This window comes from Oppia nitens, unplaced genomic scaffold (assembly GCF_028296485.1).
Source record: "Oppia nitens isolate AA-2021 unplaced genomic scaffold, nextdenovo-longstitch-racon4-pilon3 scaffold5_pilon_pilon_pilon, whole genome shotgun sequence".
Lineage (NCBI taxonomy): Eukaryota > Metazoa > Arthropoda > Arachnida > Sarcoptiformes > Oppiidae > Oppia > Oppia nitens.
The window spans coordinates 5,985,343-6,046,290 of NW_026533243.1; the positions used below are offsets into that span (position 1 = coordinate 5,985,343).

A 60,948-nucleotide genomic window follows, 5' to 3' on the forward strand; every position below is an offset into this window, starting at 1 on the left:
TGGAGAGATAGGCGCCGGAAAAAGTCAATTATCTTTAGAGACAAATATGTTTAGATCACCTATTTTTGAACATACATTTCCCGAAACAGATTTTCTCGTTATACGAACTTTCGACAAGTATTTCTTATTTATAATTATCATAAAAATTAATAAATTTAATGTATTTTAAAATTAAAATTTAGGTATTTCATACGTGATATCAGTGGACTATTTGTTGTTGGCCAACAATTGCCTTTAATTGAAGTGCCGCGACCCAAATCTAAACAATATTATGATTTCATTAGACAATTTGCTAAGGTTTGTGTTATTTTTAAACATGAGTTAAATTAATTATTTTTTTAATATTTAGATGTTTATCTATCGATATTTTAATGGAAGAAAAACTGTTAGCGGTTTGGATACTGAACTACAAAAAGCATTTCCAAATATTAGTAATCATTTTAGGACTAAAATTTTAAGAGATTATACTATTAGGCAATACGAGCGTAAGTTTTAATGTTTTTTAAAAAATTTATGTACTATTGTTACCAAATTTTTTAATTGTCTTTATATTATAGGTTTTGCACTTAAAAGTGAAATACCGTTTGATATTCAAATAAACAATTTATTGACACCAGAAGATTGTTGTTCTTATTATTCAACATCATTTGCTATCAATAAATTCAAACAAATGGGTTTTGGAGATCGTCTTTATCTTAACAATGAAATCAAAGACGACAATAAATTGGATGAGTTATCTATCGCTCCCTGGAATACAACTGCTTCTTATATCGCGACACTTAATGCAAAAAAATGGCTCAATATTTCTAACTATAACGAAGACGGTTCCCTATTGTTTGTCAATCAGTCGTATAGAGATTTTAAGGTAAAAATATAAACACAAAAGATTTATTAACAATTACTGGTATATTAAATCATAATTTGTTAACATATCTTTAGGATCAAATGCCAACCATCAAGAAATGTCAACCACTAACTAATTTGTCAATCAAAAGAGTATCACTTCAAAGAGCACACGAATGGCTCATAAATTATGGCTTATCTAAGGATAGGGTCAAGAAATTGAAGAATGTTATTGAGTGTCAGTTTATTATCAAAGAGTTATCTGAAAAGCTACGACAAAATGGTAATATTTGTTATAATTAAAATTTTATGCATCGATTTGTTTTTTATTTTATTTTTTTTATTGTGTTAGGTGTGAGAGCAGGTGTCACCAAAAGTCAAACAACTGAACAACATTATAGATTAGAGTGTCAGAAGGTGTTTGATTTGCACTCAACTTATTACTCGAATAACGAAATGTTTGAATCTGACGAAGAAGAGGAAGAAGAAGAGTCAGAATGTGATTCAGAACTTGAAGATATGGGTAAAGATTTAGAAGCAATGATTCTGGAGAACAAAACATTGGAACAAATCGAACACGAAAGAGAAGAAGAGGAAAGAAAATCATTTATGAAAGCATTGAAAGAAGGAAAAAGTGTCAAAGATATCAAAAATGATGAGACGAGAGAATCATTGAAAGGAAAGCTCTTAAAAATTACAAGACTTTATGAAATCAATGGCAAACGAGAGATCAGAACAGAAGTAGTTAGAAGACGTGAAGTGATTGAGGCTTACGTTCGCATAAGAAAAACCAAAACTTCTGAATTCATTAAACAATTAAGTTTTGTTGGAAATCATAGCGAAAACGGCAACATTTTGTCCAAACATAAGTCTAAGTCAAAACAACCGCTAAATATAGTCAATAATAATAATAATAATATCTCGAAACCAATAAATGGTTCGATAAAAAGTAAACCAAAAAGTGAATCTCAAGCATCAGATGCTAAACTAAATCATAACCAAAATGATGTCAAACTTTATGATTATAACAATATTGATATTAATGAAGACAATGATTGGGATATAAGTGACACTTCGTTTGATGTTCAACAGCCATTGGTTAGTGTCGAAGGAAATAAAATCAAGTTTTCTAAAGCAGTAGTCATTGAAGCAAATGAAATGGCGGAAGAAGAACGACGTCGTATTGAAGAGGAAGAGGAAGAAGAGAGACAATCTAAAACTGTCAACTATTTTCAGGTTCGCTCTAAAACCAGGTGTCGAATTGATCCGATGGTAAAACTCAAAGAAGTATTCGATAAGCTTATAGTTGATGCCAGAAGATGTGAGGATCTCGAAGACTGCGTTGACTTCTTCAATGAACCCGTTAAAGTCAAAGAAGTGCCCGATTATTATGATATCATTAAAGATCCGATGGATTTGACTAAAATTCGACTTAAAGTCAGTGAAAACAAGTATTGGACTCGAAAAGCCTTTCTTAAAGATATTCAACTTATATATGAAAATTCTGTTGAATATAACGGCGCCGACAATGATATTACTCTAAACGCAGCAAAATTGGTTGAGTTTTGTAAAGAAAGACTAAATTCATTGAGTGATGAGTTAGAAAAATATGAAAAATTATTGGAAACGGACGATCACTACCATCTGTTAAAACAAATTGATTTATTACATAAATAAATAATCATTGCATTTGTATTATTACTTCATATCATTACAATTATGTGCTGTATATTAAATGTCCACAACTTTTTTTTTTGTTTTTATAGTTTTATATAATTTGTTTAATAAGTAAAATTTAAAAAATCATTTAAACTTATGTTTTTATATACACAGTATATATAATTACGTTAACAATTTTGTGTCATTTGTTTAATTAAAAGAATATTTTTATTCGTTATTGAAATTAAATAAATAAGTTTTATAACAAATATATTAACATTTTTTGTATATCAATTAATAAATATTTTTTAATAGCTAAAATAGTTTATATCAATATATTATAACACCAAATAAATTTTGATATATTTTCACTGAACTAAACGCTACAAATAATATAAGAAAAGTTATTATTTTTAAACAAAAATGTAAGTAATATGAGAATAGATCTAAAAATTTTAAATTATCATTAATTAGCAAACAATATATGGTATTCATTATAGCCAACGATGACAATAGTGTAGCCGACATCCAGACCACAACCAATGGGTGAAACGTTTCCTTATGAAGACCAATGATGTCAATGATTTGTTCCCGCAATGCATTCAATCTTTCTTTTTCATTGATTTCACTCTCGATGTTGTTGTCATCAATATTGCCATTCATGTGATTATTTATTTTGATATTATTTTTCAATACATTACTATAAGTTTTATAATACATTTCTATCTCTATCTTTAATTGTTCACATTTTTTGCAAACCATACACGTTATGGATATGTAGAAAATCTGTATTTATATAAATGTTTGTTTAAATAAAAAATTATTTTTTAAAGTTAAAATGATCATATAAAATAAAAATTTATTTATTGATATCAATAAATCTGTGTAAATCTAAATTTTTATTTATTTTAAAAACAACAAACAATTTAAATATGTTGCAAATATATATATATATATACAGTATATACAACTATATATTGTAGAATCTATTGAAAGAAAAAAATAATTAAATAAATACTAATTATCTCTGAGATTTATATATTTCGGTAATTTTGATGAATAATATGCATATATTTTGCAATTTTTCAATATATAGTAACTGTATTACAGTTAATGTCTTTTTAAAATTTTTATACATGAAAGTCATAAATTTTAACGGTTAAGAAAATAACTGATCAAATAAATTGTTTAGTAAAAGTTTAAATTAAATATGACTAGACTTTGGCATTTAAAAATAAGAAATATTTTTTTAAAAAAGTTTTTAAATTATATTTGAGTTATGTATATATGAAACACATATACAAAGAAAGAAAGAAAGAAAGAAAATGTTTTATTTAAATCATTTCAAAAATAGATTATTTATGTGTTTGTATTATAATAGTTATATAAAAATAATTGTAAACATTGTTTTAAAAATTCTTCATATATTTAATAAACGAACCTTTATTTACTTATAAATTGATAATATATATATAATTATATTAATTATTTATTTAATTATTTAATAATTAACTTTATTTTACAAATTAAATCAATATTTTTTAGTTTATATAAAGTTGTAAAATAATAATTTATTAACCAAAATATAAATTATAAATTAATCATTTAATACTATTCTTCTTTATTATTAAACTTTTATTTTATTTAATTAYGGAGTTAATGACAATATCTATAGATAACTCTATTAATAACATTAATAACAAATATGTTTTTATTGGATATTTTATTGGATATTACAAAATAAATAAAATAAAAAATATTAATACCAATTATAGATTTAATTACATAATAAATATTTTTAAATACTTAGTAAATATTTTGTTGTAAATACCTTTCCTATGAGAAATATTAGTGAAATAAAATGTTGTAAAATGAGATCCAAGTAATAAATATAAGTCATTAAAACATAGTATTGCTGTTTATTTAGTAAACTCTCGGCATATATAGTAAACCGAGTTTGAAACGAATGTCTATCCCATTGTGTTATTAATAATGAATTACAAATAAATTCAATGATTATAGTAATCGAAAACAATATAAATATAAGACCAGAGTATAGCCTGACATCCAATTTGTCACTGAATGACAGTGGCCTCAAAAATGAAGACGAAATAATAATCACTTCTTCTATTTGAGACTTATTTGAAAAATAAAAGACAATACATATTGTGGCCGACAAACAGTCCAGTGTTGTGGTCAGTCCGGGACACGACATTACCCTAAGGTATCGCCAATGAAACACTTGTAACACAATTGTCAATAGGAATCTCACAGAATATATCGATAATATGGTGGTCGGTATCACACATCTCATGTCTAACCAAAAAGATTTGCCATAACTATCATCCATTTGATTGTCATCGACGGTATCGAAGCTATTGATGTTATGAACACTACCGAAGGTGTATCTGTCCGTCGATGGCAGTGATATGGATGGCATAAACGCACTGATTCTCATCACTAATATAATCCAATTATGAGTTTTTATATCAGAAAATAATATCAAATTATTTGATTTTCGTTTAGTCAAAGCACTAGTTTTATGTCTTTCAAATACTTTACATTTTAAAATATTTTTTAATTTTTTCATATTATAATATTAATTTTATGCTTTAATAAAAAAATAACTCTTTACAGTACAGTTACATATGTTTATATAATTGAAATAATTTCAACTTATAAATTATAGTCTTTTTTTGCCGGTTTATAAATAGTAAACTCGAGAGCTAAGTGTTAGTCATTTATTTTAACTGTTAGTTTCAATGAGAGATGAGTACTCTATTGAAACAATATTTTTTATTTTCAATATATATGGAACAAAATTAATGAATTTTTTCGCTTTAAATAAGGCCATGAATTTATGTATGTGTTTAGTTTTCGGTTAATTTATTGTTCAAGTAATATATATATATAGTTATTTATATAAATTTATCCAAGTATTTTTTATTATAATTAGTATAAAATGTTATCATAATGATGAATCATAATATGTTTAATTTTTATTTATTTAAAGCAATTCATTATGCTAAAATATTTAATATTTGTGTGTATGTATGTGTGTGTGTTTGTGTGTGTGTGTGTGTGTGAGAGAGAGAGAGAGAGAGAGAGAGAGAGAATACTATTCAATATTAAATACCCGAAAACTTAATATTTCTACAATATACTGAACCGAATAAAACAAAATGTTTGTGAAAGTAGATGAAAATCACGTAAAATTAATAACTAATTAACATTCGCTTAGTTTTAGTAGTCATTAATTTTGAATATAAAATGAGTGATACGTGACACAAGATATTAGTGTTAAAATCGATATCATTATTATATATATATAATGTCCGATAAAATTCATATATCCAAACGTGTGCTAAATATAATTGTTTAAATTTATTGAATCCTTTCTCTTATATAAAGTTATATACAGTATATATATATATATAAAACTACAATGAATGTACAATTGAAGTATAGTTACAATATATACTGTATATAATATATAGTTATATTTTACTCACTTTCTAAACTTTCTAACAATAGTTTAACCACAGAGTAGACGACACCATATCGTGATATCAATTGTTTTATAAGTTAATAATCTCTTTATATATGAGTCACAAACGTGAAGATCAGTGCACTTATCCAAAGAGTTCTTTGAATTGTCTATAACTAGAATTTATTCACTTTATTATTGCTATTCCGTGTCAATGATATAAACTGTCGGCCAATCTCTATGTCTATGAATTAAATTGAGATAAAAGAATATTCTGTTATATTTTGTTTCATTTAATTTATGCTCAAAAGGTTACAATCTTTTTATAGACTCTAAACATAAAAAAACTTTTATCGATAAATATATATATAATTTATAATTATATTTGTCAGAGAGTATAATAAAGTTATTGTTATTATATTTTATTTTATTTTAGCTTTATATTATCTTCAAAAATTATAAACATAAAAACATTTTGTTTAATCTTTTAACGCTATTCAATCACTAAACAACTTATTACGAATTAATCAAATATAATAATATGATATACGATTATAAATTATAAATTATTAATATCATATTATAAGTATGATTGTTATATCATTTATACAATATTAATATAAATTATTTATATATACAACAATAGATAAGTTACAGTATCTCATAATTCTATAATACTTATCAAATAAAACAATTTTACTATTTTTACTCTAAATTAATTTTTTTTAAATATTTACAATTTAGTTCACAAACTTTTAAAAACTAAGATAAAAATAAAATAATGCATATAATTTAGTTTAATAGTAAATTTTTATTGAAAAATATATACGATATATTAAATAAAAATACATATATAAATTTAATAAATAATAAATTTTTATATTTAAAAACATTTTTAATTATATTTAATAACCAATAAGATTTTTATAAATAATTGGTCAATTTTATATTTGTTTATCCTTTTATTGAAATAAAAATAGCACCTACATAATAATAAAATTTATCTATTATATATTATACTTTTATATGGCTAGAGTATATTTATAAATAATTATAAAATAAATGTTCAATAGATATACTTAGTATAACTTATGATTATTACAAAATAAATAAAAAATATTGACTTAATAACTTTATATTATCCTCAAATATTATGATTAAAATGTAAAACATAAGTTGAGTTTTAAGGCAATTAATATTATAATTAATATAACACATAATTTATACATTTTATTCATTGTTTACATTAATCTCATTAAAATGTTATCAAACTATGAAAATTAATCATTTTGTGTATTATTTTTAGAGACTTATCGACAGAAAGATATAATTAAATTTAGAAAATTGTTTTTTGATAATATTTAATATAACACTTACATAAGTTTTAATATACAGTACTAACTTATATTTCAATTAGATTACTGTATAATCATATGCTAGACATATAAGTACCGTAAAGTTGGGAAAATTGGTCACATATTCTGCTCGACTCCAGTCTAAACCTGTATTTGTTTTTAAAAACTACTAATAAATATCATACAAATTGTTAGTCTATCCAAATATTTTCAGTAATTTTATTTCAATTATTTATTATCTTTTGTAATATTATTACATCAATACTGCTGTATAATAAATTTCCAGATTTTATGTACAGTAGTTTGAATTTATATTTGATTAAACAATTGATTTTCATGCAAATAAAAAATACTGTACTGTAAATTATATACATATCAACAGCCTCATGTATTTATATTATATAAATTTACCGTAAGTATTAATTTAAATAAATTATTTACTGTAAGTTTATTAACTTTAAATTTTTAATATAAAAAATAATTATTTATCAAATTTCAACTGAAATTTTTAATTAATGTTATACAAAAAAAAACATTTTTAAATTTTTATTTTATCTAATGATAGGGAGCGTCGGACTTAAACCTAATTATTGTTTTATCACATAATCATTGAAATCGTTGGAAAGTCTCTTATGATATCATAGTGTTTGAGCAATCATTAAAGGATTTCCCCTTAATGTGGATGAATGTCCTCAAAACTATTTGGTTTTTGAAAATTGACTTAACGTTTTAATTTGTAAAAAACATTTCCACTTAATTTATACGATTATTATTATTATAGTTTGTTTTTCTCGAAGATATCTAGAAATTTTCTGCATTTTATGGTTATGTTTTGCATATACAGCTAAAAAAAAGTATTTCAAAACTTTTTATATTTAGGTTTTGAATTAAAAGATGATCTAAAAATAAACGAAAAATAACATGAATTTGGAGTTATTATATATATAAAGGAAACGGCAATTTAAAAATCTGTATATTTATATGTATTCCAAGTTTTTTTTAAAAAAAAACAACAACAAAATCAAAACAACATTTTTCTCAATCGATAACAAACTTTTGGACAGTAAATGTCAAAACAATTTTGTATTTATTGAAAGCAATTATTTGGAAGAAAATATTTTTAGTATTAGATTTGAAATAAGAAAGAAATGTGACTCACATTATGTAAGATTTAGTTATTTTGTGTTGATTTTAGTGATGACATTGACCTATAAATCAATTAATATAAATAGTAAAAGCTTTTTATCAAAAGCTATTTAAAAGTTATGGCATAACTATTGACGGAGTTTGAGGTCAATTCACTTTTGTCGTGTCTTGTATTCATATTATATAACTCTTTCATTGCTATACACTTTATACAGTATATTATAAGTTATATACAGTAATATGTATTAAAGTCAATATATTTATAGTATAATATGTTATGTTTATCACGAAAACGGATTTTCTACTTATGATGTTTTTAGTTATTAATACTTTAATTTGTATAAATAAAAGTAGATTATTTTGAAACTGATATAAATACCTAGTATTTAATTATTAAATTTTATAGTGTGACAGATTGTCACCGAAAACTATCTTCAATTGTAAGTTTTATATAAAAAAGTTTATTACTTAGTATTTAAAATATTATATGATAAGTGAGATGGTAAGCAAATATATTGTATAGGTTTAACTCAGACAAAATATTTATATAGTATAATACAAAGAGTATTATCTAAACTGTACAATGAATAATACATGAACAAATTTGCCATACATTTTTAAAAATAACGCCACCTAGTATTAAAAACTAAAATATAATCAAAAATTGTATTTATAATAATTATATAATAGATTTGACACTAATTTTCCATTTTATTTATTCTTATTATTAGAAAGCATTAAAATATGCATATATTTATTCATAATGAGTTTTTTTTAATAATTATATTCTAATTAAATAATTTTTAAAAATACAGTATACATTAGTTCAACAAAATTGTATAATACAAACAATATTATACTGTACTATACAAAGTCAAAATTAAAAACCTTGTATTTTTCCAACCCTAATATTGTATATCTAAATATTATACACTATTACTTGAAAATAAAATACAGTTAACTACTGTAAATACTGTACAAAAACGATATTGTTTTAAAAGATGGTTATCTAAAATTATATCTTATTTATCTTATTTACATTAATTTACATATAATATGTAATATTTGTTTATAAAAATTGTACATAAACTTATATTCTATAAAAAATACCATTTTTGTCAATTATTTACCAAAAATTGCAAAATAGTAATTTGCATACTATATTTTGCAAATAATATATACAGTAGTTATATATATAATACAAATAATATATATTTTATGTAAAGTAGACGTCAGAGTATAGTATTTCTAAGAATCGAATCAACGAAATCATAATTTTAATACTAATTGCTAAAAATTTATAGATAAATATAAAAAATATATTGTTAAAGTTAATTTAATTTAATAATTTATCATATTTTTACCAAAATTGTTACTTGACATTCAAATTTAGATTTATCTTTAAATAAAATACAAAACTTTAAAAAAACAAAATAAGATATTTAGTATAGTATAGATATTTTAGTTGGAATCGTTGGCTAGGGTTTATCCAAACCGCATTGTATAATTTTGAGTACTCTAATAATATGATAATTTTCAAAAGTAAATAAAAATCTTATTTTTTACAAAAACTTAATATTATTTTTTTAAAAGACATTTTGCAATATAAAAATACTGTTTTTTATAATGTTGTGAATAAAAGTAATTTATTTTTAAACGGTAATATTTATCTAGATAATGAGTTTACATTATTTTTGAGACACACAAACATATATACCGTATATATATACAGTGTGTTACACACACACACACACACACACACATACACACACTTCTAATGTTATGAACTAATTATATACAATATTATATTAACTACTCTATTAGGTTAACAAAAGTCAATTAAATGTACAACAAAATAAACACGTTTTTATAGTCATATCATTTGTTATGCAATAATGTGACCCAAGTTTTGCTAAAAATAATTTTTCTCATTGTTTGTTAGTGTTATTCGTTGTCATTATTGACAAAAAACATACATTGATATTAATATTATGAACTTTTTTTTTGAATAACATTTGTTTATTGTGTACTGGAAAGCATATATGATATGATACATATGATGTATATTTATTATATAATAAATACATATATTGTTTGTTCATTTATGTGAAGGAACTGGTGGTACTGAGTAGTGGTGTCACCAGAGTATTACTTTTCATGCATTCGTGTATTCAATGATTTATTAATCAAACCAAAAGCTAACCAAAAAAAACTAATAACAAACACTTGATTTTGACACTCAATCTGTTTATAAATTGAATGGTTTCTCATTTAATTTTAATTTGATATTTATCCTGTTTATTGTCATTGTATTAGATTTTTTTCCGTTACTAAGTTATTATTAGAAATTTTTATTGTATACAAATAATACAATATACCATTTCATATATCACTAATTGATCACATGTATGACTTTTTTTTATTAAATAACCAAACAAATAAAATTAAAATATATATGGTATATAAATAAATATTTATATAATTGAAAAAGTTTAATATATTCAATAATATTGTTAAGAAATCATAAATAAAAAATAATTTACTAATAGTACTTTTTCTAATTGGAAAATTATATATATTTTTATGATATTAAAATACAATAAAAATAGCTATAGTTTTCACACTTTACTGCTGTTTTTATTAGTTATTTGTTGTTTGTTTAAAAATTTCAATGGAAATTAATGGTTCATTTCCTATAACATAGAAAAGTACTGTATTTGTTATAATAATAGATTGTTTTAATTTGATTTTACGTAAATTGAAATAACAGTTCACGTAATATAGCGTAAAACTAGTGAACATTAATTGGTAGTAATATTTAATAAAATTAAACTTTAAATTCACATAAAAATCTAATTCTGGGATTATCCTGGTTTTATGTTATTTTTATTTACAGTCAATTTCACAATCAACTCATTTAATGAAATTTTATTACATCAATTGTTCAAATATTTTTAATAGTCTATTTAAACATCAATACATTTTAAAGTAAATTTATTTTCATTGTTTACTTAATTAGTAATTAATTGTATATTAACAAAGAGTTGTAATAAAATGAACCATTTCACTAATAACCTTGATTATTTATTTAATATATTGTAAACTAAAATAAAATTAGCAAAATTTTTTATTTCCGTAAATTTTGCTAAATTCTCATTTTAAATTTATTTAATATATTATTTATAACTACTGTACAATATATAAAATGTTAATTTTTTAAAAATATTATGACATAATTTAAGTAAATACGATAAAATAATTCCATTATTTTTATGTTATTTGTTTTTGTCTTAAAAGATGTTTAAAAATATTGTTATTATTGATATTAAATATGTATTTATAATATAAGTAATATTTAATAGAAATTATAGCAACAGTTAAACCTATTAAAAATAGAAAGCAATTTTTAAATGAAAAACATTGATTGACGTAATCATTACATGAAAATTGTGTAAACGTTTGCATCAAACCACAGGCTCTCATACTATGGGAATACTTTTACTTTAAATCTATAGTTACTGATGACAGTGCTATACGATATGCATCACTCATATAATGAGCACCGGGAGCACTGAGAAACGCAATCTTCTCTAACAAAAACACATATACTATATGTTATAACAGAATTAAATTCAAATCAATTTATTTGATGTACAGTATGTCTGACGTAATAGACTCTCAAACTCTATCATTGAATCTATTTGTTAGTTATTTTGTTTGATAAATATTATTGTTATTCATTGCTTAAATATAATATTTTTATAATAAATGAAATATAATAACAAATATAATAACCATATTATCTCATAATTCAAGGCACTGTTTGTATAAAAATATGAAAATAACAAATATTCAAAAAATATTTTCCTACATAAATTCATATGATTATTATTATTATTTATATTTATTATTTATAAAATTAATTTATTTTAATTTTGATTATGCTTGTTTTAAAATCATATTAAGCAAAAATAGAAAACTAATTTTAAAATAAATTTTTATACTATTATTAAATGCAATTATTGCCAATAAATAGTGTAAATATTGTATGAAAAGTTTAGTGACATTAACATCATTTATAATGTCTGTATAATTAAAATTATTAATGTTTTATTTAATATATTAACAATCACTTAAATTAATTATTAAAATTATTTATATAAACAATAGATATAAATCTAATTATGTTCAATAATATGAAATTATAAAAAATAAAAATTAAAAAATAATATTTACTAAAATGATTAGACATAATTTATAAATGCAAAATTTAGATAAATAGTGATTATTAATGTTGTAATTGTAGTAAAAATTGTTGTAAAAATAGACAAATATTAATAATAAATGGTTTAAGTGCGCGATGACCTCAAATATAACTATCATCACTGTTAGTAAAAGTTAGTTGATTATAGTCATTGATATTGCCATTGATTGCAATGATTGTGCCATTGATTATAACATGGTTTATGATCATTAAATTAAAGGACATTTGCACTATTAGTACTCTTAGGGCATACCTATCTGTCTATTATTCAATAACATACATATAAATGTTTGTATTATAAATTTATAAACAGTAAGAGCAAAATCATTATGAGATTTATGAGTCAATTCCCCAAATGTTATCATTTATTTAATCTTTTTATTTTATTTTTTATTCTCCGAAATATATTAATTGTAAACTTGTTTGTAAAATGAAATTGAATTGAATTTTTGTTGTGAATATGTTATAATTAAAAGTAATAATTAATGCCAAAAAACACAAAACCCTTTTCATGACATTTCAGTGAACAGTTGATAAACTTGTTGACAGGTTTGCCCTTTCTGATAATTAGACTAAATTAAAAAAAATATATTATTTAATGTGTTTTTAAAACAAACAACTAAGAGAGAGAGAGAGAGAGAGAGAGAGAGAGAGAGAGAGAGAGAGARGATAAAAATCAATTGTTATTAAACTAATCAAATAAACTCATATGACTGATATTGTTTTCATTGTGACTTTTGGTTGATTATAATCATAAGACATACACACATGCAATCCTATGCAATAAAATTTTTAACAACTTTTATTATCTTTAATTAATAAATAATGATCTTTTTTATATTGCAATTGTTTTGTTTTTGTTGTTTTTATACTTAAAATGTGTTAATAATAGTGTACTTTGTGTTTGCAGTTTTCAATTTAATGAAATTACACTTACATTTCCAGTGAATTTATTATAATCTAAAAACAATAATAATTTTTCTTATAAATTAAATATTCACTTAATGTTTTAGTTTTTTTTAAATGTTAATGTTATATTTTCTATATGGCACTCAAATCTAGTATAATTTTACTAAAATTAAATTAATAAGTAAACCATTTTTTTCAATTATATTTAAGTATTAATTAAAAGATGTTAGAAAACTACAAATTATTAAATATTTAGATTTATTATTCTGGTTATAATAAATAAATAATTTTATATTAATTTTAACTATTATTACATATAATATAATTACAAGTGCGTCATGCTAATTTTCAATTTTTTAATGATAAACAAAAATAATTTATTTTATATTAGAATAGTTATAATCTATGCAAAATTTGTAATATTAAAAACTATATCTAGAATTAAAATTTTTATTAAATATTAATCTTTTATTTTAAAATTAATAATTTAAAAGTTAAATATAATTTTCTAAATAATATTTTGAAATTATATCCAATTCATACAGTATTCTTGGAAAATATAATTAGCAGAATGTGAATACATTATAGTATATGCAGTTTATAGCTTAACACTGCAATATATTTGTGTGTCAAATATACATATAATAAAATAATGACTTTATTGTCAATTGAATGGCAAACATTAGTGCAAACTCATGTGAGATACAGATATACAACAATATGCAGAATAACACTGACATTGAATTTATATTCATTACAAGAGAGAGAGAGAGAGAGAGAGAGAGAGAGAGAGAGATCATAGAAATAGTTTTTATTATTCATACGCCTCATGGCATTGAAATGTTGATGTCTAGTATACAGTATATACTTTGGATAGATTTTGTTAAAACATAATAAAATTTCTATAAAAATGCGTGTATTTTATAATATATATAAATATACAAATTTAATGCACATTTCTTAATTTAATAATAAAAGCAAATTTGGAAAATACGGAGAAATGATGGCAAAAATATTGTAAATATACATAAATTTTAATATAACATAATTTTACAACTACAGTATATTTACCATACATTTATGCAATACAATGTTTTTTATGAGTTAAATCAAGTTTAAACAACAACTAATTAAATTTTATAGATAATTAAAGAAAACTATTTTTTAATTTTTAATAACAAATTAAAATTACATAATATAATTACAGTATTATTTTTATAAATATTTTGTTGTTTTTGTATTTTTTAATTTAGCTATTTTTACCACAAAAACTTTTATTAAATTAATACTGTAGATATACTAAAATTAAATAAAGTAACTTATATAACATAGATATTTATATTAAATTACTTATATTAAAAATTCGTGATTTAATAAAATTTACATTTGCAAATAATATTTTTAAAATTTAAACAAAAATAACTAAATAAATATAAACAACATGTAATTTTTCAAGATTTTTATTGACTTCTTATATTTACAGCTATATACAGTTAATTTATGTATTTAAATATGATATACAAGTATATATGTATAAGTAATCAAATATTTATTTAAATATACAGAAAAAAATTATAATTATTTTATATAAGTCAAATGTTTTTCTATATATACTGTATATATATATAAAACATTGAATTATTAATAATATGATATATTATTATATATTACAAAATATGATGTAATGCTAATCTAGAGTAAAGCAAATCTCGGAAAACCACTTAATTTCAGAGATTGTCTGAAATATTTGCGATCAGTTATCTAAGGCATGACATCACACTTAGGGGTCAATGTTATGGCAATCAGTCAATTATGACATTCAATTGGCTTCCACTTCATTCAGATGATAATAAATGTACAAAAATTTTTGCTTTTCTTATGTTGTATTTGACTTCAATATAAGCAATACTAGCTATAGATTAGAAGTTAATATTTTGAGAGTCAGGTCAACATTAATAACTGATCATAACTGAGATGTCGAGCAATGACTTGGAAGACACAACAAACAAAAAATAAGACTTTGATAAGTCTTCGTAAATGTCACGTCAATACTTCAGATGCCATACTCTTCACTGTCATCTTCATTAAGTACAGACAGAAGTGTCGATTTGGAGACCCGTCTGCCTGTCGACCATGACTTCCACGATTGATACCTCACTTTAGTATCGCTTTCGTTGATATCTGCCTTAAGAGCGTTAATCCACGACTGGATGACATCAATACTATTACTATCTGTATTATCGTTAAGTGATTGAGTAAAACAAAGGATAGCCGACAGATCTGAGTCACGATAGGCTAGTATTGAGAACTCATGGTTTGGGTCTTTATGGCTTCGCTCCACTTTAGCTCTCTTCAGATTTATTATACAAAACGGACGTTTCGCTGATATAAGTCCCCAATGAGGGTAAACAACAGCAAAGTGCTCTAATGAGGTCTTATAGACCACAACTACCACTTTCTGATGACTAGTTTTTCCCAACATTTCTGCACTTTTCATTGATGTCTGTCTTGAATCAAATGATACCAAATCAAGAACTCCAGACTTAACGACTCCTAATTCTGATGAATACATTATCATTGTTTGAATTAAGTCTAATTTGTTTATCAATAATATAAATATTTCTTATATTATAACCACTTTGACTATAATTCACAATTAAATCTTTTTAAAGTTTTTAAAAACTATTTATACTTATTGAAAAACAACTTATTAGTTGACAATTATAATACAGTATTACAATTACATAAATATAATAAGTATTTATTTAGTTTTTTTAAATCATCAATACGTCAAACATAAGCAAAACTAAATGGCAAACTTTTTCTGTATATTAGATGAGTTGTGAATCACAAACTGTTAAGTAATGTGTTTGTTGTTTGACTTTTGATGTAATAAATGATTTGCAAATAGCAGTTCACATCACTTATATACAGTGTGTGCGAAGTTTGGAGACTGTATTATATCGACGACAAAACACATGAAAATAGTAAACAGAGAAATGAAATGAAATGTTGAAAACAAGTTATACTCTCAGAGATCAACCAATACTTAAGTACTGAAGTACTGTCGGATGCAATGCTATAGCAATGCTATAGACATTGGTTGGCATTGGATACATGTCTGATGCAAAGTGAGAGTGTGTGCCACTTGCATACCGTTCCCAAGTAGTACCACAACTGGTACACCAGTATATCAGTACTTCTGTTATTCAGTACAACCATTACCACAGTTTTTCTCTGAGCTTACAATTTGCTCACCACTAGTCCATTCCTGTTGTAACTGCCGTACAAATAGCTAAGAAATCATAAAAATTTTAGGCGACATATTCACGATAATTGCACAAAAATTTTAAAAGTCAATTATCAAACAAATTTTAAAACATTTATAATTTTTTAAAAATTTATTATATATTAATTTTTCTAACTATTATTTTGAAAAACACTTACAAACACCTATATATAGAAAGAAAGAGAAAGAATATTCTTTATGTTTAAATAAAAATAAAGAAACAAAAAATAGAAATTAATGTTTTAAAAAAAGTTTCATAAAATGTATAATTGTTTGTTTGTGTCAATCATTTAAATTAACATATAATTTTTATATTTATACAATTTGTTGACATTATTAACACACAATCAGTAAATTTTAGAAAATTTTTAAATAAATATTTATATATTTTAAATACAATTGTTTTTTCTATTACAGTAGATTTTAACAAATCATTGATTTAATAGTGTTTGAATATTATTGTTAAATAATTTAGATAATGTAAAATCCATGAAAAATATAAAATTCTAATTATTAGTAAAATATATTTTTAATGTAAAAATTTTTATATGTTGTTTTATACTGTATATAATCAAAGTTGTTATAATTTTCATTAATAATATTTTAATTAAAATTTAATTAAAAGTAATATTTTAATACAGAAAACAGGAAAATAATTTTTATTAGTTGTTTTAAATTTAAGGATTGATGTCATTTCAATTAAAATTTGTAATTAATATTTTTTTTAATTACATAATTTATTATATAAAAATATAAATTAAAATTAATTTAAATATAGATGTTAATTTAAAGATTGTTTTTTAGTTTTTTTTTAATAATTGTTAGATGAAAATATTAAACCATAAAACAGATGTTCACTGCATATACAATATTATAAAATCATTTGACATATAATAATAAACAAAAACATCACAATAAAACAAAACATTTATAAAAATATGTTTTGATTTAATGTAATTTAACAATAAAAAATATCAAAATATAAATGTTTTTGCTATGCAAAATTAATATTAAAATTGTTTTATAATAAAAAGTTTTTAAAAATTAAAACAATAAGTATTACAATAATTGCATAATAGCTATGAATGTTTTTACTGTACAATTAATGTATTGCAAAAATATATTAATAAATACAAACATCAAAACTCAATAAACAATAAATATTTATAATATTTCACTACAATAATAACTTTTTGTTTAATAAACAAAAATCTAAAGATAATACAATATTATAATATTAAAAAATAAGAATATTTTATTGAGTGATTTAACTTTGAAATACATAATTTTCAAATACAGTAGTTTTTTAATATGAGATTAATTTTTTTAGTTTAATATTAGTGTAGTTAAAAATCCGGAAATAAATTATTTTAGTGAATACATGTAGTAATTGCATTGTAATTGTAATGTATTGCTTAATATTGTACTTAATATCTATTTGAATGGCAATTGTATTTAGAGAAGAATGTCATCACAAGAATSTCATCCAATATTAAAGCCAATATTGAGGACAAGGTTTTTGTGTCAATAATGAATAAAATATGTTTAGTATAAACCATTCAATTGTAATGACAATGTTTTTTTAGTATTGAATTACATTAAATAAAAGTAATTCAAACACTAAATGACAAATTACTTCATTAATTAAATACAATAAACCATTGAATCCATAAATTCTTAAACAAATTATTAATATTGGAAAAAATTATGATATTTAAACCATAAAAGTATATTGATTATTATAATTAAAAACAAGCTATAATTTAAATAATTTTTTGATGAATTAAAATTAATTATTTTTTCGGTTATTTAATTTTATAAATTGTCATTAAAGATTAAGTTATATATAGTGTTTAATATAGTATACTATACATACCATAATAAATATATCAATAGATTAACTATTTTCGATAATTTAATGAAATAATAATTAAATTACTTAGTATTTAATATATTATTATCAACTATTAATATAATCAATTGTCAATATTTCGGTTTCTAACCGTATAATCCTTAAGTTTAAATACCAAATACACCAAACTATGGTCAATGTGTTTATAATATAAAATTGTTTCAATACTTAAAATTGAAGATAAACTACAGCTTTAATAATAGATTGCAATTGTTTAATTAATACAATATTAAACTATTATTTAATAACTTTTTATTATGAGAACTATAAATAATTATTAGTTAACTATTAACTTCTATAATATTATTATTAGTATTTACGGCATTATTGTCTTTTAAAAATTAACAAAAGTTTAATAATATTATTTCAAATACGAAATTTAAAAAAAATAATCATAAATAAGACTGTATTTATAAAAAAAATTAAGTGCTCGTACTTTAATTTATAATTTATTTGTATAAGACATTTAAAATCACTATTATTTTTTATCACATCATCTATAATTTCCATAAATAAAAATTTTCATTTATTTATTTCATAAAGTAAGCAATAACTGTAACAATAAAATTAAATAATCGTAAAATGCTATCTATATATTTAATTTTTCTATATTATAATAAATTGTAATTATGTTTAAACTTAGTATTAATATTATGCTACCGGTAGTCAATACAAAAAGAGATCATTTATGGGATAAATTTAATAATAATGTTATGTTTGAAAAATTGCATTTGCATTGAATTCAAGGTTCATTGGATAAAATTAGATAACAATACCATACTTTTATTATATCAGTCATATATTTGTTACTCATATGTATTTCCCAAATAACGGCTTTTCCATTATTTTATTATATTTCGACAATTTTATTGTATTTTAACAAAATTCTTGTGAAATACTCGAGTATTTTACACTTTTGAAAATATAAGATGTTATTAATAGATTTGTTATTTAAATGTGAATTATATATTAATATATTTTAAGAATATACCGATAGAAATAGTATATATTTAACTTAGTCTAAACTAATAAATATAATCATAATTTTTTTAAATATATTATTATACAATATATATATAATATTACAATACTAAATTATTAAAAATTTTTATATTTGTTCTTAAAATCTTAATATACAATATTTACTATATATTTTGATTGTAAACAGAAATTTCAGATTATTTTAGAAATAAAATTATAATTATAATTATAATTAATATTGAATATAATATTTGTAAAATTTAAAATTACTTTTTGATTTCATTTACGAATAAAATGTAATTATAATTTTTTAATTTAACAAATGATATAATTATTTGTATTTAAACAACATTTTGTTAGTTTCTGTTCAAATTGTATTTAAATTTAATCAATTTTAATATTTAAAAAATTAATTTAGTTGTTCACAAAATATTTATATACTGTATAGTATTTTATCTGTTAATTAATAAAATTTATAAAAATTATGGGAAATTTCCACTAAAATAATATGATATTTAGTAAAGGAGGGAATCATAAGTAATGTTGATATTGTGTGAGTCTATACTCTATACATACATATGAAAGCCATCTATAGGTTTGAAAGCAATACAATTCAATTCAAATGACAAAACATGTCTTATTTGATAAACAATTAGTATTTTATGATTCAATTGTCAATTGTATTGAATTTGTTGATCACTTGTTGTCCATTACAAGACATACCTCAAGATAATTGGTGACAGAAATGTCAATAGAGATCGAGAGCGCGGATGTGATCCGATTGATGGCTCAATACCTGAAGGAAAATAATTTGATGAGAACTTTGCAGACATTACAAGAAGAGACATCAATATCACTGAATACTGTGGACTCTGTCGAGAGCTTTGTTCACGACATACATAGTGGTCATTGGGATGTTGTCCTCAAAGTGGTTCAGTCACTCAAATTGCCCGATAAGAAGCTAATGGATTTGTACGAACAGATTATTGTTGAATTGATTGAATTGCGTGAATTGGGAGCCGCAAGAAGTTTATTGAGACAAACGGATCCAATGATCAAATTAAAGGCCGAACAACCTGAACGRTACATCCATTTGGAGACATTACTCGCCCGAAGCTATTTCGATACTACTGAAGCCTATCCCGAGGGGTCAAACAAAGAGAAACGCCGGCAACAGATCGCTCAGAGTCTTAGCGGTGAAGTGTCTGTTGTTCCGCCTTCTAGATTGTTGGCACTGTTAGGTCAGGCGCTTAAATGGCAACAATATCAGGGATTGTTACCCCCGGGAACATCCATTGATCTATTCCGAGGAAAGGCGTCTATTAAAGAACAAGAAGACGAAACTTTTCCCAATTTATTGTCTAAAACAATCAAATTTGGATCAAAATCTCACGTAGAAGTGGCACACTTTTCACCCGATGGCCAGTATTTGATTACGGGATCAGTTGACGGATTTATTGAAGTCTGGAATTTTACGACCGGAAAGATTCGTAAAGATTTGAGATATCAGGCGACGGAAAACTTTATGCTTATGAATGACGCCGTACTCTGTCTTGCATTTAGTCGCGACTCAGAAATGTTGGCCAGCGGTTCACAAGAGGGACAGATCAAGGTTTGGAAATTACAGACCGGACAATGYTTACGGCGAATAGACAAAGCACACGCAAAGGGCGTGACCTGCGCTCACTTTAGCCGCGATTCGTCCCATATATTATCGGCCAGTTTTGACGCCACGATTAGAATTCACGGCTTAAAGAGCGGCAAAATATTAAAAGAATTTAGAGGACACACATCTTTTATCAACGAAGTGATCTATAGTTACGACGGACACCATATCATAAGTGCCAGTTCTGACGGATCCATCAAAGTATTCATTAATTATTTTATTTTAAATATAGTTTTAAGTTATATTTTATAGAAATAAATTTAATTATTGAAATTAATTTTTATTATATATTTAGATTTGGAGTCTTAAAACCACTGAATGTTTGCACACATTTAGGTCGACTGCAATAGTGGGCACCGGAACTGTTGATCTGACTGTAAATTCTGTACAATTATTACCAAAAAATCCGGAAAACTTTATTGTTTGCAGCCGTAGTAATATTTTAAGTATAATGAATATGTCGGGACAGGTATATAATTTGCTAATTACGGYATTAATCTTTAGGCCAATAAAGTTAATAATTGATATTTTGTTAATATTTTTATTAGATTGTTAAAAGTTATACAAATGGCAAACTCGAAAGCGGAGACTTTGTCTGTTGTAAAGTGAGTCCCAGAGGTGACTGGATTTACGCTGTGGCCGACGATTTCAATTTATATTGTTTTAATGCCAACACAACTAAACTCGAAAAAGTGCTTTCGGTTCACGAAAAAGATGTCATCGGACTGACACACCATCCGCACCAAAATCTTATCGCCACTTATAGTGAGGACGGAATGCTTAAGATTTGGAAACCATAACATATTTTTATTTAAAATTTTGTATAATATATTCATTACATTAATCATATTTTATTTATTTTTAAAAAATCATTCAAACAAATAAAAAAAAGACAAATAATACACTTTACACCGGTATTTGAGATATTTATTATGGAAAACTTTTTTGAAATCCTGTATAACATATCTACTGAATCAGTAATATTGATTTGAAAAGGAAATTATAAATAAAAAAGATATAATATTAAGAGTGTTTGAATCAAAGGAAATCTATATTATTAGTAAATTCTGAAAATAAGTTATTTGTCTGAAAGAAAACAATGAAATAATTTGTTTAATAATATAACATATAAAATATCGATAATACAGAAAAATATTTTTAAGATAATGTGGATAATAGCTGTTTTGATAATATTATTGAAATTAAATTTAGTTGATATGGATTGTGGTTTTCCAGCACTTCCAGAGTCGACAAAAATCAATGTTTATAAGAAACGTTATGAAGAATACAGTTTTATTCAATATGAATGTGATTCCGAAGATAAGGTTCTTATCGGTAATTCTACGATAAGATGTTTTAATGGAAAATGGTTGGGAAGTCTACCTAAATGTGGTAAATCTCTATATAAATAATTATACCGTAATATATAATTTATGTAAAATAAGTATATAAATCTCTTGTGYAGAGAAATTGATAAAATTTATTAATAGTTTAATTTTTTACTAGTTTTTGTTACTGCAGTAGATAACTGATCATAAATTCAAATAAATAAATTTTATCAATTTCTCTKTATATRTGATATTAATATTGATTTATTGTTTTTTTTWAATTTTTAAAATAGCTATTGAAACACATTCTCGATTGAAATATTTAAAAATTCCCGATAAAAATGGGAATCCTGTGATCAGATTCTTTAGTTCATCGACTGAAGACTGTTATCAGCCATCTTTTAAATGGAATCTTACGGCCACTCAAAGGATATCCATTCAACTGGAAAGTGATGTTTCAATTGACTACTTCTCCATTATTTTAAAGTCAAAGAGTTTGATAAATGGTTTGTTGTTGGGAGACATTTCCATAAAATCTCGTTTAGCTAAACCTCGTAAAAAGTGTTACAATGAAAATGTTGAACCAATTGATGATAATTTACATAAAATTAAAGTCTCATTTAAATGTTTTGAGACATTAGATGAAAATCTYTCATTAGATTCATTAGATTCTATAAAATTGATTTCATTTGATATACAATCAAAATCAGAAATTTTGGTAACATTTTGCTCATTAAAGACATATTCTTTAAGTGAATCCTGTGGTTCACCGGAAAAGCCGTTGCATTCAATTGAGTTAATACGCGAAAAGTCGTTTACTATCTTCGGCTGCGAAGAAGATTTTTATTTGGATTCAATTAGCAGTCAAAAAGTGATATGTAGTCAATCGGGTCGTTGGAACGTTCAGTTCCCCCGATGTTTGGCCAAAACATTTTGTCCGTTGCCGGCAATGGATGGCACAGATCACTACATAAATGTAGAGTATATTAATTTAAATTACTTGAACGGAACCCCTCACGCAGAGACCAAATCAATGGCCATCTATTCGTGTTTATTGACAAACAATTCAAGTATTGTATTAAAAGGYGATAATAAAAGAGTTTGTGTCAAAGGTTTTTGGAGCGGTTCTCAACCAAAATGTTTGCCTAAGAATAGTAATTATTRAGAGTTATTAATTGATATAATAAAAGTTAAATATTTTTCTTAATTTAGTTTTGTTGTATATTTTTAAGCAAATTTAGAAAAATTATTCAATGGATACACATATTTGAATGAAAGCAAATCAATTGTCAACACCAATACAGCTGTCAATTGGCATAGACTTCATATTGTTATCATATCAATGTTGGTCTCATTCCTGATCGGCGCCTTCTTTATCGGATTAGTTGTCTATTGGGTAATGAAAAATGTTATGAGAAGACATCGACAGTCCACTCATAATATGCCATCAGTTATTATAAGTGAATCAAACAAATATTATGATACAAATATATATGAAGAATATGAATACGAATCCATACGTTTGAATTCATTGGATTTATTTGAATTGCAAAGAATTAACTCTTTATATCAGTCAAACTCAGAGCCATAGGATAAGGAGTTGAAAGTTTTTAGTTATTTTTTTGGTAAATTTATATAWTATACTAACWTTTTTATATTATAAATAAATGGTTAATTAATTTGATAAATATTGTAAAAACTATTTGCATTTACTTTAATGTATTTGTAGTGTATATCACAATTCAAATCAATATATTGTAATGATTATTAATGTTGTGTTTGCTCAGCCATTGGTTGTCTGTAAACCAGTTTATAATCATATAATAAAACAATTACTTGTAATATATAATAAATATAAATTTATATATAATAAGTAATCAACAAAATTTAATTAAATAAGATTACAAACTATTGATAATAAAAACTATAATAATAATAAATTGCATATAAATTAATGATTGGATTTTATGATAAATGTATTTTCAATGTTTTAGTTTATTGATGATGTTGTGACCCATTCGTGTCCATTCATGTCTCATAATGCCGTAGTGATCGATACGTCGACTACTGTTTGCTTCAAGTATTTCATTCAGAAGATTACAACACTCGGGACTGATGTTATCAAATAGTTTTGTCGGTAATCTTAAGGCTTTGTATAACTGTTTCAAACAATTCTTCAAAAAGATATACTTTGTTTTAGTGGCCATTTCTTGGTTCATATCAGTACAATCTGGTGGCACTTCATAGGCATGTGTTTTAGTTAACATATAAAACAGACAAATACCGAGCGCCCAGATATCACCTTTGATAGGATCGAAGTGACGGATCTTTTTTATGGCCATATTATCGTATTTCTGTCTCAAATGTTTGGCATAAAACTTGAGAATCTGTGGCGACATATATATAATTCTTTTGGCATCTCTTGGATAGCAAATGATTCGTTCGGCTCTTTTCGCGACTCTATTAATACAATAATCGCTTACTTTAAGCACTTCCTGTCCATCTTTTCCATTGAATATAAAAACGTTGTCTAACTTGAGATTTCTATGGGCTATACTATTCTGATGCAAATGATTGATAGCTTGCGATATTTGAATGAAGTATTTCCACGAATCAATCTCTGAGAAACCATTGACAGTCCTGACAAGTCGTGTCTGAAGACTATCGCCGGTTGCCTTTTCCATCACTAAATATAGGTATTTGTTATCAAATATGAAGTGATGTGTATAAGCGAGAAGGTATTGACACTTTGGCTCAATTTGTGTTGTTTTAGTCACTTCTCGGTGAAACTCCATTAGAAGACTTGAACTCTCAAATAACTCTTTTTGTTTRATTATTTTGCAGACAATKTCTCTGTTATTATCTGAAATATTGGTTACATTAAACACRTCAGAGAAATGTCCCGAATGTTCAGTTTGTGGACCCAATATGTACTTCAGTTTCCGAAGACGTATCACATGACTGTCTTTTGTATCACTTTTTGCATTGTTTGGTGAATCGTATTTAAACTGAAATCTAAGCATTTGTGTCACTTTTATGCTTATATTGGGATCAGTTTCAGGCGATTCTGATTTATATTTCTCAGTTTCAACACTCGATTCTAATATCCTTTTAGTTGACTCTCCTTCAGTTTGAACTCTTTTATACCGATGGCCACCAAATAATCGACTAAAAATTGGACACATTTTCAATTGATATCTGATATTATCTATACTGCTATACAATTTTGAAATGTCTGTAAAATATCAATTTTAAAAATAACGGTCAAATTAAATGTATTATTGAATTAATACTTAAGTTAAAAATTTTATGCATTGTTGCACGTGCAAATCTAACTATTGATTTACACTTTATTACACGTGCAGATTTATATCTATTACAAAAAATACTAATTGACTATTTAATTTATTTTATTGATTTTTTTTATACAGTATAAGTTTACAAATAAAGTTTAGTTTTAAAATCTTTAAACACATAATAATATACTATAGTACTGTATATTACAATATATATAATTTTTGAAAAACAATGTGTGATATCAAACAATTATTAATCTGTAATAAGTGTTGTGAGATTTTCACGGTATTATATTTGATTATTGTTTTTTATATAATTAAATCTCTTGTAATTTAGTGCATATGATTGAGTTCAATATCATTTAACACATAACAAGTATTAACAAGTATTACAATTAATTGGATTTACCGGAAATGTGGTTCAAAAGGAAACGTGTAATCGATATAATTAAATGCAGAGTTAGATCATTGATAGCTATAGCTTATGGATTCATAATTTGTTAGTCGTTAAGCAGATTATTAACTTTTATGGTTAAAAAAATAACTACAAAACTCTATTTTATTTAGTAAACTAATATTAATATGAATTTATTAACAATTTTTATATCAATTTTTATAAATCTTATATTCTGTAAGTTGTTAACAAAAATTTATTATTATTTTTTTAAGAAAAAATTATATAAATATATATATATAGTATTAATTTAATGATTGTTTTAAAATCAGTATCAAATAACAAATTAGTACAGAGCTGTCCAAATGGTTGGACACAATTCAAGAATAAATGTTTTCTATTTTATACGGACCGATCGTTTCTAACCTTTTATGAATCACATTTGGTTTGTAATGACTTTTTCAACGCCACTCTTGTGTCCATTCATTCAGCAGAAGAGCAAACATTTTTAAAGACCTATGCGTTTATAACAAATAAAGCCAATAATCACGTTTGGATCGGTGCTCGACGACTGTCCAACGATACGTTTGTCTGGGAGGACAACACGGTCTTTGATTACAATAATTGGGCCAAAAGTCAACCAAACAATTTGGAGGGCAAACACTACTGCGCTTCACTACTTCAGTCACCAAATTCACAGGAAATGGGTTTTTGGTACGACGACCCCTGCGGTGATAGATATCACTTCATATGTCAAACTTATTTACCAGAATTGCCAGCAAATCAAACCATACCTAACTTTACAGATTTGCCCGATATTACAAACAGCTCAACAATTAAACCAATTACTTCATTAGATGAACTAAAAAGTGTTTATAATAAAACATTGACCACTAATTCTTCAGCGATATCGGCACTAATCAGTTCATCACAAGAATCGGATTCAAGTCTGAGTCGCGCCAACATTGCGTTGACTGTCCTAACAGTGATTGAGTTTTTGATTATCGTATCACTTGTTTATGTAGTGTTTCGCAGACATCCCATGTCTTATAAAAGGATTGTCCGAATGTCTGAATGTGATATTAATTCACAGCAGTCTATAAGCTAAACAATAAATGGTATTATATTTGATGTCTATATCTTATAATTTATAATTGATAAATATTTATAAATATATTTAGAAATTTATTATATCATAATAATATATATTTTATGCTTTTGAAGTAATAATTACTCATTCAATGTTTTTACATTATTTACAACAGTATTTAAGTTAACATTTATTATTAATGTTATGTAAAAGGAATTTAATTAATAGAAATAATACTAATAAAAAATCGTTTAAATCTAAACACATTAATGTGAATAAAAACTTTTTAATATTATTAATATTTATATGTAATATTTTCTTTAGAAAACAATTAATTATATTATTTTGAAATTTGGTAAATTTTACAACACTAACTATAATCTACGGTATTGTTAATAACTTTATCAAGCAATATAACTTAGCTATAAATAACTATTATGAGTACATGTATAATAAGTTATAGACATTTGGGATGTATTTTATTAGTTTGTTAATAAACTAATAGTTAGTCTAATATTTTGTACCAAAAAAAAGTTTCAAAATTAAATAAAATTAATAATTTCTCTAAAATAAAATAACATTTTCTAATAATGTTTGATAAAAATTTTATTACAAGAATATTCTGTTAATTTAATTTTGATGAATAAATGTGAGTTAAGTTGAGTTTAAGTGGTAATCAGTACCAAAGCTTATTAAAAATCAATTGGTTTGTGTACTGTATATCCATTGAAAAAGTGCAACGAATATAATACTTACTTCATTAAAGTGCTGTAAACAGAGATCACATGTTTTTGGCGCTCAAAACATAACAAACAGTTAACACATTTGAGACACTCATTGGATGTGACCATTGATTCAACCGATTGTCGCATTAGTATCACATAAGTGACCACTTAGTTGACCAATAATTAACATCAATTGTATTATATGATGGATGATAAAGATAGTAACGAAAGACAATTAGGTATGACTTGACATTTAATATTTAATTGTCATTTAAAAACTTGTGAAATAACTTTATAATCATTTAATTAACATTTTTTGAAGACATACCACAAGAGCCAACATTTTTGGCTTATTATCGATCACTCGGTGAATGTCCGACCAAAACATACCGTCTCTTTGATCGGGGAGACTATTACACACTTCACGGACCAAATGCCGAATCTATAGCTAAATCTTTTCTTTGTACGTCTTCGGCCATCAAATACATTGGCAGCGACTCAATGAAGATACCATCGATTGCTATATCAATGGCCAGATATGAGTCGCTATTGAAACACATACTAATTGAAAGGAAAGAGCGCTTAGAGTTTTATAAGAAATCCACCAAAAAGTTTTCGGCAAATGATTGGCAATTGGACTTCAAAGCGAGTGCCGGATGTCTCGGACGACTTGAGGATATTATATACTCGACCAATGCGTCTATTGATAGCCGAGGTGTTTGTGGCATTCAGTTAACCAACAATTTAAAAGTCGGCGTTTCTTTAGTCGACACAATCGCAAATGAGATATCTTTTTGTGAGTTTGAAGACAACGACTATTTGTCTCATTTGGAAAGTCTTTTGGTTCAAATCAGTCCTAAAGAGACCATTATCTGTACTAATGATAAACAACAACCAATTCTTAAGAAATTGATCTCAATTTTAGAAAGCAATAAGATTTTAGTCACTGAAGTCAAGAAAAGTACATTTAATTCATCAAATCTTGAGTCAGATTTAGACAAACTTATTGTCAAAACAGATGATAACAACGAGTTGTCATTCAATTCCATTCTCGACAAGAACTTACTCGCAAAGGAGTCATTGTCAGCGACTTTTGATTACCTCAATCTTTTGGGCGATAACTCTAATTTCGACAGTTTTCATGTAAAACAAATGAATTTAAGTCAATTCGTCAAATTGGACGCAACAGCTCTTAATTCATTAGATTTGTTTTGCAATGACTCTAATAATATTAGATCCAATCGGACATTATTTCAAGTTCTTAATTATTGCCGTACATTTTCGGGACAGAGATTATTGGCTCAATTCATTAGACAACCGCTCACTGATATCAATAAAATTGAGGAAAGACTCGATATAATTGAGTTTTTCATTAAAAACTGTGACATTCGCCAGGATTTAAGCGAAATTTATTTGAAGAAAATTCCAGATTTATCGCGAATTTATAAGAAATTGCATTCAAAAAGAGCTACACTTCAGGATTGTTATCGCATTTATCAAATGCTTAAACTTTTACCTAATTTTCAGAGTTGTCTTATAAGAGAGGAAAGTGTAAATTGTTTGGCAATTAAACATAACTTTTCAGATAAACTTAAATCCATTTGTAATGATTTATCGGGTCTGAGAAAATCACTCGAAAATGTCATCGACGAAGAACGCATTGAAACAACCGGTGAGTTCTGGATTAGATCCGATTATGACGACGACCTTAAAGAGTTGCGAACAAAACTCGACAAATTAGAAAGTGATGCAAATTATATCTATAAGAATGTGGATAAAGAGCTGATGAAAGTGCAAAATGAAGACAAATCTTTGGTTAAGTTGGAGAGCAGTGCTCAGGGATTCGTATTTAAGTTGACGCGAAAAAATGAAAAGTGTTTGAGAAATAATGACAAATATTTTGAGGTCAAAAACTCAACTAAAAGAGATGGCTTTAGATTTTTGAACAAACAAATGAAAAAATTAAACAATGACTACATTGATGTTCGTTGCGATTATGAAAAACTTCAAAATGATTTGGCAAATGATATCATCGCTGATACCGGTAATCACATTATTATTTGTTTTTTATATAAGACTAATATATAATACAATTTTTTCAGCCAAATATTCTGAAACAATTAAAGAGTTGGAAATTTTATTGACATATTTGGATGTAATGGTAGGTCTGGCCAACGCTTCGCTCGTGCGCTCCATTCCATACATAAGACCCAAACTTTTACCGAAAGGTATTTTGTCGTAAATGTGTATAAATAAAGGACTAAATTTTGATATATACATACATTAGGTTCGGGCAAAATTGATGTGATAGGAGTACGACATCCATGTCTTGAACTTCAGGACAATGTTTCCTATATTGCAAATGATGTGTCATTTGATTCCAAAAAACACAAGTTTTACTTCATTACAGGTTTGTATAGAAAATTTGATTTTTTAAATTTTGGTTTATAAATATTAGTTTACATTAGGACCAAATATGGGTGGAAAGTCAACTTATATTAGATCAATAGCTTTGTGTGTTTTAATGGCACAGATAGGGTCATATGTTCCGGCGGATAGTGCTGTCATATCCTTAGTGGACGCTATATTCACAAGAGTTGGTGCCGGAGATCTTCAAATTAAAGGAATTTCTACATTTATGGCCGAAATGATTGAAACGGCTGCCATATTTAGAGTATACCATTTTGTATATAAATTTTATTTTAATGTTTATTAATAATTTATTATATTCTCAGTCAGCAACAGAAGATTCATTGGTAGTGATTGATGAGTTAGGAAGAGGAACGTCTACTTATGATGGCTTCGGTCTCGCCTCAGCCATATCTGAGTATTTGTTTTAATTTTTTAAATTAAAAAAAGTTAATTTAATAATATATTTATTTGATTAACTAAATTATAGGTATTTGGTAACAGAAATAAAATCTTTTACTCTGTTTGCCACACATTTTCACGAATTGACTCAAATGTCCAAAGAGTTAACATCAATAGGAAATCTACATTTGTCTGCCGTAACCATTGATAAGAAATTAACATTTTTATATAAAGTAAATAATGGAGTTTGCGATCAATCATTTGGCATAAATGTGGCCCAATTAGCAAACTTTCCGCAACTAATTATTGATGTAAATATATGCCAAATTATAATCTGTTATATTATAACCATATTTATTAAACAATTTTTGATTAATTTTATTGTAAACAGTATGCAAAAGAAAAACTCAAAGAACTGGAAGGATTGTCATTGAAAAGCGGTTCCATTGAGGACGTAATGAAAGCTATTGGCGATCAGTTATCTAATATGGATAACATTGACGCAGATATTGTCAAACAAATAATTAATAATAAGTTGAAAGAAATTGTCTAATTTTTTTATAAATCATAATATTCTTCAATTCATTTGTCATATTTTCATATTTTATTGTAACAAATTGTATCAAAATTTTTGTTAAATACATTCATAAATGTTTATTGTAATTATAAATCATAAATTTTTACGATTCATTTATTGAAACTACTGTAAAGTTCATTATATATTGAAATACCGTAAATATTTTGTTTAATAATTATTACCCTAAAAGAAACACACACTAAAATTATTATTTAATAAAATTGAGTATTAAAATAATTTTCAAAAATAAAACTAAAATTTTTAATTAAAAACAAATAATACCGTAGATTAATGAGCCATAGATTAGATTACAATCCAAACAATTTATAAATGTATTGCAAAAGTTCAAGCTTTCGATTTTCCGGTAAAAACGATGATTTCAATGCATTTATATTCTAATATTTAATAAATATTTTGTTTTAAAATTTTTAAAAAGATTGTCTAATAAATTGTAAAAATAATTCTTACGGCTCTCACTAAATGAAATTCATTTAAACCCATTTTGGAGACAAAAAGATAATCATCATCGAGAGTATTGCCAAAAACTGTCGGGTCGTCTGAGTTGATGGAAAAATTAGCTAAATCTTCGGCCAACTTTACAACCGGGTGTTTGACGGACAGAGAGACACCGGCAGCTAAATAGCTGGAAACGGGACAGATCTCGAAGTGTATGTTTGCTAACTGACACTTGCGATAGACCTCATCATCTAATACCCCATTATATCCGTGTCCTATTCGTTCAGCGAACAACTTGTCCACAGCAAAGGCAACATTACAAGCGGGTCCTACTTCTCCCGCGTGAACTGTCCGGTGAATATTTAACTCTTTTGCTTTTCGGAACAATTCAACAGTTTTTTCATTAAATGTATGACTGTTTTCTGGATCCATACTTTCGGGACCAGCAATGTCTATACCGACAACACCTTTGTCTCTGAACTCTTGAGCCAAATCTAATATATCTTCATTCCATTCTTCATAATATAATATTACAATATTTATATATAATATCAAACATTTTAACAATAAAATCATTAATTCAATTACCATTAAATATAGTAATACACGACAAAATCAGTGAAGAATGAACTCCAAAATCTTGTTCTCCTCTTTTTAAACCTTTTAATACGGTTTCAACCACTTGTTTGGGAGTCAATGCATTTGGATGATTGACATCGACTACCTGTCCTCTGGCCAGTGGGTTCTCTTCAACAGTATTTGACGAGTACTGGGGATTCATTCTGACCTCAAAGTACAGCACATTCTGTAAGAACTGGTCTTCACATAATTCATAAGCAATTCTTTCAATAGCTTCGACGTCACCACTAAATCAATCAAATATTATTTCAAATATAATTTATATAAATTAATTAATAAACACAGCTTTTAAATGCAATACCAACACAATTATACGATAATATTCAGCGATTAAATTAAGACACACTTCAAGACTTTCTGGTTTCTTCATTATATAATGATTTCTTAACTCTTCAAATGTTTCGTTTGGCGTTAATTTAATTCCTGTTTTTATTTTTAAAAAATAATTTTATGAAAATTTATTTTGTAATATAAAAACACCTTTTCTTTGTGATAATTCCCATATAGTGGTCAGTCTGACTGAGCCCTCTAAATGAAGATGTAATTGAACCTAATATTAAGTAAATATAATAAAAATTAGTGTTATAAACAAAATCAATTAAATTAAACCAAAAAATTTTTTTTAAAAGTATTTACTCGTGATTTGGGAATTTTCATTGTGTCCATGTCTTTTCGGTTAATTAAAAACATTATTTTTTTTATAAAATTTACTAAATTTACTAAATAAAATATCTATTAACAACTTTAAAATAAAATTAATTATTAACAATAATTTTTAATTTATAAAAGTTATAATAAATGTTAAAAACTTTTTAAATGTCAAGTCTTTGATATGATTATGAGATTTTGATTAATCATTTATATAGTATTTACACTTTTATGTCCTAACTTGTAGGCCATAATCAATAACTTGATAATATAAGATTATATTATAATCATTATAATATCTTAATATAAATATATTAAGAAAAATATCTATTTTTAAATGATTCATGATAATTTATTAAACTAATTAATTATTGTATTAATATATATATATATATATCAAATATACTGTATAATTGATATTTAAAAAATAGATTTTTTGATTTATAGATTTATTATTCATTTGTAGATTATTTTTATAAATAAATTATTTAAAATTTGTTATTTTGATTATTAAGATTTTTCTATTAATATTTTATTAGAAAATCGTTACATTTATAGTAATAATTATTAATTTGTCATTAGACTAAATAATATAAATGTTATGTATTTTTTAAATATTTGACATCCATGTGTTAAATTTCAATAATTTTGACTAATCAATTTGATAAATTAATTTTAGTTATTTTACAAATTATTTTTGATAACCAAAATTAAAATTTATATCAAAGGTATTTAATTTAAATAARTTGTAATTGCAATAAATTTTGTTTTAAAAACATTATGCTAGATTATTGATTATTATTAATATCACAATATTTATATTATATTATTGTTATAGAAAATAATTTAAATAATAATTTAAATTAAAAATAATCTAAATATTACACAAACACCATAACAAAAATTATTTTATTAATTTTATATAAATTACATAATATAACACAATATAAATAATATAGTAATTATCATAATTGATATTAACGTTTTATAGTTAATCAATATTGTATATATTATTATTAATAATTGACATTAATTATAAATGGTATATAATTAATAAATATTTATAAAAAAAATTGATAAATATTAATAGATATTGTTAAATAGTTTAAACAAATACATGAAATAGTATAAAGTCAAACAAAATTTGTAATACACAAAATCAAATGACCCAAACTTATCAACAATTTGTTCAATTAAAATATTCGCTTCAAATAATTTTTTAAAATATACTTTATTTAATTTATAATTTAATAAAACAAAGATTTACAAACCATGTTAAACAATTAAAAATAATMTATATATATAAATCTAATTCTAAATTTTGTTCAAATAATTTATTTTAACTTTTTTCAATAATAACCCTAACTAACAATAATAATTACTAATAATCTGAAATCAAAATTAAAAAATTTGAAAACAAAAATGCTTAGAGACTGACGGAAATAGACAATTAAAATAAGATACATAATACATATTTACGGTAATTGAATAAAACAAATATCAAGAAATATTTGTTTGTTTTTTTTATTTACCGGTAATTTAAACTTTAATTTTTGCAAACAATAATACATCATTTATATTACCGGTAATTTAATTTTATAAATTACTAAATCATATACAATATTTACAATAWTTAATCATATTTACAGTAAATAATTTTTCATCAAAACATCATAAGTTTTATTTAGTAAAATTACATAAAATTAATCACGAATTCCTGAAAGGAATACGTATATGCATTCTATAAGTCGGTCTGTCGGTCTGTCTGTCCCACGAGGACATAGGTTCGAAACTATCCGCTACAATTTTTTTGATTTTTTTTTGCTTTTATCAAAACATTTTTTTCGTTTTTCTTATTTTTTAGGAAAATAAGTTTATTTTGTATACTGAATCATTTGATACCCTACATAACTATAGTTGATTTTATTTTATCATATTGAATTTAATTTTTAATTATGATTAGGAATTCGTGTGGAAATGCTTTCTAGCATTCTCAACTGGTTTTATTTTAGATAAAAATACTATTAAATACAAATACCGTAATTCGTAGTTAATACTTATTTATTGTTTATTTATATAAATTGTATATTTAAATTTAAAAGTACCAAATAATCTTATAATTGTAATATTAAAATGAAATTATAATTAGAGATAAAATGTTTTGACTTTAATTTAATAAAATGTAAAATTTKAAAAATATTATTCAAATCCATAAATAGAGTAAAGTTTCTTAAGAAGTTGTTCCTTAAGAATTGATGAACAAAATGCTGCTCTCATTGCATTCAAATTCTGGTTTAACGCAAATAATAAATGAGAAACAAATAAAAATTTAGTAATAAATTTAATAATCAATTATAATATAACTTACAGCTCGAGTAATATGAGACTCATTTAGACCTAATTGACGGCAATAATCATACTCTTCATCGAGAGTTACGGCAGTGACTGTTGGATCGTCTTTACTAATGGAGAAGTTGGCGTTGTCTTCGGCAAAAACGACTATTGGATTTCTGTTGATTGGATTTATGGAACCCGTGAAGTAACTCGAGTGCGGACACAACTCGAAGTGTATATTATCATTAAGACATTTCTGGTATATATTGTCATCAAATATAACACTATATCCGTGTCCAATGCGTTCGGCAAACATCGAGTCCAATGCAAACTCAACATTAACTGCTGGACCGGCTTCTCCTGCGTGGACTGTCCGGTGAAGGCCTAACTCTTTAGCTGCCTTGAAGACCATCACTTCATTTTGTGTAAAACTATGTGTTAAATCTGGATTCATGTCCTCCTGTCCGGCGATATCAATACCAACAACACCTTTGTCTCGATATTCTTGTGCGAGTTGTAGCACTTCTTCACTCCACTCTATAAATATGATACCATTTAAACTAAATAAATATCTATTAAATCGAAATGTTTGGTTACAAACCGGGATAACCGCAAACACACGACAATATAAGGGCTGAATGTATACCAAAATCTTGTTGTCCGCGCTTTAGACCTCTCAGYACGGCTTCAACCACTTGTTTCGGTGAACAAGCATTTGGATGATTAGCCGCAATAATGGGATCGTTGTGTCCTTTTTTGACTATATTTGATCCGAGATGTGGAGCCGTTCGCAACTCAAAGTATAGGACACCATCATTGGCCTCATCCTCACAGATCTCATAAGCGCATCGTTCAAAAGTGTCGGCGTCGCCGCTATTTTTATATTATAAATAAAATTTAAATTTGTTGTCGAATCCAATGGTGATAATACAAGAACTGACAAAAGTTCGGTATATATAACGCATTTGTTGTTGAAGTTTGACATTAAATTTATGATAAATGCAGTACTATTTTATTACTTTATTTAGGTTAGGTTGGGGTGGGTGTGGAGGGTTAGGAAGTAGTGTTTGGGGAGGGAAGGAACGGGAGGTGAGGGCTGGTATCTAAAACTTGTTAAATTGTCATTTTAACATTCGTTCAAAACTTCAACAACAAATGCCTTATATATACCAAAACTATTGCCAATAACTTACACCAGAATCCGTCCATAATGTGACAAAATGTTCAAAAAATCAATCAATTTTCCCGGTTTTTTAATCACACAAAAGTCGACCAACTCTTTGAATGTGCCATTTGTGGTCAATTTAATACCTTTTATATCACAAGTAATTAAATATATTACATATATATTGARTACTATCGGTAATTGAAATTATAATTTAAATTTCTTTACCTTTTTTCTGACATAACTCCCAAACTGTTGACAACCGGACCGAACCACCCAAATGAAGATGTAGTTCCACCTGAATATCAGTTAATTCAGAAATTTATTTATTTTTTAAATAAATATCAAAATTAAAAATAATTGAAAACTGAAAACTGAACATGCACATTTATATATTCAATTATTTTTGTGTCAAATATTGAAATAACTTTCAAGATTTTGTACTAAACTTTATAACTAATGTGTTATACATATTCATAGTCTAGTAATTGTATGACATTTACTATTAATATTCATAATTACTATTATCGTTAAATAAATTGTCTAAAAAACTGTGTTTCATAAGTGATTAATTTAGTTAAATGACTAATAATAAATAATAAATGATCATGGTCAATATGAATATTATTATTAATTTATCTAATTATTTATTAAAACTTAATATTTAACTCATTATTAGTAATAATTTAAAGATACAAAAAATACAAGTGTTTATCATATTTGATATTTACTCGAGATTTCGGCACTTTATTGGTGTCAATGACTCTACGTGTCAAACGGTTACTCATGTCTTCAAATAGTACCACAAGTGATGATCAATTTAGATAAAAATACTAATTATTAAAAATTATATGAATTTATATGAATTAATTAATTATATATTTTTTGAAAACAATTATTTTATTTTATTTTAGTAAAAACTACGTAAATATAATATTAAACCTAATTATCGACTAAAAACACTTTTAACTTAAAAGTTTTAACTCATAAATAAAAACTATTTATTGAAAAAAAATCAGTGTTTGACTGACAAAAACAGATAAATATAAACAAAAGTTTAAAACAAATTCAAACTTTAAAAATAGTTTTTCTTTATTTAATACTAAAAATGTACTTAAATTTTATACTTTCTATCAATAACTTGATTCTCATTATACGATCGCTTAATGATATAATTAAACTAAATTAAGTTTAAATATATTATTTATAAATTATTTTAAGTGTAATATTTTAAATATATATTAAAATATTAATAATTTATTATTTAAATAAAATATAGTATTTTAATAAAACTTTTTTATAAGTTATGCTAAATAAGTATTACTGTATTAACCAATCTATTAGAATCTCGTTAAATATACATAACATATAAATAAAAAAGTTTTGTAATTATTAATAATTTAAAGTTACAATTAATTAATTAAAATAATTGATTTATTCAACTTTTAAATTGAATAAAATTGAAATTAMAATTTAATTTCAAATAAAACATTTATAACTTTTAGCAAATTATATAATGAGTGTATAATGTATTTGCTGTAATTGGCATAAAACAAATGGGTTGTTCATAAACAACGTAATAATCTGTTTTGGGGAACAAAGTGATAGAAATATTAATGAAATTATAATTTTAACGATAAAAATGGTTTTGGATTATCAGTTAAAAGGGTTGTTAATAAACATAAACAACAAATGGTTACGTTATATAATATGTAATGCAATGACAAAAAATTGCACCAAATGTTAGAACACATGACGTATTGATAACACAAACACTTGGTTTGCAATTGAGATCTGAAATACTGTCGACTAATGATTGCACTGTTATATCAATTCAACTATTAATATATCAATTGATTGATTGATTCATTAATTRAATAAAAAATTAATGTAATCTATGAATACATTTGACTTTATTTTTGTTTAACAATTAGTTGCAAACGTTTAACACATTTATTGATTGCAATCTCATTGTTGACGAAACACTAATCGTTTGATTCATTAAATTAAATATATTTAATATATATTGAAATMAAATTAATTTTATTTTTCAACGACTATTTGATTCATTTAAATGACGAGAAAAGGTTTGCAAAAAAATAACGATTTATTTAACAACTGATCCATTAATTGTGATGTCTGTGTATTTTAGGACCAAAGAGAGGAAATCAAAGCAAAGAGATGGAAGCGACGGATAAGTTTATGGATCAATTTGATCATACAATTGAAATTATCTTTGCTGAAGACAAGAAGCAAATGTCTCAGGAAGAGTACATGAGATGCTATAGTCTGATCCACGATCGATGCACATCTCAAAGAGGAAGTGATCTACCAAATGGTCGATCGGCTAATATTAAAGAATTGATTTATAAACGAATCCAAGAATTCTTTAACAAACATATTGAAGGACTCAGAAAGGTATGAATCATAAGAAGTGATGTATCAGTTGTATTGAATRCTAACCATTTGTTATATTAACAGAAATGCAATGAATACCCAAATGAAGAACAACTTCTTGCGTTTTATACTAAACAATGGACTGACTATAAGTTCTCGAGTAAAGTCCTGAACGGTGTTTGCAGTTATATTAATCGTTTTTATTGTAATTCAAACACTGACCGACAGATCCCAGAGATTCAAGTCGTAAGTAATGCTTTTGACTTATTGTCACACAAGAAGTGTTTTTGACATTTTATTTGATAAAAAGTTAGCCAAACTTGAGTGGAGAAACAGTTTGCTTCACGATTTCGGTGTCAAAGTGTCTCAATGTGTTCTCAGACTCATTGAAAAAGACAGAAATGGAGAATATATTAACACTAGTCTTGTCAGTGGAGTTGTCGACTGTTTTGGTATATCTTTGAATTAAATTTATTTGAGTATAAATTTCTAATTTTATGTTTTATATTATCTAAAAGTCGAGTTAAGTCAAATCGGTCGAGAAGTAGACGAAGAGACGGCTAAAGTGTTTGAAGAGTCTTTCCAGAAGCCATTCATCGAACAGACGGAAGTGTTTTACACTAATGAAAGTGAAGCCTTCTTAGAGAAGAATTCATTCACTGATTACATGAATAAGTGTACGATTCGTTTAGAAGAAGAAAGAAATCGAGTGAAGAGATATCTTAACGAAAGTCTTATGCAACCACTCATTGAAACGGTTGAAAGAGCTTTAATTGTCAAACAAATTGAAAGATTTAGTGAAGAATTCAAGAAATTGCTTAATGGAGATAATATCACTCGTAAATACTTTGTAATTGTGTTTATTATGTTTGTTATTAATATAGGTTTTTGTTGTTTAATCAGAATTGGCGACACTCTATAAGCTGGTCATTCGTGTTAAGACAGCTGTCGATCAATTGTGCAATTTTTTTCTGAAGCACATCACTAAAGAAGGTCTCGAAGAGATTGAAAAACAAGTGACAGTTGCTTCTGAAGATCCGGAAACCTATTTCAACATTATTTGGAAAGTCTATAACAAATATCGAAATTTGTTGAAAGAATCGCTAAGTGATGACAACGGGTTTTTTAAAGCATTAGATTCCGTATGTTTTAGTTAAATACTGTAATAAAATAATTATTTAAATTATCTAATTATTTGCAAACTATAGGCTTCAATAAACTTTGTTAACTCTAACAAAGTAACAGAACTGTCTGCCATTAAATCAAAGAAGACTCCGGAATTGATAGCCAAATATTGTGATCATCTTCTACGAACTAAAGCCAAAACTGTGGATCAATTAGAACTTGAGGTTCTTTCGAGTCAAGCGATCACAATATTTAGGTTTATCACCGATAAGGATGTCTTCAATAACTTTTATCTTAAGTTAATGACACAACGTCTTCTTCAAGACACTGTAGATAATGACGCTGAGTCTAGCATTTTGAGTAAACTAAAGGTTTGTCTTATAAATTGTATAATTATTTGATAATTTAATTGATTTGATTTAATTACCGATAATAGGAAACCTGTGGTGTGGAGTATACAAACAAATTGCAGCGTATCTTTCAAGATGTTAATCTCAGCACTGAATTGAACGAACAGTTYAAAAATGCAGTTCAATTGCCAAGTAATGACACCATTAATACTAAATTGATAATTAAATAATTTGTTTGTTTTAAAGTTGATTTTACAGTGAAAGTGATAAGTATGAGTGCCTCACCATTTGCTCACATCAAAACAGATTTTCAGATTCCTCATGAAGTAATATACAACTAAATTATATAATATTATTGTTGTTATTATTATTGCAATTGTTTTTTTCTCTTTGACTATTATAGTTAGAAACCGGTGTTAATAGTTATACAGCATTTTATATAAACAAACATCAGGGACGCAAACTTACGTGGGTTTATGCAAAGTCTAAGGGAGAGATACAATACCGTACTCCTGATAATAGAGTCTACACTTTTACGGTTAGACTCATCTAAGTTATGCTAAAATATTTATAATTTAATAATTTTGTATTTTTAAAGGCAAGTGTATTCCAGATATCGATTATGTTGTTATATAACAGATACAGTCAAATGTCAGTTCAGGAATTACAGACAAATACCGACATTAAAATGGAATATTTGATTCAAATCTTGAATATATTCCTTAAGATAAAACTCTTACTCTGTGATGATCTTCAAGCCGGTGGTGCCGTATTGCCTACACATCTCATCAAATTAAATGAGAAATATCGCAACAAAAAGCTAAGGATTAATATCAATGTCCCGATAAAAGTCGAGACTAAAGAGGACGATGAAAGAACTCATCGCCAGATTGATGAGCGACGCAAATACGTGATTGAGGTTTACTTTAAAACAAATAATTTTCAAATAAATTTTAAATCTAATTGTATTTGTCTTTAAGGCTGCAATCGTACGCATAATGAAGACTCGGAAAAATTTGAAATATCAAGAACTGATCGGTCAAGTTCTCAATCAAATCGGCGCCCGATTTATTCCAACGGTTCCAATGATTAAGAAAGGAATCGATGAACTTATTAATAGAGAATATTTGGAAAGAAATAAAGACGATAAGGATTCTCTTAACTATTTGGCGTAAAGAATATTAAATTAATTATTAAAAATTTTTTTATTATCAAAATCTATTTAGTAAACCATTTAGTAAATATTCATTTCATAAATTAAGGACAAATAAAAATTATTTTCTAAAAAACATTTACATTTAGTGATATTATTATTAAAAAATAAAGATCTAATTTTTAACACGAATTTTGTTGACTTTAGAGGTACGCATATAGTTCTTAGTATAGCCGGTCGGCGGTTGACTTTTGCGATAAAACTCTTTGATTTCGACCAGTTTTGACTCGACGTTTCCCAACAATGGTCTAAGTGTTGGGTCTCCATTCCAGCACTGCTCCATTAGTGTCCAACAGTCGTCATCAAATTGAGGCAATCTTTCGGGTCGAGCACCTGTTTGTATAATAAAAATAATAACAATTACATTGAAATAAACATTTTGGTTAATTGACCTTTTTTAACGACTGTCCACAATTGATCTTTGCTTTGGCACTGTTCAAATACATAGGGAAGACGCACATGACCGGCACAGATGTACCAAAAGAGTATACCAAATGCATAGACATCAACCATTCCATCGTAACGACCAGAGAACAGTTCGGGTGCCATATGTATAGGAGTGCCAACAATGGAACCGGACATCATAGCTTCCGGCTTACAAAATCCAAGATCTGTAATCTTTGCCCGATTCTTGCTATTGAGTAAAACATTTTTTAATTTAATATCCCTGTGAACTAATCCCTGTCCATGAAGAAAACGGATTCCATGAACTACATCAATGGCCACTTGAAGTCTGGCCATCCAATCTAAACCATTTTTAATGGCTGCGTATAAATCACAGACCATTCTATCCATAATGAGAAGCACTGCCGGAGTAATACCGCCTCCATATGTATAGTCAATAACAGAACCTCTTATTTGTACAATTCTCGGGTGCTCTGGTATGGAACGGGTATAATAGAACTCCATCGCCAAATCATTCCAGTGTTTATCATCGGGTGGTACCACTGATTTGATAGCACAGGGAGAATGTCCGGCCCATTTATTRCAAGAGTACACAACACCGTACTGTCCCCTTCCTATCTCTCGACCCAATTGAGGCATTCCATGAATTATCACATCAATAAGTGAAGTGGACTCTAACGCAAACCTGGCAAAGCCTGGCGCATGATTTTTACGGACCTGTTCTCTACGGTCATCCGTACGTCGCATTCGTCCCGTATGTAAGGCCTCTGTAATTCAAAATWTAAAATCGTAAAATCAATAATACAAATATAAAAACACATTAATTGTGTAATTAATACCTAACTGTTTAAGTGATAAAATGAAATAATCGTGAGATTGTTTAAGTTTATCTCGAAATTGAAGGCAAATACTTTTGGCGAGTCTCGACTCACTGAGACTGTCGAGTACATCGTTGGCCACTCTTTTCTTCCATTCGGAGTCTACCGTAGGATATGGTTTCCATGAGATTGTTTGAACTAATGATTTCATTTTTTCCCACAAAACTCTCAAAATGTTGTGCGATGTCTTTATGTTGACCTCAATTTGATACGCGGCGTTCAAAATCTCTTTAAGTGCAGCCGAAGTCTCGGGTGAATCTCCGGCTTCTCTGCAAGAGTTCTCTAAACAAAGGAGACAACGCTCAAGAGTACCGATAAACGACTCACGCATGTAATCAACAGAACCGACTAATTTGGATGCAATGGCACTATTCAATAGTGTCAACACTAAGTCCTGTATCTCATCGGTACAGTTGTGTAGTTCACGAGCACTCATATTAGTGAAGTTTAGTATAGGATTAGTAAACTCATGACTTGCCGCCTGATTCAATATATCGGATCGCATAAAATCTATAGTTTCGGTAATCAATTGGCGAATTTCTTCCTGCTTTTTGTTGGCGATGGCCATCAAAGATGAGAAAAGTTCGGCTTCTCTTTGTTTTGCGTATTCAATACGCTTTGGTGTGATTTGCAAATCCCATGTCATATCAAAAGCTGTTAATATAAACATACGAAGACAATGATTGTGTGATTCATTGAGTAGAGTGGCCGCCGAAACCAAATTACATCTCAATATATTACGAAAGAATAGAAGAACAGATGAAAAGTTGTGAAAGTTTTCAACCAATTCTGACGACACGTCAAAAAAGTAATCGCGACGACTCTTTTTGGCTACCGATTCGTTGGTCAACTGACCTCTTAAGTGATGATGACTTTGGTTCAAAAAACCTAAATTAGATAATTGTTGATATAATGCCATTGATGTAGAACTTCGATGAAAGACGTCAACAAAATGTGTGTTTGGCAGTGAAGATGAGGGGACAGCCATTGACATTATGGGAGGACTAGCACTCATTGTTGCAACTGAAGATCCCATAGGAATTGATTGTTGCCTATAATACCAGTGCTGTTGTGATTCAGTCAGTTCTGATGGACTAAATTCTACAATACTTGGAGAAGGAGTCAATGGTTGTTTGACTACTTCTCTTGTCTTAACAAAGAATACCGGCATCTTTGGCTCTTTGACCCGAAAGTCACACAAATGTTGAACATCTAAAGGTGACAGACATTCATCTTCAGCAGCGATGACGTAAATTACAATTGGATTAATGTTTTCAAAACAACACGAATAGATGACATCAAAGTCTTTAAGTCCGGGCGATACAACTATTTGGACGTCATCTTTAAGCAGAGGGTGAGGAAGCTTTACTTCAAGAGTTGCCAAATGATATCCCGGATCGCGAGCAGCCTTTGCATCGCCAGGTTTGAGCTGAAGATCAGTTTGTGGTATTGTATGCCACGCCTGATCATAGGCAGCCAAATGTTCAACCAATTCATAGCAATGCGCTACAGCTAATGACACCACTGTTTGTGAGCCATACATACATCTTACAGTTCGCCACGGATTTGTCTTTTCATTACATTCAACCTAACGGTGCAAATAATATCTAATTATAGTATAATTTTAATTATATTTCTAACTTTTCAAATGACATACAGGAAGAAGAGTACAGCCCAGGAGCTCATTGACGACCATTGCTTTAGCCCATGATTTTGATCCCAAGATAACAATACCAATGGGTGTCTCAATGATCTCACGGATAAACTTTTCATCCTCTTCTTTAAGGCTTATCTCCGAAAATTGATCTGAATTTCAATCAACCAGAAAATGTTGAGTACATTACACGTGAAATAATTTATAACAAATAAGACTAACTAATCATACAAATTGATGATTGATATTAAATATCAATCACTGGGATATATCACTTGTTGTAAAAATCTGGCGCCCTTTGGATCAATTGGCTGCACATTAATGTCTATATTTAGACTAAATATTGTAAAACACGTTTTCAAATAATATAAAGACACTATTATTTTTCAATATCTAAAAAACACAAAATTATAGATAATAGTAATAAGTTATATAGCAATAGACTCGTGTTTTGGACAAATTTCTCAAAAATTGCATTTTAAAAAAGTTTAAACATTTGATTAGGAAATTGTGCGATAAGTTTGACAAATCAATCGATTCATTAAAGAGTTATTTAGATAAGTGTTAAAGTAAATTAAGTAAATGATTTGAAAATTATTTTTTTTAAATCAATATACTTTAGATAAAAACCATATAAATAATTAATTGATGTTGTTTACTCTAAATTAAATTAATTATATAATTATCACTCATTTTATTGGTGACAAAGTTTTTTTTTATTCACTGATCAACACTTTAGGCGTCACTTATTTTAAATAATTATTTGTCACTTAGTTATTGAGTGTAACAAACTTTTTTACATTAGAAATGATCGCTAAAAAACAATAATTTTTTAACAAAACTGATTATTAGTTTAAAAAAAACTAAAATAAGATATTAATTTAATTATTTAAAAATATCCTAATGATATGTATATATATATATATATATCTTTATGTAGTATTGATAAAATATTACGAGTCATTGAGTATATTATTGCAATCCTTTAATAAAAACTTTTTTGTTACTTATAGTCAAAAAAACTTTTAGCAAAGTTAATGAACTATTTAAAAAATAATAAAATTTCCTTAATTTTAAAACAATATACTTAAACTTAATATGTTTATCAATTACTATACAACTATATTATAATATATATAATTGAAAATTTTAAGTCAATAATAGAAATATTGATTAAAATTAATAGACAAACAAAAATTATAACAATTATCTCAAACACTACAGCAATAAATGTTTAAAATGTTATACAGATTGTTATTACGCAATGTGTTGTCGTATAAAACAAATAAATGATAATTTTGTCAATAAATTTGTCGATAATTTTCCGAAAAACAACTTTAAAACACAATTTGAAAATATATTTTAAAACACTTTTGATATATTGTTTGTTTGCAATTAATAAAAAACAATTGATTATAAATGTATTAACATTTAAATGTCTTTATAATTACATTGCAATACATGAGAAACTTATTGTACATGAAATGCAAAACAATTGTTTGTTTTATTAATAAAATGTCAATCAATTGACTAAAATGATTGTTTGTGACTAACCTTTGGTAAAGTAGTCACTGATGGCCACCTCATTGATGGCAATCAGTGTCTCATCGAAGATCTTCTTCAGCAGTCTCTTGTGTTGAATGTATTTATTGAATTCAAACTGAAAGTTGGCATTCATTTTGATGGATCAGTTGGTGATATGTTGAAGAAGTGCAACGGCGGACATAATTTTGTCAAACAATAATGACAATCAAATTGTGTGACCAAAAGACAAGTCGACAAATCAACTAATCATAACATCAATCAATTGATAGACTGTTTTGTTCACACATTTCAATGCACTCTTGGCTTTCATTCAACAACTTTAATAGCAATCGCTTTAATAATAATAATCGTCTATTAGTTATATGTTATATATATTACACACTTGTATTGCATTGAGTTTTAGTAAACATTAAATTTAGAAAACATCGCAAACTTTTATTTTATCAAACTATTCATAAATTATGTTATTTTATAATTAAATATAAACTTTTAATAAATTTACCTTTAATTTCAATATTGAAACATAATTTATATATAGATTATAATAGTTTTGAAATATTTGTATTAAAAATAGTTTCAATATAAACATTAATAATATACAAATTAATTGCTATTAATGTCTCATCCTTAAAAAAATTGAAAGATTATTATTATAAAAAATTATTTTTTTTATTATTATTATGCAAAATGTTAGGCTCTAATAACTTATATCATATGATATTTTAGTGGTTAATATAATATTTAGTGAATTAATCACAAATGCATGATTAGCCTGAATAAATAGGTTACATTTTGAATATATATTAAACACATTTTTTTGTTAATCAATATTTTTCAAAAAAAAAAAACAAATCTTTATTATCAATTTTTTGTTACTTTTCAATAACAATAATTTTAAACATTATTTTTTGCAATAACTTATCAATACTATATCACAATCAGTAGTTTTTTATGATTACCATATAGAGTATATGTTAAATAATAATTATTTTTAAATCTAAGATTTTTAAAATTACAAATTAATTATTTTTTTTGACAATTTTTTTTTGTTTTTTCCTACTTTAAACTTATTTGTTGTATGTGTGAGTAAATAATTATTACAAGAATATGTACAACAAAATAAAATAAAATAATTACTAATAATATTTTATACTGTATTTAAAGATACATGAACTTATGAATTAAAAAATATACATATATATATATATATTATTTATTATAGCATAAAATTTATATATAGAAAAACAAAATAAAATTTAATTAAAGTTTTAATGATTTAATTAACAACACGTATATTTTATAAATTAGCAATTATAATTTGAAGTATAATTTAGTTTTGCAAATCCTGTACTAAAACTTTTATAATAATTAATGGTTGAAATATGAAAATAATAAACTGATTAATCGTTAAATATGTGCTATACGTCTATAACTATAAATGAAGTGATGTAAAAAATGACCCAAAAAAATATAAAAATGTTGAAAACGATTAATAATAATAATTTAAACAATATGTTGACCAGTGGTCAAAATATGCCGACCGTTTTCTTGAGGCTTTTTTATGTTTGTCAAATGTATTGCTTGAGTTCAATATATAGTAAAGGCTCCTATGATAACATAAAATATAGTATAAAAACTAAATGTATTTTATAAAACATTTATAAAACTAGACTCGAGTGAAAACCTTTATTAATATATGTAGATTTGTTACTAATATACTGATCGGGCAATAATTTGACATAACGTGTGCCCAAAACAAAGGCCAATATGGATAATACGATACAATCAATGACACCGATAATGGCCAGAATGAATGCCCACCGAAGACCGCACTGTCCACTGGCATAGTTGTCCGCTTCATTACCACAAACCTCTTTGACAGAGGGGGCGTCCCATCCGGCAGGGAATATGAGGACACCCACTGACATACATAGAGCTAAAATGAATATAACTTTTTTATTACTATTATTCATCATTAAAAAGCAAAAGTAAAATGTTTTTTCATTATAAAACTATTGTATCAAATAAAATGTGAAAACAATATGAAACTATTTATATTTAGTCATTAAAAAATATTTTTAAAACTTTCTCCTCACGAAAAAAATATTTACAGAAATTGAATATTGTATTAAATGTTTTTTTTATAAATAAAACCACTGATGAATTATAGCTATTGTATATGAAATAGATAAGTTGGGTGTTACACACTGTGCTAAAAACATTTTAAAAATGTAATTTTATAATAAAATTACTAATAACTCAAAACAAATATCTTAAATCACAAAAAGTCAAAGTTTAAATATTTCTCATAATTGATAAAATTTTATGATATATTTAAAAAGATAACCATAATATTTTTTAAAAAATGTCTAACGTTTAAAACTATAATTTCTAGTTAACTAAAAAATATTTAATAGAAATATAACATTAACACAGAAATATCCAAATTTTCAAAATAAAACTAAAAAACTACAGAAAACTATTTTTATTCCTATATTTAATTGTAAAAATCAGAATAATTTCAAAAATGTAAAAATAAATGTCTGTTTTAGTAATTTTAATAAATAATTATTTAATATTTAGTATATAATATTCACAGTATACTATCATATAAAATGCAATAATAATACCAAAAATAATTTGATAATTTTCATATTTAATGTCATTTTATTATTTAGTAACTAAAATGATTGCAAAATAATTTACCAGTAGTTGCCTGAAGCCAACCACAGATGTGAAACACTGTCGACGAGTGAAGGAAGAAGAATAAGAGCATTGCTAACAAACATAACATAATTGTGAGGACAGACAGTCCGATGAACACAGTGGCCGCACGAAAGGCAGGAGTGGATATTGTACTGAAATCATCTAACCGTCCCTCACATATCAGGTCCTGTCCGTCCTGAAGCAATCGACAAGACCTCCAAAGACCAAAATATCCCGTTCCTGGAGACGTCTCGGTGTCGCCCAACCATTGCGGYTGAATGAAGACAACAACATTGATGATGGCATAACACATGGTAAAGATGGCCCACAAAACACCTATTGAACGACTATTGCGGACATAATTGAGTTGATAGTCAATGTACTCCAAGTCTGGCGATGACTCGTATGTCGAGCCCTGATGTTTGCTATCCATGTTTAGGGCAATTGACTAATTGACACACAAACTAATGTTTAATTTAGTGTCAAAATATATATAATTAATGTAAAATCACTTTAAACTTTTGTTCACATTTTTCACAGAACAAACTGTCCGTAAAAACTAACGGTTTTGAAATGTTATGAAAATAATTATTGAAAAAAAGTTTTCTCTTAACAAATGGTGTTTTGTTTGAGACTTCTTTCAGTTCAATGAATCGCTGATTCTTTTAGTATTAACTCTCACATGAAGTTCACAACAACTTTATGATACCAACTCTCAGCAAATGTATCGCTAAATAACATAACATTTCTTTGGTTGTCAATGCTTAGGTAATACAAGTATTTCATTTAAAGTTGTATAACTGGTTTGTCCTCAACTAAAAACATTTGGTATTCCAAGCCTTTCCCTCTATATATCGTTCCCCTTATCTATCTTTCCTCTCATTCAACTCTAGCATATAATATAACTGTTTAGCCCTAAAGGGTGTAAAATAGTAACTATTGAATGTTATATCCATTTTATATATTATTTATATACAATTCATATTTAAAGCACCAAAACAATAGGTATAATAATCTAACAAAACAAAACTTTATTATAAATCAGTTTTAAACTCATTTTTATTATATAGAAAATAATAATTTAGTAATAATACATTATAGTGAATACATAGTACTATTATGGCAATTGTTTGTATATTCAACACCCAATTTGATATGAATTTGTTTGAAAAAAATATTATTAAGCAATAATTTTATTAATGATAGAAAAATAATATGGTTTAAAGCAAAAATATTTTGTATAAATTTAATAACTTATAATTATTTACATACCGTATGGATATAAAAAAATATGGTTTTGAAATAAAAATTAAGTTGTGGTCGAGCACAGGGAGATCATTGAAAATCTCATTGACCTCAAAATACAAAACTGGATGACTTTAAATGATTATTTTTGACGATTAAATTGCATAACAAAACTAATGATGAGTGAAACGCATGATATTTATATAAATATAATTATGGATATAAAACTATTAAACTGTTTAAATAATTTTTTAATATACTGTATATATATATATATTATAACAAAATATTAAAACAGTATATATAACAAAAATCATTTTAAAGTCACATGTCTTAAGTAATAAAACTTATTATTTACGAAAAATAATTCAATTTCTGTTTATATTAATTTCAATGTAATTACCATGCTTAAATTATAATTCATACTGTATTTTTAATAATTTTTAATAATATAACAATAAAATTAATATATAAATTAAAACTTTTATTTTTATACTTTTCCTTTTTAATATCACTAAATTTTAATATTCACTAATACAATACAATACAATATAATTTAAATACCGGTATAATATTCTTTTTATGTTAAAAATTAAATTAAATAATTTAGCAAATTATCTATAAATGTAATAATACTGTAAAAATATCATTTAGTTTATTATTTAGTTTACCATTAAGTTTATCACTTTGTGTTGTGCTTTACTTATCTTTTAAAAATATTTTTTATATACGTAAATAATCTATGCTTTGTTTGTACAGTAAATATATCGTACAATAATTTAATTTAATGACATAATCTTAAATAAATAAAAGTATAAAACAACAAACAATTAAAAAAACAATAATTTAATTTAATATTATAAAAAATCATACATTACTGTAGTTTATTTTTTGACAAAATCTTTAGTTTTTAGATAATAAAATATTACAAACAATAAGACAATTTTTGTTTTATATTTACTTCTATATTTTGTTATAATACTTTATTATTGTAGATATTATACACTGTATAATATACAGTATTAATAGAGTAAATAAAGTACAGTACAATAAATTTTAATGTTCATGAAATATTCAAATATATGTTCAAAATATATTTTTGTTTTTAACTTTATTAAAATGAAATCTTTAATTTTAGATTTACAGTAATTCAAAATTTTTAACCATAAATTTTTAAAACATATATAATTAAGTTTACATTAATAATGATTGACAATGAGATTTAAATGATGATAATTTATATGAATTAATGAACTACAGTATGTTGAATAAATTTATCTTAAACATAAACTATATATTTATTAGCTTATTTAAAGTTATATTACTAAACAACAAATTTATTCAACATTGTCCATAAAGTCTTATAATTATCATTTTTGAAGACCATTGTTAAGATATATGATTACCGTAATAATTAATACATAAATTTATAATGTATTAATATTATTTAGGCAAATGTAGTTGAAATGAACTAATATTCAGTATATAAAACAAAATAATATGCTTTCAAAAAATATGTCTAAAATTTCATAATATAATAATAAACTTTGAATACAATTGTCATATGTTTCGTGACTAGTAATTGTATAAAAACTTTTATAAAAATTTAAACTACAATTAAATTAGTTGTTAATAGATGTGAGATTGGGTTTTGTGGTTAAGAGATATGACAATAACTAACACATCAGTTAAAATGGTATTGTATTGTATTTTAAACTAATTTGGTGTCACTCGCCTTCAGTGACATTAATATCAACGGTCAGCTCAGCCCTCATTTGAAATGATGGCCACAAATGTCATAACGATTATCATAATTACAATTATTGTTTAACAAATATAATTAAAGACATTTTAAAATTATAACATTTAAATAAAGTTCAAAGTGTTTGTTGTTTTTTGCTTTCATCTAATAGTTACACATAATTAAGTTTAATTGTTTTTAATATATATGTTTAATCAGATGAGACAACACTTGATTCACCAGAACTGGTATTTTATTAAAGCATTCAAATAACTATTCATTTAAATTAATTTAATTTAGAAAATCAAATGATTGCTTAATCAAACAAATACTTTAATATTTAGTATTATTTATTTATTATAACCTTATTTTAAAAAAATATTTTTTTCCCTAAAAAAATCTAACATTTTTAATTAGTTATTATTTAATAAATTAACAAAAAATATAAAGATAAGATATAAAATAAACAATTTGATTGAAAAAATAACAATTTTTGCGATTAATAAGTTGTTGATATGTTATGGTATTGTATGAAATAAAGACTATTGTAATGACCGCGAGTTTGTTGCGGTTTTGACGATACATATAAAACAAACTTTTTTTATATACATTTATGAAAAGCTCTTATCAATTGATTATTTGTTCCTATTTTTTATCATTCATTCAATCCATTGAATAGCAGACAATGAGTGCATAAAAATGAGTGGTTTTTCTCCAAATGTTTTCATTTAAAGAGATTTTTGACATTCCTTTGATTATATATTTTGTTTAGTCTTTTTTCACAATAAAACAGCTCTGAGTCTAATAGTATAGGAAAAGGTAGACATAATATTGAGTGCTATTTGTATTGGATGGTTAGTTATGTGCTATTCAATAGTCTATTCATGTGATAGACAATCAATTGGTAGACAAAAAAAGAGGATAATAATAATAATTATTATTATTTGAACTAAAATAAGAAGAAAAGTTTGTAAACTATAAAAACAAACATTTTATACAATATATATATGATATATAGGTATAAGTTATGTCTCATTTAATTTCTTCATTTATGGTCTAAATATTTTATACCTATAAATATAAATTCATACAACATTTGGATCACTTATATGTTATCTCAAGGTTTACATAAATACAGTAGTTTTGCCATAACTTTTGTGACACTCCAATGACACTAATAATATGTTGATGACTTAGGTATAGACATTTGTAGTGATGTTTTCCCGATAATTATATTTTTTCAATTGTTATAATTGACTACAACTACTACTATTTCTACTACTATTTCTACTACTATTTCTATTACTATTTCTACTACATTTATATCATTATTTTAAACTATTATTAGTCTAATTATAAACGGTTTATATAATTTTTAGATGAGTTCTATAAGCAGAGCTAAAAACGGGTCAAAAGCACACTTTGTTTAGGTATAAGTTAGGACTCATAACTACATAAACAACCATAAGATCTATATAAAAACAATAATATTAATATAAATTATAAGTTTTCATATATTAATATTAATTTTAATATAGATAAACAAGTTTGCGATTTGATTTTTACATATTTTTATTTGATTTATAAATAAAACTTTTAAAAAACAAATACATATTTATTGTATACTTGAATTTCAAATTTTGTTGTGTCTGTTACTAAATGATATGCATAATACAAAAAAAAACAATCTTATTAAYAGAAATACATTAAACAGTAAATGTAATAAATATTTGATTATAGTTTATTATAACGTTGAAATAGCATATAATTATAGTAACTTTATTGAAATACTTTTAAAATTTATATGATTTTAATAAATTGTAAAATACTGTATTTGATTATTCAAAATTTCAATACATTAAAAATAAAATATTTTATGAATTTGTAATACAATCAATTTTGTACAATAGTATATGATATCATGAAACAAAGCGCTTAATATTTTCTATAATGTTTATATTAACAGAATTTATAACTTTATTTATAAAAAAAACAAGTATAATAATGGATTTAATCAATAATATAAAAACAAATTGCTATTTAATAAATTAATGTAAAATATAGTAAAGTATAATAATTATGTATTGAATACAACAATTGACAAACATTTGCTTATGTCATGTAATGAACAAATAGAAACTGTAAAACAATTTTAGTTTTAATTGAATGAACTTTTATTGCAGAGATTCGATAATTCTGTCGAAACATCTGTAAAGACATTTTGAAGACATTTTGTCAACAATTCTTCATATTTACTCAAATTAACAGTTGTTTCAAATCAAACAATTAGTTTAATAAGTTATTTAAGTATTTGTTTGACCAATAATTTAGAAGACATAACAGACAGTCATGTTTAGGGCTATCCATTTGGTCACCACTTCTAGTCTTAGGTTTCTATCGATAATCGATTCAATACTTTTGACTTAATTATAGATTTGATTTTAATTTTCCATAAAATGATTATAAAAAATAATTAATTTATTATAATTTAATGAGTTTTAATTGAATACATTTAGGACTGCAATAATTCCCACTTTGATTGGTATGGGTTTGTATCACAAGAGAAAACAAATCAATGATTGGTTGACTGGCGTTGATATGACCACTAATTGGACTCTAAGAAACGTTTATCTGGCGAACGGTAGAGGAGGTGGTGGTAGTGGTGATGGCGGCGGTCCCAGTGGTGTCAAGAGTGGTGTCGGCGGTCCCAGTGGTGGCGGCGGCGGCGGTGGTCGCACTTTAACTGTCAAAGAAATTGTCAACTTATCGTTTCCACACGTAGTTTCTGTCCGACAGGAGATCGAGAACACTGATCCCGATAAAGACAATACTTTATTTACGACGGCTTCGGGCTTTAGAGTCATAGTGAAAGGCAAAGACAACAACGACAAAGGATTCATAATAACGACGGCTCGTGCGGTCGGCAATTCAAATGTGGTTATTCTTAAAATGTCCGAAACAAATGAAGTGGGAGGTAATGAAAATGTTGTCGACGGAACAGTTGTCTATATTAACGCAGAGCATGACATTGCTATCGTAAGACCGAATAACAATATAACGAGTGGATTACAATTGGCTATCAATTTACCACTGAAGGCAAGTAATCCAGTGGTGATTGCCGGACACTCTTGGGATTACAAAACGGTCAATAAAGGTGTCATTAGTTGGCCCAATCGTATGGGTCATGAAATCTGCAAAATTGGCAAAAAATATGAATTGCTTAACAATAATATTGCTTATATTCAACACACGGCCTCCTTTGCTGTCGATGACTACGGCGGACCCCTCATGAATATGGAGGGAAAGGTTATCGGAATGTATTTCTATTTGCAACTCATCGACAACATTGTCATGTATTACGCTATTCCCTCATATTATATCAATGGTTTGATTTATCATAATATTAAATAATTATATAAAAAATTAATTAAAAATATTCTCCAATTTATAGAAGCGATTAATAAAGCGTTGGAATATAGCGATACAACACCTCAGAAAAAACGAAAGAAAAGAATTAATCCAAAAGTAAAGACTGGAAGTGATAGTGGAAGTGGTAGTGAAGGTAAAGGAGATGTTAAGGGTAAAGATGGACATAAAAGAATCAAAACTGATGATCCATATGAAGATCCTTCAACACCAACCAAATGAATCTATCGTTAAAAAGACACCACTTTTTCTATATATTTTTAAATACTATTTTAGTTTAATTTATAAATTAGTCTAATTTATTGTATTTCTATTTAAAAATTATTTTTAAATTGTTTTTTTCATTATAATTAATTTTTTAAGAGATTCAGTATTTATATTAGTGAATTGTTTTTGTTTTATTTTCATTTTATACAAAAACTTATATTTTTTAATAACATTTTACTAATTTTATTTTTATATGATTTTTTTGCTAACTTAGTGCTAAATATTTTTGAATAATAATATTATAATATTATAGAATTATAATACAGTATATGATTAGCGTTGTTTGTATTATATTTCTAATATAATGGTATTAACAATACAGTAAAATTTTTATATTTATTATATTAATACTTAAGATTTATTTTTTATGAATTATTTACTTTATTGTATTATTGATACAGTATTTTACTTTTTCATAAATAAAATAAATCAATTTATTTATTAACTTTATTTTTATTTATTTTGAAAAATATTTATAAATATAAATGTTATTCATGAAAAATATTATTTTGACAAAAAAAAATATTAAAACTAATTTATATATGATCTTTAATTATTGATTATAATTATAAATAAAATAAATAACTAATTTATATGATTAAAAACTATTTTGGTTTTAAAGTAAATTGTGCTATTTGTTATATTTTATAAATCATATTTATAAAATATTATATTTGCTATAAATTATTATTTATATTATTTAAGAAATTTATTACATTAATTTGATAGTAATTTATTATTTTTTCAACTATTATTATTTGTAATAATTGTTATTTTTACTTAATGTGTTGAAATTGATAGATTAAAAAATAATTTAATTCTCTCTTAATTTATAAATTTATTGATACTTTCAGTACATATAAGACTCACTTATAAATTATAAAATACATACATTTGTTTGAAATATAAAAAATAATATATTTAATGCACACTTTGTTTTATATAATGTCTAATATATTGTATGTAAATTATAAATTAAACTTGTATTTAATCACTTATGCACTTTTTAATAGTAAAGTTTGTCAGCAAATAATACTGTACTTGAATACAAAGTAATTATATTATCAATTGTAAGTTATAATTATTTATTTATTTTATCTATTATTATCTAATTGAGAGTAAGAGCGAACTATAGTTATTTTTATATGCAAATTGAATTGAAGTCAAATATTTAATGTATACTATTATTAATAGAATTATTATTATTGTTATGATTTCTAAATTAATAACTATTAAATAATTAACAATTTAATGAAACTAATAAAACACATTAAATCTAACTTTTAAAAAATTTATTTTATTTAATACTATGTTAATACAGTATATACTATAATACTGTATTTTTAACTATAATTATTAGATAATGATAATATTAAATATGTACAATACTTGTTAAATCTTTAATACACAGTAATACTAAAGATAGGCAAATAGAAATTTACTAGAAATTTCTAGTAAATTTCTCATGAAAAAAATTCTATAGACTTTATTATTATACTATGAAATCCCCATATTTATAGCTATTTGTAATACTATTAATATATTAATGAGACATATATTAACTACACTACTCTACTATAGGAATGGGATCTTTATATATGATTATAATTATAATTATTATATCAAATTATAATTAGTTTTTGTACAATTTATTTATCATTTGATTATATTTTTAGTTTAATGTTATAGATTAATTTTTATGCTTATTAAATACTAATATTTAGTTATTATTTATGATTAAAATGTATTGTTACAAGTTAACAAATATTGAGAGAACAAAATTAACATGGATTAACATTGACAGAAAATTTTAGAAAATTTCTAGAAATTTCTCTATTATTTTTATATTTTTTTTGCCAACACTAACAACATGTGTATCATTTTATCAAAAAATAATAGATTTTATCCATTATTAAAACTGTGATAAAATTATGGGATAAATTTATAAAAAAAATAACTTGAAATGTTGTACAGAAATACAGATATTATATATATATACATATATATACAGTATATATACAGTATATAAATATCTAAAAATACTGTATTTTGCAATTTCCTTATTGCTAACAATTGTAAGTTCAAATATTTTAGCATTTTATTTAATAAAAAATATTTTAAATATTTTATAATTAGTTTTCTTAAACAACAGATATAACAATAACAACAAAATAATAATATTATTTATATAAAGTAAATAAAATATAATCAATGTTATACAATACAATAATTTATATAATTGTTTGTTAATTAACAATAGATTTAACGCCTTTATTCAATGATAATCAATGTCAGCTAATAATACATAGTTTTTTAGATTTGATGAGAGAGTTGGCTATTGATTTAAACTCACAATAAAATAAGTAAACCATAAATAAAAATTTAATTAACTTTAGCTTCAAAAATAAATTATTTGTCATTAACCTTAAACCCGATAAAATCGATACAATTACCTAAATATAAAACATTAATATACTTTAGTTTCCGCTATGCATTCAATTTGCGAGTCTTTTAAGACGATACCTAATAGACATAATACTATTGTTGAGTAGATCTAAGCCTAAGTATTGCTATAATAGACTATATATTTGTGTTATTGGGTTAACATTTACTTATAGTGTGTATTAAAATATCATGTGATTTAATAATAGATAAACAGTTAGGACTATACAGTGTAATCATTGCACATCAGGTTTACTATTATAGAAAAAATGACTGTTATATTATATTTTGTTATTACAAACAATTTATAGCAAAATGTTGTTTTTTCTCATCGTCTCATCAAATGTTACAGTAATTGAGAAAATCGGATATTTTTTTATTAATTCAATACATGATGTGTGAGAGCACTTCAATAGTTTTAGATCAAAATCGAGATTTTTATATTCAGGTTAATCGTTAAGAAAAACAATATTACCAGTAATAAGAAAATTTAAATAATATTATTACTAAAATTAAATCACTGTATAAAGAGGCTATAAATTTGAAAAATTAATTTATCTTTTTTTAAAAAAAAGAAGTTTGCTTTAATAATAACTAACAATACAATACCAACTGAATTACATAATGTGTTTAATCTAATATTATTAAAACTGGTAATCAATCTTTATTTTTAGTTTTTTTTATTTTAATTAATAATTTTTACAGTGCATTGAGTTATATAACATTTTTTAATAACTATTTATGTGGTCAAAGTAGTCAGTTTTGTTGATTGGTATCACCAGGTATTTGGTTTTTATTAATTATTCAAATCATTTGGCGACCAGTTTATAGTTATCTGAATCAATACATTACAGTGTAATCTATAAATTAATTCCACAATAAAATAATAATAAAAAAGTAAAATATTTTTACAAATGCACAAATAATAGGCATTCAACCAAAACTAATAAGATTTTGTAATAATGTTTTATTAGATAATAATAAAAAAACAAGAATCGATAGTCTCTAATAAATTGTCTGTTTTTTACTTTAAAAAATAAAAACAATTGCCAAATGGGGGAGAGATAAAAAGGTAAATTAACTTTTTCTAAAACTATATTAAAGTACATTTAATACCGTAAAACTATATTTTTTTAGATAAAATCTATTTTTAATAAATTGTTCCCCAAAAACATAAGGCCATAACACCCACAATAACCCCTATTTACGGTCCAAAAATGGGTTTGTAGTATATATTCCCTGATGCTGTCATAAAATAAATAATAAATTTATATATTTAAAACAAATTTCTAATAAATACCTTTTGAAAAAATAAAAAATAAATTCAATTTTTATTTATATTAATAATATTTAAGCTAAAGCAATGTATGTAAAAATGCATTGAAATGTTTATCCCTGACTTTATTGAATGTATGATAATTTAAATAATTTGGTGGCCATTCTCTTTGTATATAATATTTGCTTATTTGTTGCTCTGAATCCAAATTAATGCCATTAAATATTTTAAGTAAATGCTATTAAAACGCTTTTTTAATTGTTTTCTCATATTTTAAATTATAAATTGATAAATTGTTTTTTTGTTTTCCACATTTTTCTATTTGTTTTTTTCATTATATTTGCCGTAAATTTCAATAATTTTCAAACAAAACGTGTTTTACAAAATCTTTAATTATTTATTAGGATTAAAAATTGTATTTTTTAAACAAACATATATTTGAATTAAAAAATAAGAATAACTTTTATTTTATATTTTATTGTTTCTAAAGTTTTTCACTTTTCTTTCGATTTCACATAATTTGCATTAAAATACTGTATGTTTTTATAAATTAAAAACTTGATTCTCATAAAACGTTTTGTTTAATGATTTTGTGCCAAAATTACATACAATAATAAACCAAAATTGTTTTGTCATTAAGTAATAGATTTAATGAAAAGTTATTGTGAAAAATGAATAGCAATGCAAACCCGTGTTTTTGATTTTTATTGATTACATTCAAAGAGACTACAAATTATAATTTAAAATTAACTTAAGTTTTATATAGATTAATAAAATTATATTATAAATGGATTTTAAAAAGTCTTAACTTTAATCATATCTGTGGTAACATTAATAACAAATTTTTAAACATTAACTATTTTAAAAACCTAAATTACCTACGGAAGTTATAAATAAATTTAATCATTTATTTAATCACATATTTAATCAAGTATTACTGTAAATACAGTTTATGTTTTTATTGTAAAACGTAAAATTATAATTTTATTTAAGCTATTTTTCAATCAATTCATTTAAAAATTGAATGCTTATTACACTGAATATACTGTACAACACATTAAGTATTAAATATATAGAGTATAATAAATATATTATATTAAGTATAAAAATGTTATAGTATTTTTTGAATCAATATTTAGTTTACAAGCATTTTATAAGATTTTATTTTTTAAAATAAAATATAATTAAGTCGTTTAAAAAAATTAATTAAAATAGATATTATCAATATTATATTGCTCTTAGAAAAGTTAAATTACATTTAAAACTAATACTTAAAAAATACTGTATTATATATTATATTTTAA

General features: G+C 24.9%; 11 protein-coding genes across 12 annotated transcripts in view; 6 read left to right on the forward strand and 5 right to left on the reverse strand.

The window, feature by feature from the left end:
• LOC128961637 (transcription initiation factor TFIID subunit 1-like) overlaps positions 1-3,052 on the forward strand; it is a 4,347-nt gene extending 1,295 nt beyond the window's left edge. Inside the window, exons 2-8 of the mRNA XM_054307892.1 lie at positions 1-117; positions 183-297; positions 350-485; positions 558-865; positions 940-1,126; positions 1,196-2,489; positions 2,977-3,052. The exon at positions 1-117 is cut by the window's left edge and continues 71 nt beyond it. Coding sequence (XP_054163867.1) covers positions 1-117; positions 183-297; positions 350-485; positions 558-865; positions 940-1,126; positions 1,196-2,489; positions 2,977-3,052 — 2,233 coding nt within the window. The remainder of the gene's footprint in view (positions 118-182; positions 298-349; positions 486-557; positions 866-939; positions 1,127-1,195; positions 2,490-2,976) is intronic.
• Positions 3,053-20,382: 17,330 nt separating this feature from the next.
• On the forward strand, positions 20,383-22,411 carry LOC128960859 (WD40 repeat-containing protein SMU1-like). The gene is made up of 3 exons (XM_054307006.1): positions 20,383-21,712; positions 21,807-21,980; positions 22,060-22,411. The coding sequence occupies exons 1-3, from the start codon at positions 20,591-20,593 to the stop codon at positions 22,309-22,311; spliced, it is 1,548 nt and encodes a 515-aa protein (XP_054162981.1). The 5' UTR covers positions 20,383-20,590; the 3' UTR covers positions 22,312-22,411.
• Positions 22,412-22,728: 317 nt separating this feature from the next.
• On the forward strand, positions 22,729-24,430 carry LOC128961638 (uncharacterized). The gene is made up of 3 exons (XM_054307893.1): positions 22,729-22,903; positions 23,133-23,993; positions 24,144-24,430. Exons 1-3 carry the CDS (start codon positions 22,729-22,731, stop codon positions 24,428-24,430), a joined length of 1,323 nt encoding a protein of 440 aa, XP_054163868.1.
• Positions 24,431-24,821: 391 nt separating this feature from the next.
• On the reverse strand, positions 24,822-26,024 carry LOC128961639 (uncharacterized). The gene has a single exon (XM_054307894.1). The coding sequence runs from the start codon at positions 26,022-26,024 to the stop codon at positions 24,822-24,824; it is 1,203 nt and encodes a 400-aa protein (XP_054163869.1).
• Positions 26,025-28,326: 2,302 nt separating this feature from the next.
• LOC128961640 (DNA mismatch repair protein Msh2-like) lies at positions 28,327-31,708 on the forward strand. The gene is made up of 8 exons (XM_054307895.1): positions 28,327-28,583; positions 28,667-30,388; positions 30,447-30,572; positions 30,632-30,754; positions 30,813-31,018; positions 31,080-31,171; positions 31,244-31,466; positions 31,547-31,708. Exons 1-8 carry the CDS (start codon positions 28,547-28,549, stop codon positions 31,706-31,708), a joined length of 2,691 nt encoding a protein of 896 aa, XP_054163870.1. The 5' UTR covers positions 28,327-28,546.
• Positions 31,709-31,910: 202 nt separating this feature from the next.
• On the reverse strand, positions 31,911-33,518 carry LOC128961270 (adenosine deaminase-like). Its single transcript, XM_054307488.1, has 7 exons — positions 33,464-33,518; positions 33,308-33,377; positions 33,133-33,250; positions 32,777-33,054; positions 32,201-32,703; positions 32,015-32,127; positions 31,911-31,931 (listed from the first exon to the last, which is right to left on the reverse strand). Exons 1-6 carry the CDS (start codon positions 33,515-33,517, stop codon positions 32,041-32,043), a joined length of 1,110 nt encoding a protein of 369 aa, XP_054163463.1. The 5' UTR covers position 33,518; the 3' UTR covers positions 31,911-31,931; positions 32,015-32,040.
• Positions 33,519-35,674: 2,156 nt separating this feature from the next.
• On the reverse strand, positions 35,675-37,788 carry LOC128961641 (adenosine deaminase-like). The gene is made up of 6 exons (XM_054307896.1): positions 37,706-37,788; positions 37,203-37,272; positions 37,003-37,120; positions 36,411-36,682; positions 35,844-36,346; positions 35,675-35,764 (listed from the first exon to the last, which is right to left on the reverse strand). The coding sequence occupies exons 1-6, from the start codon at positions 37,760-37,762 to the stop codon at positions 35,675-35,677; spliced, it is 1,110 nt and encodes a 369-aa protein (XP_054163871.1). The 5' UTR covers positions 37,763-37,788.
• Positions 37,789-38,869: 1,081 nt separating this feature from the next.
• On the forward strand, positions 38,870-42,079 carry LOC128960918 (cullin-1-like). The gene is made up of 12 exons (XM_054307085.1): positions 38,870-39,061; positions 39,127-39,392; positions 39,456-39,617; positions 39,682-39,823; positions 39,890-40,210; positions 40,275-40,513; positions 40,580-40,867; positions 40,933-41,038; positions 41,093-41,172; positions 41,250-41,384; positions 41,445-41,765; positions 41,827-42,079. The coding sequence occupies exons 1-12, from the start codon at positions 39,049-39,051 to the stop codon at positions 42,019-42,021; spliced, it is 2,268 nt and encodes a 755-aa protein (XP_054163060.1). The 5' UTR covers positions 38,870-39,048; the 3' UTR covers positions 42,022-42,079.
• A 16-nt stretch (positions 42,080-42,095) lies between these two features.
• On the reverse strand, positions 42,096-46,928 carry LOC128960917 (dual serine/threonine and tyrosine protein kinase-like). Its single transcript, XM_054307083.1, has 5 exons — positions 46,551-46,928; positions 45,000-45,148; positions 43,304-44,930; positions 42,452-43,231; positions 42,096-42,392 (listed from the first exon to the last, which is right to left on the reverse strand). Exons 1-5 carry the CDS (start codon positions 46,672-46,674, stop codon positions 42,175-42,177), a joined length of 2,898 nt encoding a protein of 965 aa, XP_054163058.1. The 5' UTR covers positions 46,675-46,928; the 3' UTR covers positions 42,096-42,174.
• Positions 46,929-47,835: 907 nt separating this feature from the next.
• LOC128961045 (LHFPL tetraspan subfamily member 3 protein-like) lies at positions 47,836-49,769 on the reverse strand. Of its 2 annotated transcripts, XM_054307251.1 has the most exons (3): positions 49,248-49,769; positions 48,226-48,477; positions 47,836-48,148 (listed from the first exon to the last, which is right to left on the reverse strand). In XM_054307251.1, the coding sequence occupies exons 1-3, from the start codon at positions 49,678-49,680 to the stop codon at positions 48,129-48,131; spliced, it is 705 nt and encodes a 234-aa protein (XP_054163226.1). In that variant the 5' UTR covers positions 49,681-49,769; the 3' UTR covers positions 47,836-48,128. The 2 variants fall into 2 exon arrangements, with proteins under 2 accessions (XP_054163226.1, XP_054163225.1); XM_054307250.1 differs by having other exon boundaries at positions 48,110-48,477.
• Positions 49,770-54,399: 4,630 nt separating this feature from the next.
• Positions 54,400-55,951, forward strand: LOC128961154 (serine protease HTRA3-like). Its single transcript, XM_054307359.1, has 3 exons — positions 54,400-54,623; positions 54,750-55,618; positions 55,685-55,951. Exons 1-3 carry the CDS (start codon positions 54,583-54,585, stop codon positions 55,879-55,881), a joined length of 1,107 nt encoding a protein of 368 aa, XP_054163334.1. The 5' UTR covers positions 54,400-54,582; the 3' UTR covers positions 55,882-55,951.
• Positions 55,952-60,948: the final 4,997 nt, after the last annotated feature.

Excerpts from the sequence above, each read along its gene's own strand:
- LOC128961640 (XM_054307895.1), top strand. The coding sequence starts at position 28,547 with ATGATGGATGATAAAGATAGTAACGAAAGACAATTAG. Across the intron at positions 31,172-31,243 it reads CTCGCCTCAGCCATATCTGA|GTATTTGGTAACAGAAATAA; the intron begins GTATTTGTTTTA and ends ACTAAATTATAG. Across the intron at positions 31,467-31,546 it reads TTCCGCAACTAATTATTGAT|TATGCAAAAGAAAAACTCAA; the intron begins GTAAATATATGC and ends TATTGTAAACAG.
- LOC128961270 (XM_054307488.1), bottom strand. The coding sequence starts at position 33,517 with ATGTTTTTAATTAACCGAAAAGACATGGACACAATGAAAATTCCCAAA. Across the intron at positions 33,251-33,307 it reads GGAATTATCACAAAGAAAAG|GAATTAAATTAACGCCAAAC; the intron begins GTGTTTTTATAT and ends AAATAAAAACAG. Across the intron at positions 32,128-32,200 it reads AATTTCATTTAGTGAGAGCC|AATATAAATGCATTGAAATC; the intron begins GTAAGAATTATT and ends ATTAAATATTAG.
- LOC128961154 (XM_054307359.1), top strand. The coding sequence starts at position 54,583 with ATGTTTAGGGCTATCCATTTGGTCACCACTTCTAGTCTTAG. Across the intron at positions 54,624-54,749 it reads GTCACCACTTCTAGTCTTAG|GACTGCAATAATTCCCACTT; the intron begins GTTTCTATCGAT and ends GAATACATTTAG. Across the intron at positions 55,619-55,684 it reads TCCCTCATATTATATCAATG|AAGCGATTAATAAAGCGTTG; the intron begins GTTTGATTTATC and ends TCCAATTTATAG.